The 72089-nt window shown below is 40.9% G+C and overlaps 2 protein-coding genes across 3 annotated transcripts in view; one reads left to right on the plus strand and one right to left on the minus strand.

Moving 5' to 3' along the window:
* The window catches only part of CNN3 (calponin 3), a 24772-nt gene extending 23156 nt beyond the window's left edge, over positions 1-1616 (plus strand). The window contains exon 7 of the mRNA XM_082483262.1: positions 504-1616. Coding sequence (XP_082339388.1) covers positions 504-851 — 348 coding nt within the window. The 3' untranslated portion in view covers positions 852-1616. The remainder of the gene's footprint in view (positions 1-503) is intronic.
* A 3704-nt stretch (positions 1617-5320) lies between these two features.
* SLC44A3 (solute carrier family 44 member 3) lies at positions 5321-45512 on the minus strand. 2 transcript variants are annotated; one of them, XM_082483260.1, is made up of 15 exons: positions 45307-45511; positions 42671-42813; positions 41945-42081; positions 40453-40546; positions 38741-38910; positions 38087-38176; positions 37293-37417; positions 35512-35698; positions 27477-27642; positions 22173-22329; positions 19132-19215; positions 9392-9529; positions 8670-8906; positions 6726-6824; positions 5321-5574 (listed from the first exon to the last, which is right to left on the minus strand). In XM_082483260.1, the coding sequence occupies exons 2-15, from the start codon at positions 42811-42813 to the stop codon at positions 5569-5571; spliced, it is 1833 nt and encodes a 610-aa protein (XP_082339386.1). In that variant the 5' UTR covers positions 45307-45511; the 3' UTR covers positions 5321-5568. The 2 variants fall into 2 exon arrangements, with proteins under 2 accessions (XP_082339386.1, XP_082339387.1); XM_082483261.1 differs by lacking the exon at positions 19132-19215 and having other exon boundaries at positions 45307-45512.
* Positions 45513-72089: the final 26577 nt, after the last annotated feature.

Genomic DNA, 72089 nt, shown 5'->3' on the forward strand with positions numbered 1-72089 from the left:
GCTGGTGGGACGGGGGTCTGTCGGTAGCAGAGTCTTAACTGGCAGCAGCAGTGAGAGGGCACACTTCAGCTGTGCTTTTATGCAGTGACTGAAGAACTTGGATTTCTTATCACTATCCAGTGTGTTCTGTGCTGAGTATCTTAAGGCACAAAAATGACCTGGTGCTTCTAGAATTTCCGACGGGCTGTGTTATACCAGAAGAAAACAGTAACTTCATTTCAAGTACTAACTAGGCAGAGGCAAAAAAGACATTGCTTCCTGGGCACTATCTCAGTCCAAACACTTCATATGTTCCCTCCAAAGAGGGAAATAAACTGGACCTTTCTGCAAGGACTTTCTTCTGTGACTTACCTACTAGTGAACACATGCTGCTGTTCCATGTTTTGTTATACTTTGATTCCTACTTTCTAGCACTTCCAGTAAGGCGTACTAATTGGGATCATAAATCTAGTAATTGCAGCTCTTGACCTTCCTACTGAACCTCTACAATCCTGTTTTATTAGGCTGGTATGCTGGCACCAGGTACCAGGAGAGACATCTACGATCAGAAGCACATATTACAACCTGTGGATAACTCAACTATTTCATTACAAATGGGTACCAACAAAGTAGCTTCGCAGAAGGGAATGAGCGTGTATGGGCTTGGACGACAAGTGTATGACCCCAAGTACTGTGCTGCACCGACAGAACCTGTCATTCATAATGGCAGCCAAGGAACAGGAACTAACGGGTCAGAAATCAGCGATAGCGATTATCAGGCAGAATACCCAGATGACTATCACGGAGAGTACCAAGATGACTATCAAAGAGATTACCATGGTCAGTACAGTGACCAGGGCATTGATTATTAGCTTTGCATCAGAAGTTCAGTATTAGTCCATTATTTTATTCAGTAAGAACGAAACTAGCCTTGTGGAATTGTTACCTGTCTTTCCTACACACTATGCTTAACGTACCTAAAGAAATATTGCCTTACATACATTCCTTTTTCCTTTATCTGCCCTTTCCCTGTCTAGTTGCCTTTAGTGCTGTAACAGTTGTAGTCTACAGCATAAACAATAACTGCATATGAAGTAAAAGGAATACTGTGAAAGGGGGAGTGCTCTTGTACAGCCAGGTCGTCTAATAAGGAGCTATGCATTTTCACAATCTCTACTTAAGTAGGTATTTACATACCACATCAAGCCTTCATTTTACATATTTACAGCTTTTCTGTTTTCCAGATGAGATAAGAGAATTTCATACTTAAAGTTAAATGTGGTATTTGCCAATTAAATCTAAGACATCGCATTAGTGATTTAAATATCATTACTATGTTTCTAAGGTATTGTTTGCTAATGGTAAGTCCTACATTAGACATAAGTGTGCATTTGTGATTGTGTATTCATTCCATTATCAACACTGACCAAACTTAGAAATAGTTGTCTTACTAAAAAGGGAGCTTGTACAAAGTCTTGAGCCAACAGAAGTCCCATGATTGATGGTGCATTTACCTTTTATTGTGCCATAATATATCCATGTAGAAATGCTTTTTCTTCCTTGAACTGTATTTATTGCCACACTTCTCAAACTGATCCCAGTGTATTTTTATAAATAAATATTTTTTCTTAAAGGTATGTAGAAGATCCTGTGTCATTTGTTACACTACCATTCTTAAGATTAGATGCCACTGAAATTATTCCCAAATCAGCATCACCTTTGCCTGTGTGAAGGGTAACATAGAACTGCTGTCTGTTGCAGCTCGGGTACTTTCTTTTCTGTGGGATTTGATCTAACAACCTTGTAAAAATCTCCTGGGAGCAAGTGACAGTGACTTAACAGGAAAGGAATGTAGCTCCTTTACAGCAGAGTTCACTTCCCCTCTGCATGACTGTGAGGGTAGGACCAGAGATCCTTAGCTCTTCACTAAATTCTTGCCCTTTTCTCAAGGCAAATGAGGAACTGCACATATTTAATGCCGCCTGTGCTTCAGCCTGTAGCTTCGTTCCATCACTCAGAGAGCTCAAAACACCCTTGCTTTAGAGTATGTAAAGAGATATCCCAGTCTTTGTGCCTGCTGGTCTGCAACACGAGTTCTTTAGTTACCGATAGCAGAGCTTTATTCCTAAATGGAAAAAGCTTTCTTCCTCACCACAGAGTGCAGACAGGCTGTACTAATTTACCCAGGCTATTCTTAACAGGAGAAAAAAGCATGCTATCGATGGGGGCCCACTGTTGCTGATCCTAACTTTTGTAAAAAAAAAAAAAAAAAAAAAAGGTATTTTAAAAGTATTTACTGCAGATTAAACTTATTCACGTTAACATATAAAGTGTTTCATACTTGCAAGTTCTGGACTTGTAAAGGATTCTTCCCTCAAGACTAGGAATTGTTTGTGCTTTGCTCCATTAGTTTCCATTGTCTTTGGGTGTGATGTGATCTGACTTTCAACTGACCTATTTGTTGAATAGGTCTTAAGCTTATTTATTTCACAGAATTTAGATTTGAAAGGACCTCTGGAGGTCCCTGGTCCAAGCCCTGCATCTGAGGCAAGAGAATTACTACCACGATGCCTGTTAAGACCTACTCTTCCTGAACTATACTATTTCCCCCATCAAAATAATAGTATTTAACAATTTAAAACTATTGTATTGAATGCTGGAAAGCAGTGCTACAATCAATAACAAAAGCATTATTGCTTTCATAGTTTGGGTGAAAGCAGGGTCTCATCTTGATCCAAACCTCTTTCTGGATCCAAACCTTATGCCTTAAACTGCTTACAGACATTAAACGGAGGAAACAAAACAACACACAAATTGTTCTCAGTACGCCTGTTTTCTTTCATCCGCAGAGGTGGAATCATAACTGAATTAAGTAAGAGTTTGAAGTAGACACCAAACAAGACCAAATGCAAACTGCCTTGCTTAAAAACAATAAGCTGTAATATTAGCCATTTCCTGGTGCGCCAGTAGTCCCCATCTCCTATTTTTAAGGAATATAGTTATAAAAGTACCTTTCATTCTTCTGAATCCAGTTTTCCATAGGTGCAGGAAAGAAGAGTCCACAGAGTATTGGGCTGTTTTGCAGGGAAGACATTGAAATACCAGAAGTGGCTCGGACAAGCGTCAGTACCTGAACTGGCACTAACTATGTATTCACACGAGCTGTGTCTACATCCAACCCCATCACCTACTCCCAGCCTGCTTTATAGTTGTCTGACTACCATATCCTGCAGGGGAAGAGAGCAACAAGAAACGAGCGCTAAATAGCATCAGCTTCTGTAGGGGTGCTTTATCCCTCTAACTCAGGTGAGGACTCCTGCTCACGCAGGAGTGGTTGATGACACAATTGCAGGTGGAATATATATAAGATTGGGAGGTCCTGTGTTGCACCTGAAAGCTATAAAGCTATGCTTTGTGTACAAAGTTTTAATTAAAAGGCATACATTCAGAACTCTTCTGTGAAAATATACGTGACTCAAACCACATTGTCACAGTTATAATTTCTGGGCTACGTGCAGGACAGCATTGCTTAAATGAAACACACTCAAATACAGCTTAACGGGGATTTTTCAGTGAATTCTTTAAAAAATTTTTAAATTTAATTTTTTTTAAACTTTAAATCTTTAAATTTTTCAGGAATTCTTTAAAATGCAAAGTAAACTTTGTAGTAAGTGTCTAAAAGTCCTTTCTCCACCCAGGAACTGCAGTGAAGGCAATGCCACTGCATCATCTTTGCAATGGACAGAATCATGGAATCGCTGGGATTGGAAGGGACCTCTGGAGGTCACCTAGGGATTGTCTGAAAACAAGGACATACATATATAAAAATTTCCCTCCCTTTCTTCCACCAGGGACTTCCTGAGTCAAGGGCCAAAAACATGCAGTGTGAGTATCAAATACAAACAGGAAAAAAACCCCGATGTGTAATAAGAACTGATTTTTTTTTTTAACTTCCAAGCGGTTAGGGAGCTATTGGTTATTCAACGTGATTTTCAGTTCCTACAGCATCCACAAGCCAAGCACCAGAAGTACCCAAGTGAAGAGTTTTAAGTAATGAGAGGCAGTGAGTCACAGCCAGTAGGTGCCTACCTTCACCTGCCAAGAAGAAAGTAATCAATCTATTTCTTTCCCCTTTTCATCATCTATCCCATATTCTTCAACTTGTTGAAGAGGTTCATATTAAAGTAGACAAAAGTTAATTAAATGGAAGAACATTCCCTAGCAGAAAACTAGTCTCCTTTCAACTGCAGGAGATCAGATACAGCATTTAGCTGAAACAGATTTGTCATTCAGGCTATCAATGAGCTTTTTTGTATGTCATTTCCAAGCTGTGACTAATCAAAGGTTTATCATTGCATTCATTGTAGCAGCTTGTGAGTCACTTACCTGCAGTAATGCCTCGCTTCCTATACTGACACGTACTTCACTGAAATCCCTGGCTGGAGTCATCTTCCCACCTCAAACCTCTCCTCAAACAAAAGGTTAAAGGAGCTTTTGAACAGAGAGAATAAAACCGTGTTCCACTGAGTAAAATCTAAAACTTCCCCATACTCCGAACAAGGTGGAGCCCACAGAAGTGTATTATAACCAGGGTCCAAGTACAAAGTTTAAACAAACCTCAGAGTTGCTCACAAAATGCTGGCAGACTGTTACCAAGTTATTTTTTTAACAAGTATCTATACTTGCCATGTTCCTCTTCTGACTAGAGCCCCAACAGTCTCTTCTCTACATTCCTCCATGATATTTTTTTATTTGACATCCATGTTACAGCTAACATTTCTATAAAGTATTATTTATAACATCCTTTTATCTCGTTTCTGTCCAGCCACTGCTCATCTGCTACTTGCTCAAGCTTTAAATCTAGATACAAACTTTTCTGCTTTGTCTTTTCAATTGCAAGGGGAAAGTAGTTGTTTATTGTTATTTAGAAAAAAGGTCTATTCCTCATCTGCCCTTTGGAGAGGAGCAAATGGATAGTTTATGATACTAACTTGTAAAAAACATTCCCAAGAGTATAATTAAAAACAGACACCTACCTCATAACCGTTAATTATCTTGCCTACAGAGAATTTCTATCAATGGTGATTTCCATCAATGAGCTCGGTACAGTTCCTTAATTGGTTGCACAGGCTGTTCAGATATACAGAATAAATCAGGAAAGAGCCATCTCCGAGTGCCTCCTCTACAAATATTTCTATGTTTACTGATCCAGAGATGACTGGCCCAGTGTTCCCAGAGAGGTATGAAAAAACCCCATGTTAGCTGACACACCAAAAAGCTAAAAAGGACAGCTTGATGACCTTGTCTACATAGTATTTTCAGTCCGACAACATAGAAAATTTACAAGGAGGGTGTTTATTAACAGCTTTCAGTCCATCATAACAAGTACATTAATAAAAATCAGATGTGCTGACACACAAAATACGTTATTCATACAAACAGATTGTGTGTCATTTTACCAGTGCAGAAGGTACAACAGAGATTTAGAGATTAATACTTTGTCCTGGGGTATTGGCAACCTTTACTTTTTTTCTGTGACTGGTTTTGCTATTGCTGGTCTGCCTTCATACTTCCTGGTGCGCTTCACATTCAAGTCTACAAAGAGAGGAAAAAAAGGAGTCAAATAGTGTGTACCACTAGTCCTGTTAACTGCATTTAAATGTCGTAAGAGTAAACTGGCAAAATAATTAAGGTTCCTTTGTGTCTCAAATCCACAATCCTCTTGCAGGGAATAAACCCCCCCATACACACAGTATCTGTGCTCAGCAAAAAATTACTGAAGAATTCAATAACAGATCCAAACGATGAAAAAATCAAGTACAACTATCTGTACTGTTTATTGCTGTAGCAATAAACTGAAGCCCAACTGGCTGTAGCAGAATGCCCACAAGATTGCCTGAGAGTTCACTAGAATCTGGTACATCTTGAAAGCAGATCAAGAAAAATCACCAACATCTGTCGCACTCCTGTGAGAAGCAGCCAGGAGGACACACGACACGAGCACTGGTGTCCAGCAGGAGTAGGTGCCAGAGTAGCTGTTGCTGCAGAATCTTGCTTCGGCAGCCCTGGCTTGGCTGCCCCTATGCTGGGGGAAAATCAGCCCAGACTCTGAACTTGCTGGGGCAGTTCTCAGGTTGGGCAATTTGCAGTATTTTTGCAGATGTCAGTTAGTGAGTGTTTACTCTCAGGACTTTCCCAAGCCTGGGTGTGGGGCAGCACTCCCTTTCTGGCACCTCAGCTTTTTTACCTCAGCATAAAACAGAGTAAATAAATACATACACTGATAGAAAAAAAAAAAAAAAAAGAAAAAAGAAAGAAAGGAAAAGGGTGGGGGTGGAGAGGGAAGGCCTCTAAGCTCTGATCTTACAGCTCTGGAACTTCAGTGGTTCCAGCATGAAATCAAGCAGCCTACCACTCTTCTGACTTTGCTACAGCAGACATGTGAGGGACTATCTGAACAGGACTCATCTCCCACCCCCTTGCCATTGTCCAGTCTTTCTCTTCCTCTGCTGGGCACACTGGGGAATGGGAAGAAGGATGAGAACAAATATTTGATCTGTCCATTTTACACCAGCAGAGGGTTTCCTGAGGAGGGAAGGCAATAGAAGGAAAACCAGGATAATGGGTACAACATGTTGGCTGCTGTGAGACATCAGGAGATATATGACAGCCTCCATCCATTCTTGGGACATAAAGACAAACACATTAGCCAGCAGATAAACACATATGCCACACTCCTGTCTCACCATAGGTTGGAGCTCTGTCCCATCTTCATTGTCCCGGAAAGGTCTCATGCTTCTGTGCTTTTGCCCTTCTGTTAACTTGTTACTCTGACTCACAAAGGTCTACAAGCGAAAACCATGGTGAGATCATTTGGGAATGCAAAACATTACGTAAATAAAAATACCTGGTAGAAGAATATAATTAGCCTGGGGCTAAGAAACTGTAGCTGGTTCCTAGCTGGATGACACTTGAGTGATACCGGGAGGGACGCGGCAGAGGCAGCAAGGGTGATGAATGCAACCGAGAAGGATGAATCAAGAATCTCTGTTACATCTCCTACTACAGGAATGAGGACTGGCTGTCTGAAATCCCTCACCCGGCTCTCCGCCCACTGCCACATACTGTCCTGAGGGCCACAGAGCCTCCCTTCCACCCCCAGATGTTTGTAACCTGACTGTAACACAGACATCCCAAGTCGAATGCCTTCATGTGTTGGGAAACTACATGTTCTTGGCTACATAAGTGAACTTACTCTTGATCATGCAACAAGGAGGAGTTTGGATGTGTTGCCCTCAGTTTTTCCATACATGGTTATAGAGCCTGCCCTGCTTGGAAGACTCTTGCCCCTGTGGGAAGTCCTCCCTTCAGCCAAGGCCCTAGGGCATGGCTAACTACAAGGAATTAAGTCCAGAGTTAAAGAGAAACTACCACAAAGTTTGGAAGCGGAGAAAGGAAAGCCTCTGTTTGTTTCATGATGGAGAATTGGCTTAAGTATTTTAGCATTTGGCAAAGCAGAGGGAGAAGAACAGAGGTCAAGGCTTCAGAGTTTTCCATTTAGTAACATATTCCTGTGTGAGACACGTGCTTAAGTACTGTTCTGAATCAAAGCCAAAGAATATCTATCTGCTTTCTTCTGTGCAAAGGGTTAAAGCCTATCCTTAGGCTGCCTTTTTGTTGTTTTTTTTTTGTTTGTTTTCAACAAAAGTATATAAACATTACAGGGAATCTGACAACAGCATTAATAAAAAAAACAACCAAAAGCAGTTCTTCTGACACTATCCTGAAGAAGCCCATCCAGAAGATTCATATCATATGAGCTATTCTGGCTGCTGAGTTTGTTTTTCCTGAATCACTAAGATTTTCTTTGTCGCATGGTTTATGAAGAAAAAGACAGAACTGGCCAAAATAGCATGAAAGGAAAAAAACATCTGCACCTTCAAATATTCTCTTAGTGTGAAAGGGATGTCATATATGCATTCAAATGCTTCAGATACAGCTATTAACTAAAGCTCTCCATCGCTATTAGCTACTTAATGATTCTCCAAGGAAATGCTTGTAATACAGTACCGTAACTATGAGGGTAAGGACACAGAACAATCAGTCCAAAGGCAGCGGAATTTAATCAAGAGACAGAAGAAAGTATTTTGGCAAAAGAATCCGTGTAGGTATGAAGCAGAGCAACTCGAATTTGCATGAAGTTTGTTCAAAACCACAGCAACCATAGGATGCGGATGGATACCTGACCCGCTGCTGGCAACAAGCAGCTCCTCGTTGTTTACTTTTGTTCATCACTGTACAGTAAGTCACAACAAATATAAACATCTATGGATGTTTAAACACCCCATGGATTGCTCTCGTCAGCTAGCTTATTTACTTATTTATATTTTTTAATTACCAATGATATATTGTATATCTATCTAATAAGGCCTAAAAAGTCAGCCATTACTTACAGGGTATGATCTAAAAGAAGGCAGAAGACCATAGTTAGCACACAGGAGCCAGAAGGAGCCGTTTACTTCAGTTTATAAATTCACATATGAGTTGTATCCCCAAGCCTATCCTGTTCTAAGGTGTTGGAAAGGAAATAGCATGGGTTGTGGGTTGAAATTACTAGGTCTTGGGGAAAGGAAAAGCCCCCCAGAATTTAGAACGGCTCAAATATCTTTGCTGTTATCACCGAGGTTTACCAGCAGTTCCTGATCCACAAAGTATGGCTTCTCTGCAGACCCATCATTTGTTTCCATATCAACAGCAAAGCAAAGGAACATGGCATCTGCTGTCACTTCAAACACAGACAGAAAGCTGTGGGACATCAGGTAGGCAAAAAATCCAACCAGCAACAAAGGAACGACCCAAGCCTGCAACTCCCGATGGTAGTTAAATGCCATCAATCCTCCAAAAACAGTAAAACATACAACAAACACCTGTAAAGGGCAGCGAGAGAGAAATACAGCTTCATTAATCATGTAGAAACGTTTCTTAAAAAAAAACCAACCCCCCCAAACCCTAAGGCAAGTACATTACAGCCAATATTTTAACAGCACTTCTCATCTGGGAGATAGATATGCAGTTTCTGGCATCACGTAGCTGTCACACTCTGTGTTCAATTTAGTGTGTAAATTCTGCAGGGCAGAGGCAACATTTTACTATATATTTACCAAAGATTCGTTGCAATGGGAAAACTGTAAGAGTGGCACCTGGACAGTACTGTACTACAACCAAATAACACTGTAAAGACTGTGAAAAGGGTTAAATTCTTCAAACATTATCTTCTCTCCCAAACTCACTTTACAGCATTAACAACACTGAGTTTACAAGACAAACCTTATTTACTTTAGGTATAAGAAAAGAGAATCAAACGCTGATTTTTCACTTCATTCTTGAAGAACAGTACTTCTCTTGCTCTTACCTTTCCTAGAAATAGGATAAAATCTCCAAAACAGCTAATAGATGCAAGTTTAGCAGAATTCTTCGCCAAAATAAAGACAGCATCCTTTGCTGATGTACAAAAATTTGTCCCATTTATGGCTGTAGTTGTGTATGCATGCTGAAATGAGAGAAGATAATAATGCAGTGAGAGAGGAAAGACTTATAATCTAGAGTTTACTTCAACAAAATGCAAAGCCTTTAACTCTATTTGGAAATACTGACTTCATGAATATAAGGAGCTATTTTGCATAATATGGCAATTTTACGTGACTATAATAACTATGCTTCTAACTTTAAATAGTTTTTCTACATAGTTTCCACCATTAAAAAATGATGGAATAGGGACTGAATAAATACCTGAACCCACCTTTATCCAATTTATTTTAAAACACCAAAGTTCTCTACCCTAATTTTTGTTTATGAATACAACACAATTACCACAAAACACACGCTTAACTGGAGTCACGCTGTCCAAACTTACTCACTTATTCTCTATGAATCTATCTCCAAGACTGCTGACAAACTATGCAAGTGGAACAATCAAGTTATGTAGTCATCAAGTCTTTTAAAAGTTGCCGATTTAGAAGTTTTTATACACGGCCCTTTCAAACTACTCATATACTACTGAAATTTACGTTTGTGACTATAGCCATAAAATATATCTTTCCATGAAAGATGAAGCCAATTGTGAAAATGACTGGAAAAGAACAGCTAAAGGATCCTGGACTAGATCAGCGTGTGTTATGTCACAAAAAAAAACCCCAGGATTTCAACAGACTGTAGGGGCACTCACAATTTTTTTGAGTTATTGAGAATTTCGCAAGATTTCTCTTTGTGGGAACTTCCCAAGACAGGTGGGCAGGACAGAATATTTACCTTCACGGCCTGGATTATTTTAGCAATTGTTTTGGATAACCTGACATATACATCCCATTTATGGGACTCCTCAACAAGGTTTTGAAACCGTGTCCAAAGTATCAGCTAAGAAAAGCAGCAGTCAATGTACCTGAAATGTATGCTGAACTCGACCAGCAAGTCTTATGAGTAGTAAGATTAAAGTATACTGTAATAATACATTTATACATATACTAATATATGATATAATATATAAAATATTATATTAAGATTATAAAATATTAGAAGGTGGATTATGCCATAAAACATTAGTTACATCTGGTACGGTCAGTAAGAACTGCAGTGTGCAAGGGATTACTGTTCTGAAGGAATTTATACACCACAACATGTAGTTGGTGCTTAGATTACTTTCTGCTTCACCTGGAAGCAAAAAAAGAAAGCCCAGTTTTACCCCGTAGCCATTTCAGTAACATACTGTAGGGCAGCAAAGCTATATTGACATTATCTTAAAATATTACAGAGAAAGAAAGAAATTAAATGCAGTCAAAGATCCTTTGTGTCTTTACTGTGGATATTATTGATTTTATCTATGACAAAGGAATTTTTTCCCTCTGATAGTAAGCAAAAAAAGAGTAGAAGTAAACAGTGACATCCTGTAAATATTGTACTTACATAGTAGCAAATGCATTCGCACACGGAAAAAGTAAAAAGACCGTGGATTTATTGCCTACTCTAAGAAAAATCAAAGGCTCCACTGAACTCTACAGAAACACGTAGAGTGTCTGCATACAAATATGTTTAAACAAGCAAGTTCGCTTCATTCCTAAATAGGAAAAAATGCTTTCTGTGCTACCTTTCATTTGTACTGCAGCTGTTCTTTTCCCCGGGGAGTGCTACAACAACAGGACGGGCAGCGAGGTGTACCCTTTGGCTTGGTCAGGCACCAACTATACCACCTTTGCCGGCCCAGTTGCCTACACCTCTGGAAGAGAAGCATCCTCGTCCCACCTGCCTCACTCAACGCGAGAGGTTTGCATGCAGCCTGATGCCAGCCCGCGCGAGGAAACCCGAGGGCCGGCAAGCTCGCCCACCGCGGAACCGGCCCAGGAGAGCCAGCAGTTCGGCAAGGCCAGCAGCAGCCTTGCCGGGCTACCATCTCTCCAGGAGAGGGCCACAGGGTCGATGGCTTCAAGTCGAGCTCTCTCTCTCTGTCTGCCGTCTGTAGCCGTCAATGCATTTTCCCCACACGGATAAGACCTATCTTTATAACGTGCTGTGAGTTAAGTCTGTTTCATCAATCCCATCAACGGACAGGAAATTGAGACACAAAGTGGAAAAGGGTTTTCTAAGTTTGTTTCTGTCCCTTAAGAACTAAATTCACAGAGCAGATCCTGATCTGGTGAGGTCAGTATAAATTTTGCCAATAAATTAAACAGAGATTCCGTATTCATTATAAATAGCAAAAAATGTCCTGTTTTAAAAATTAAAAACAATGTTGAAAGTGCATGTGGCACTTGTACAAACATTGTTTCCAAACTTAAAATAAATAACCATTTGTTTGCACTATTGAATTAGCCACTTTGGCATCCGAGGAATGTGCAACAAAAAGAATTTCTGATATTTATTAACTAGAGGAGTTATCTTGGAAGGACTGAAAATAACGCTGAAGCCTGAATACCACCTGGATAGGGATATGTCACGTTACAAAGCAGCTGATAAAAAATGGCATTTATAACAACTACAACTTCAACAAATCACGTAAGTATCAACTAGTCATAACATCCGAGCAAGAAAGGCAGCCAACCTTATAGAAGGAATAAGAGAGAGACAGAAATGAACGAACTGCTGAAGGCTACAAAAGTAATCGCTGACATAGGTGAAGGAAAAATGTTACTAGTACAAGCTGAAGACTTAGCCAAGTGATCTCTACCTTTTGGCAAAAAAAATAGATTTCTGAGGGGAAAAAAAAAAAAAGTATTTGGAGGGTTTCTTGTTCAGCCCAGACCGTGGCTCCATACACTTTCCTCACAATTCTGAAGTTTCCCATCCAGCCACATAGAAATCTACACGTTCTCACTAACCAAATACATGTTTAACATTTAAGCAAATGTATGTTTCCATGAAACTCAGAGTTGCACAGAAACGAGCTCAAATGATTTCTCATCCTTACCCACCAAAGAACACCTAACACACGCAAGCGGTTACCAATATTTGCAAATCATTTTGGACTTTGGACTAAGAAGCTTAGACGTCCGATTAATTTTCCAGTTGCAGGGTACGTGCAACAACCCGGTCCCTTTCAAAGAAAGGATAGTTGCGAAGGCTAAGATGGTAGACCGTGGTCAGTTAAGAACCTGCTATCATTTAGAAACAGGTTATTTAAACGTGTTTTTCTACAGAACGTATTCTCTTTTCCCCACGCGCAAAAGCATCAGTGGACTTGAAAACGTTTGAGAGAAGGGCGGCAGGAATGATCCAAAAGGTATGGAATGTCTTCTGCCTGGGGAACAATTCCAGGCTCTTCTGCCTGAAAGGAGGATGTGCTAAGAGGGCTACAAAACGATGAGAAATGCAGAGAGGGCAGCTGGGGTTAGATGCCTCACTGTTTCTTCCCGAAAAAAGACTAGGCAGGGGGAGCACCATACAAAGCAGTAGGAGCCAAATTTGAAAACAGATGGTATTTCTTCTCACTGTAAGTCTGTAAGCTGTGAACTGCTGGACAAAGGATGCTTTAGCTGCTAAAAGTTTGCACGAGCTCAAGGGAGACTGGGAAAGTTCAGGGAAAAGGAATCCACTGAGAGTTCCTAAACACACAGAAGACACACTCAGCCCAAGAAGTCCCTAGGCTGAAAACAGACTCAGAAACAGCACAGGAACAGGGAAACATACGCTCATTCTACCTTAGCATTCACTCACAGCCACCGGAGATGGGATACTGAGCTACACAGAGACTCAGTCTGGCCCAATGTAGCTATTACGTTTTTTTTTATCTTTGCTTAACGAATGGAGTCTCTGCTACGGTAACAAGCAAGTAATAATGCAATTGATAGCACACTGTTGATCAGAAAGCGTGGGAGATAGTGGGTCAAGAACAGCCTTCATCCTCGCACCAGCAAGTTGGTGCTGTATCACCACCTTTGTGAAGAACACAAGCTGCCTCTGGCTTGGAGTCTGGGAACGAGACACTAGTTTCTCAGTGTCAGGATGAATAAATAAGGAATGTGAATGTTTACATATTTCCAAATACCACGGTATGCAAAAAAAAAAGCTATTTAAAGAATACATCCTTCTGTGCTTCACAACACAGAATGTCAAGGGTCTTGGAAAAACTGACCCGCTAGTTTCATGAGAAAGGCCCTGTGGCTCAGATCCAGGCCATAAGTTCCCCAATTGTTGAGAATAATTGCTACTTTGTGTAACAGCTGAATTCAGTCTTGAATTCTAGGGCTTGCTTTAATAAAATGAGCTTGGGGAAGCGAGGATTGCCATAGCAACAGAACCTCCTTAAAACAGAAGCAGGAGACATGCTGGTCTCGCATCCCACTTCAGCTTTTTTCTGCTCTGCTGGTATTTTCAGCCCGATCTGATCCTGTTGCTGCCAACTCTCTTGGGGGCTGTCCCGCTCAGCTACACCCAGCGCAACGCTGTGAGCTCAGGCTGGACTTTTAAGTGCCTCAGCTCCCGAGTGTCACAGCTGCCAGTGGAATCCCCTCAGAAAACAAAATCCAGTGGCAGCAAGAGGCAATGACATTTCCGTGGCTGCCATACAGCAGTTAGTGACCCGGTGAGAAAGCTGTATCATGTCTCTCAGATAGCGGTGGGAAATTGGAGCAACGTGGGCCTGTGAGGCCCCACCGAACAGATGAGGACATGTAAGACTGGAAGGGACTTTCAGCCACTCCAGTCTCTGGCTATTTCAGATTAGCACATTATACGATTTCTTCTCTTAAGTGGAAAGCTCCCTCTTTAAACTACTTAGGGCTTTTCTCTCTCCCACCCCTTACACTTGGAGCTGCTCCAGACAGTTGTCCCTCTGGTCCTCGGGAACCTTCTTCCAACTTCCAGACACCATTTACTCATGAACAGTTTACATCTACTCATTCTGCTGTTGATCTTGCCTTGGCTCTTATCCCTCCCCGCCGTTTCTCTTCTCAATATACTCACAGACGGCTAATGGGCTTGCTCTTCCCCTTCATTTCTCAAAGTAGACACCAGGATATTCCCATCCCTGCAAGATAAGCCTGATCACCTAACCAGCAATTTGTCCGGTGGCATTTATCCCCCCTCTTTTTGGTGCAAGCATTTAATCTCATGCCTTCCAGGACTGAATCTGCCCTTCCTGCAGCCTTGTTAACTATTGTCCTCTGGTTGACAAACACATGGAGAACATTCTCCTCCCCCACTTCCAACCAATAAGCAAACAGCTAATACAGAAATGGTTATTTTTGATTCTTAGGCTAATTACCACCTGTAAGAAACCCTTCAATAGCCTCCCAAATTTTCCCAAGCAGTCCAAGAAGCACAACTTTCCTTTATTTCCATTCCACCTTATATCTGCAGTCTGGACTTAGTGGAGAAAATCTTGTCCTTCAACTGTCCTTGCTCCCTTTCTACTCTGTGTGACATCTGCTCTCTCCGTGGCTGTCATCCAGTGGGTAGGACCAACACAAATTTCTCCTTGGAGAGTGGTTGGATGTCCTTTCCTGCAGCATCGCACTGCTACGCTTGGGCTCCACTTCAACCACAGGAGCTGGACCACAAAGATTCTGCTTTAAGTGCCCACTGCATCGCAATTACATCATTACTGGAACTGCTTACAGTGGCTTCTGCAGTTAGTGTGACAATGTTCTCATTTGGGATTTCTGAAATAAAACCAAACTGAACATTTCCAGAGAGTTGTTCATAAATTGTTGTGCTTAAAAGCACTGAATTCTTGGTCACTTGCTTCGCTGCCTTTTATTTCTTTCTCTTGGTTTTTTTTTCTGTTTTGTTTGTGGTTTTTTGTTTTGTTTTTTTTTTTTTTTAATGGGATAGGGGAGAGAAGAAAGGTATCAAAGCAAGAATTAGCCACACTTGTTTCATCTCTATCCCCTACATGGTTCACCCTACAGAGCAAGTAAAGACCTCGGAAATTTTATTTCCTGTTATCCCATACATAAAGCCTCTAGAGGGAAAACAAACATATTTAAAATACAATTTCCCTGAAGATTAACATTTTAGCCTACTGTTTTTTCAAATGATTGAAAATTTAGCTTAACATCCAGAAGCAATTTTGCCAGTAACATTAAAACGCAGTATTGTTTTTGGGAGGAAAAAGAAGTACTTGGGGTGAGGCACAATGTGTTTGGCAGCACAGAGGAGAACTGCACTTACACTAGCACGCCTGAATTTTTGTTTCATCTAGGTCACTTCTCCACAAGGCATTTAACCACAACCTCCTGATAGGCTTCCATCCAACGTTTAAGAGACAACCAACCGCCATGGATACATGACCACTAGGCAGACTCGCTTCTGCTTTTTTATGCTAGATGGTTGCTGGCTTTCAGTACGAGTGAAGGGTCTCAGTACCAGCAAATGTGGGCTAACACACTGCCGGCTTCAGTCATGGCTACCACAGGGCCCGGAAGGCTACGCTGCAAGTAGCGGTGCTGATGAAAATAGAGGAACCACATACTGCTCAGCAGCTCCTTCAAAATTCCATGTGCTGCCCTTTGGAGTGGTTGCTTGCCAACTGGCTGCAGATGAACCCAAAGCAGACATGGAACAGCAAAACTATCCTGAAATAGATATATTGGTTAAAAAAAAAAAAGTTACTGCAACACAGCTGTAAAGGAAAAAAAAAAGTGAGAAAGTGACCGCTTTCATGTATCAAAAGTTAAGACTGCCATTACAATTCAAGAAAGCAGGAGACAGACAGACCTTGTAGCTCCCAAACCACATTAAAAAAACAGTATATTCTTTTTACGGAAGAGAAATTTCAGTCTCCCAGATTTTACTTGAGATGATTGGATATGTTTATCTGGAACATACTGAAACCATCAGAGCCAGAAGATGAAAAATCTGTGGTAATTCTGACAAGTGTTGGCAAACAGAACTGTCAAGTAAGGATAATGACTTTATAGTCACAAAGCACTTTTCATCCAGATAGAACCCAGAGTGCTTTACAATTGTTACTAATGGATTATACACACACATGAATCACTTTGCCCATGACTGAAATGGAACAGCTTAAGGAGTGAACTGTTTAACAGCACATAGCAACACTACACCACAGTTTAGCACAGGATCCAGTTGCAAATCCAAGAGAAATTTAGGAAAGCACAATGTAATTATCCACACTGCAATCCGCACAGGATGCCGGGTTTACATTCCCCCTCCTCCAACCACCGCCACTGGAAACATGGCAACTGTCAGCATCTAGCGCAGCGCTCCGTCACGACAGGAAGGTGACGGGGTACCTTTCTCGTCCCGTTTCAGCTAAGTTCCAGGAGAGCTGAACACAACTTTGCTGAGCCTGCAGAGCACGCGGCACTTCAGGAACGTATGCGACTACCAAAACCAGCGTTAAATCCCACCTGAAAGGCGGCACCTCGGCCCGAAAAGTACTCTTTGACATCATAACAGAGCACTCGGTGGATACTGCATGGGAAGAAAGAAGCTCACACTCTGTCACCAGTGTTACTTCCTCCGGCACCTGTTTCTCATCTACACATGCCCCAGAGGGAAAACAAGGGGCTCTGTTTAATCCCGATTAAACTTGTGAATGAAGGAGCAGAAAGAATTTAAATCATCTAAGCCATGTAACAACAGGTTGAAGAAAATAGTGCAGAAGTGATGGGAAGGCTTTTTTTGTTTTGTTTATTTTTAGAGTTTCAGGTAATTATGTACTTATTACCATAGTGAAAGTAATACTGGAATAAAAGGCAAAAATATATTAAGGAAATGAGCTGTGGACCCACTTTTATAACAGCTGTTCCACATTTCAGTAATTTCAACTCATGCAAAAATCAAAATCTGAACCAAAAAAAATACTTTCAAAATCTCAGAAACATAGGTACAAACAATTTTTTAACCCCTCCCAAGTCCTGCTCTCAAGTCCATGTTCAACACCTATGTGAAATTTCAAGGCTGTACCCAGCAGCTTTCACTGATCTCAGAAAGAGCTCTTAAGAGCTCTGTACTTCTGGTAATCAAGCCGTATGTTAAGCTGCTTAAAAATGCAGATTTTTCTCCCCCTTTCCCCCCCCCTTTTTTTTTTCTTTTTTTTTATGTTTGGCTGCAGATTTTGCAAATCTGAAGTAATAGGCTTGAATATGTTCTTTATAGGGAAAAAAAAGAAAAAAGTAATTAGATACATTAATTACTCTACAAAATGCAATAATTTGAGACCAACGTTACCCCTTCATACAGATAAAATTTCTATTAAAATCTTACAGCATGTTCTTGCTTTTCTTCTCCTCTAACCCTCGCCCAAACTGCCCTGGGTTTGGAGCTTGTGGAACGCCATCAGCTTTGCCAAAAAGATGGTACAAACACAGCAAATACAGTATTATGATCATTAGGTCAAACCCCACAAGTCATATCAAACCAGAAATTTGCCTACAATAGATCAGGAAACAGGAAATCTTTTAAGGGAACACGAGCTACAATACAGCCTTCTGAAACAAAAGGAAGAACATTACAGGAATTAATTCTTCTTTTAACAATTGCATGGCATACAACAGCTGGAGAAAGTAAACACTAGGATGCTGGATATCTCTTTGAAAGGCAGGAAGCCAAGGGGAAAGGGTGACTACCGATGGAAAGCCTGGAGTCAAACCCAACTCCGAGATCCCTCACCAAGTCCGTGATCATAAGATCTGCCTAAAAAATGTAGGTCTGGAAAATTCATCATCTAGAACCAGATTTCACTGCACACGTATTTAATCTAGGCTGAACTAAGTGAAAAACTTTCTCTTCTTAGTTGTCCAAGACTGAGCTTAATTTACGCACCTACTTTAGAGGAGAAGTCAGAGCCTTTGTCAGAATTCTCTTGTTTACTTCACTGCTGCCCTCAGCAATGAGAAAAAGAAAGCAACGCTCAGAGAGTTAGGAATCAGCATGAACATCTGATTCCTTTTCACATTAAGAATACCACATCCACCAGAGGTAACAAAAGGGGACTGACAAAGAGAAAAATTTACTGTTTACAATGACGTATATAGAGCTGGAAAACATTTGGAGAAAAGGATCAGGACAGAAAAAGCAGGAGTCAAGTGTCTGAAAAACTGCTGTATGTCAGAAATCATCCATTTCCAATAAAACCACTATTGAAACAAAACTGCTAACAAAACAAAGATGTCTTTCAAAGAAAGAGAATATTATATCATCTGGCTTTTTCATCACGGATCATATTCCCAGATATACTGATAATGGAAATCAGCCAGGAGTTCGAGTTTCTTTATTCAGGACTTTCAGGTGGAAAATACTGCATCTATCTCCAGGTGGGTTTCTTACTTCTTCATTGCTTCCTTCCACCTGGACCTTCTGTATTTCAGCTGTCTGTCTGACACAACTCAACAAAACGTTAAGTCTTCTTACCTTCAGCAATAGCAAGTGGCCCTCTGAAAGGGCCATCTCATGCTGTATTAACAAGTTTTCCAAAATCTTGCACCTTGCACGTTTGCCAATTCCCTGTTTCTTTGCAACGAGTTCCACCTACGCTTGAAGACTTTTTTGTGTGTTTGGTTTAGGTAGCCAGCTGGAAATTTGGGCTTGCATGCACTGGATGCTGCTTTAGTCGTGCCGAATTGAGCGAGCAATACACGCACGGCTTCCAGCCTAGGTACGCAGGCGGCTGAGTGACAGAGAGGTGACAGAGTGTACCTGGTTAAAGTATCTCAAGCAACTTTCCTGGCACCAAACCCAGCAGAAACAGCACTTGAACAGGCACTTTGCGCATGCATTCTCCTGCAATAAAACAAAATGTTTGGTTACCGGACACAGAATTAGACTCAAACAAAACTGCCATTTGAGAAAAACTTGCTCTACAGGTGACCAACACTTCCAATAAAGCGTTCAGTTAGGCAGCAGATATTCCCTTTTGGATTATAGGAATTGTTTTTAATTCATACCCTTCGGTGTTAATGACTGATGAGCTGAGCATATTTTTTTCTTCCTGTGGATGGAAGATTCTTCTCTGGGAAAAGAAAATAAGTTCTGCAAGCAGCTTTGTGAGCTAACAGCTGCTTGGAGAACAAACAGGCAGGCAAGTCAGTAACCCTTACAATACTTTGCAGGGATCAGGGAGTACACTGACAGATTTTCAACTTTTTTGTTTATCAAATGACTGAAAGTTCTGAAATGACTGGTACCCCAATGAACAAAAATAAAAGAATGAGCAGGAGGACTTATATGCACATGGGCGTGTACTGACTCGGAGCATACATTCATTTTTCAGGACAGGAGGAAAAACCGTATGTTAGAACAGACCATTGATATATATATTATTTTCAAACTAAAAACAGAGCAGAAAAGCTCAGTGTTTGTTTCCCCCTGCCTCCACCCCCATCACATCATGACCTCACAACCATTCATCGTATACAGATTTTACCAAGGAAGACAAGCAAAAGACATCTTGATAGCCACAGCAGCCTCCCAAATTTAACCAGCTGGTTTTGTCAGCAAAAGGAAATGCAGTTCAGTGATACTTGGGTCTCTTTAACCTTCTTTTGCCAGAGGTCAGAATGTTTTTGTTTTGTTTTGGAAAGCAGAAATCTTCCAGTCACTACATGAATAACTCAGGTCTCCAGAACTACCACTGTTTGTGCAGAAAGCACGAACCTCCCAACTCTTTTCCAAAGAAGTTCTGGGAAATATTCTAGAAATGATTCCTTTAAAATGTAAATACACGAAGAAAATGCAAAATCCTCTCAGCAGACAAATACTTTAATCTTGCTGTGTATTGCTGGAGAGATGATTTTACTAAAACTGTATCAATCTCAGTAAGTACTCTTTATTAAAAACCTAGAGCAAGGGACTTCAGCTGCAGTCTCCTCTCTGATTCTGCTTGAAGACTGCTGTGTAGCAAACATCTGTGAACCTACCTGCAAGCTTGCAGACCCCCGACTTTTCCTCCTGTTCACAGAAAACAGCAGCATTTTTGGCAAGGGCGGCAAAGTCCGGGTGAGCTCTACTTCTACACAGCATCACTTCTCCATCGTTTAGTACCACTACTCTGGACCTCTGTGGAAAAAGCCCTCAATGGAAAAGGGCCAGAGCCTGTCCTGTCTCCCATGGGAAGGAGAAAGGTTACTTTGTGGGGGTATCCTTCTGTGGACTAGGGACACGAGCTGGCCTGAGCACTTTATAGCCTCTGTAGGAGCAGTTACCACCATGGGTCATGTCACATCCTCAGCTGAATGCTTGGCAACTGGACCAAAGGGAGCTTGTAGCACACTGCTATATACACAAATAATCTTTCTGTGCTAGTTAAATCTTCTACAGTTATTCAGATTACAAAACTGTGTACCCAACAAGTCCACTTACTCCGCTTCCTCTAGAGGTTGAAAATCCTCCATCTTCTTTCTAGCACAACTCATTCCACCTATCATCTTTAAACAAAGGCTTTCTTTAGTTGACCCAACTCACCAAGTTTTATAACCAAGGCTTTCATACGAGAGCACCATAAACCCAGACACTTACACATCTTTCAAGTATCTTATTACAAGGGCCATTTATTTAAGCATTCACAAACCCTACCCTACACACTTGCCTCAGGTACCAGGGATGGTCAATGTAAATACCCTGTCATAACTATACATAACACACTTCAAGACCAAAGTAAATGCTGAGGAAAAGACCTACATTTAAAAACTTTGCCTAAATTGTCCTCTAAAATCAAAGCTGTACAGTTATGACAACCCTCTCTCCTTGCCACAGCACCAGAACCAACTGCAGTGGTATGTTTCCAGCAGAAGATAAGAAATCATAGAATCATAGAATGGTTTCGGTTGGAAAGGACCTTGAAGATCATCGAGTTCCAACCCCCCTGCCATAGGCAGGGACACCTCCCACTAGACCAGGTTGCCCAAGGCCACGTCCAGCCTGGCCTTGAACCCCTCCAGCAATGGGGCCTCAACAACCTCTCTGGGCAACCTGTTCCAGTGCCTTACCACCCTCAAAGTGAAAAACTTCTTCCTAATGTTTAATCTGAACCTGCCCTCTTCCAGTTTAAAGCCATTCCCTCTTGTCCTGTCGCTACATGCCCTAGTAAAAAGTCCTTCCCCAGCTCTCCTGTAGGCCCCCTTTAGGTACTGGAAGGCCGCAATAAGATCTCCCCAGAGCCTTCTCTTCTCCAGGCTGAACAGCCCCAACTCTTTCAGCCTCTCCTCATAGGAGATGCATGAAAGATAGAAAGAAGGCAAGCAACGATCAAAACAGCCCAGCCATATTTTTTTATATATCCTAAAAGATGTGGTTTGGATTCGCCACAAATCTCTGGAATAGTTCTTATTTCATACTTTCTTTCTATAAACTCATATTACATTAGATGAAATCTTTTCTAGAAGATATTTTATATGCAGCAAAAATGTTCTTACTTTTGAGTTTTTAAAATTTGCCATTGAAAAATTTTAAATAGAGCATTCTGCCAATTTTTTCTTTTATCCTTCATAAAAGCCTTTACATATAAACACTAAATAAAGGTGAGTTTTAATAGTGGTGTTTTCTGCTTTTAAATATATCTGAGTTGAGAGAAAAAAAGGAAGCACATGGAAAAAGCTTTCTTAATGAAAAAAATGGGATAAAATATAAAATCCACATCATATCATCCATTTTTAAGCAAGAAGCATATTCTTCACATTTTTTCCCCATAAATTTCACCTTTTAACTACTATTTTTATACTGTTACAGAAGTATATACCTACCTTTTGTTTTAGGATATGGTAAAGGTACAAGAGAACAATCCTTGGTATTCTCAGTATTGTGATTAGAAAAGAGCCTTTTACAGCAGTTCCTAGATGATAGCAAAAAAGAACTGATATGGAAGACAGGATTGGGTGAGGTGGCGGGCTATTTTTATTTCTAAAAAGAAAAACAAACAATTTTAGAATGTTTTAGAAACTTTTTAAGAAGATATACACTGTATCTTTTCCGTATTTGGAAATATAAAGACTTAAACTTGGTATCTCCTTTCCCACTTGAACAACTCCAGTTTTCCTACTGAATTCATCTGAATGTTCACCTTAGTCCAAAGGAAAGCATAGGCGATTCCTTCAAAACCTCAGTTATCTTGAAAAATTAATAGTTTGCACAAGAAATTAAAAAATAGAAAGGCAGTTATTAGAGAGTGACTGGTTGGGGCTAAAAAGCTCTACAATATTTTTATTAAATCCTTACTTCAGCAAGGATTTAAATCACACACACTGTATCAAGATAGGTATCACAGTATGCAGGAACCCTGAAGGTATCACTGCAGTCCATTCAAAACACTAAATACTTTGCAGCCGAGAAGTTGTATTTAAATATGTGAATATACCACATTATTTTAAATAGGAAATTCCAGCAAAGCAGTTGCTGCATTTATTATTTTTGGTCTTACAACGAGGGGAACAGCTTGGGGGATAGTGGAATTTTATACTGAATGAGGGAGGTTTGGGTTTTGGTTTTTTTAAGTCATCAGGTTTCTGTGTTAGAAACACAGACGTTGCAATATAGATGAGTTACTCTATCCATATAGTACCATTGTTGCCTTTTCCCTCGTACACTACCTTACATGTAACAGTCTCAGTCAGATCTCAGAATACGAAAGATTAAGTTTCTGCAAGTTAAATGTTAACCAAAGGTGAGAAATACAGAAAGGACAAAGTTTACCCTTGTGTTAACAATTTACTTGCTACTGAAGAGAAAAATGAAGAAGGGTTTTGATATTTTTAACAGGACTGATTAATGAGTGGGAGTATCAAAATTTGAAGTTTAGACAAATTTCTACACATTTGGATGCTTTTCCACACCTCCTTTTCCAAGTAAATGAATTCTCATAAGAACTGGGTCTGACAAGGTTTCTCGCTTTGCTTCCAAAGAGATTAGAAAAACAACAAAGATTTCTCCTGCTAATTCCAGCTTGGGGTAGGAAACATAGGAAAACGGGCAGCAAAACACAACGACAGGTGATGCTTGTGACTGTAAACAAGCTCAAAATTGGCTCAATCATCCACCTACACCCAATTACCCTTAAGGCTGAAGTTTCACTCAGCTTTGTACCTGAACAGACTGTCGCACAGGCATAGTCCGCCATATGCGTGAGGTTGTGTAGGCAGTTCATACTGTGCGTTGAATTCTGTGCACATCGACTCCACTGTGTACACACAAGGGATCAGGGAAAAGCAGGAATCTGCCCAACAGAACTGGTTACAAGACTGAGTAGGGCCACAGCTTGCTTTTCCTCTTTGGTATTCCTATTTTATATCACCATGGCATTGTTTGATTTATATAGAACGCTCCTATTCCAAAAGCCTGGGAACCTGCACTCAATACCACATCATCTTCTAATAATTTTCTTTCTTTAGTGCTGCCAATTGTCTTTATTTTCTTGTGAGCTCTGTGACAGTTGATTTCTTTCTTAACACTGAGCTCCTTGAATCAAATGATCACACGTGCACCTCAGCTTTCATTTAAAAACCATTGTTTGTGTGAAGAAAAAAAGTGTAATCTTGACACACCCAAAAGATGTAGACATTTGAAAGGGGGGGGGGGGGAGGGGGGAAGCATTTCTTTAAAAGTCTGTCCTTTTCAGAGCTGTGTTTATAGTTTTCTTCAGTCCTGCCTTATCTGTTTCAAAGGCTGCCTAAAAAGAGATTTAATCTACAATACTTTAGAAGTATTAAGGAACTAATCATATATTCCTCAAGTAAATATGTATCTCGGTTTCTAAACAAACACAATAAGTTACAAGATTTGTAATAAAAGAGACATTATCAGACTAACAGAGAATGCACAGACTGTACTTCCAACTGCCCTTTTACCTGCTCTCAAATCCACAAGGGACAGGTCCGACTACACGCATGCCGATGGCTCTTTTCCATGGGTTAAGCCACATACGTACATAGGGCAAAGGATGCTCATAAATATTGCAGATGTGTTTGAAAAGGAAAGGGGAATCCTTTAAAAATTTGGTCCTAGTTCATCTCTCAGTGACTTTGGTGCAAATCCATAAACCTGGATTTTTGACTTATTGGGAGACGTATATATTTCATCTCTCACTGAATCTATCCAAAGTTGTGGTGCCGAACACCTTAGAGTCAGGTGGAAAAGCCCAATCCTTCAAATGCTTACATACTTCCTTAATTTCAACCTTTTGCAGTGACGTATATGCATTGGAGTTACTGAATAAGCTTAAACACGGACAGGACAGCGCTGCCTGTGCCATGGGTCAAGTGACCATACCACTTTCCTTTAATCCCAGAGAGGGGAAAAGCCTCATCTCACTGAAAAGGTAAATACACACCTAAGCACACCGACATGAAAATAAACCCTCACGTAAAAGAGCAACAGTAACAAAGAAGTATTTTTAAAAGACTGAGCCCCTTTCACAAGTCATAAAAAGTAATCATTAAGCAAAAAAAGTTCTATTTATTTTATTAAATCAATAAAACCTTTCACGTATTCACGTTTCATCTGAAATAAAAGAAGGCAAAATCCATTTGCAGTGGTGGTACCGCGGGGTCAAACGTATGTCACCTACAAAGCGAATCCAGCTAAAAAGACTCCCTGCCCTCCCCGTTTGGGACTCCACGGCGGCTGCTGGCCAGGCAGCACGCCGCTGCCTGTGCTGGGGAAGGAGATTTCCGCAGGGAAAGGCCGTGCCATTTCCTCGGAGAACTTACAAGCCAAGAAGAAAGCCTCTCTGTGAGGTATCATAAACAAACTCTTGTGACATGCCTTTATGATGCTGCCCCAGGGAATACATTAAAAACACACAGCAGACAAGCTCCGAGTTGCTGGAACAGCTTGAGATAACCCTTGCCCTTGATGGTGCGACTGTTCTTGCAGCTCACCATCCTCTCCCCGTTCCCGCACTGCTCTGCCTCTCTGCGGATCTGCGCCGGCAGCCTGACGGCCAGGAAAAGGGATCATCGCCGCAGAAAAACTGCATTTCCCCTTCCAAGCACAACTCCCTCGACACAGTAGGTGTCACCTGGCAAGCAAGAGGAGGGCTCGACAGTAGATGTACAAAATGATTTCAATACAATCGGGTGCAGGAACCTTCTGTACTCTGTGGCCAGTTCCTGCAGCAGTAAAAAATAGCTGGAAAGCGGAAGACCCTAACAGAGCAGTAAATGTCATCACAGGGGTTTCTACAGGTGCTTCCCTGCTCTGTGTGAAGAAGATACGGACAGTGTCTTTGCCTTGGGGATTTAGATGGCGTACGGTACCAAAACGCACTGCAGCACACCACCCAGAAAGTCAGCGAAACTGCTTTTCTCTCCTGTGCTTTCTCAAGCAAGCCAATTTAAATGAGCCCTTAGCGCCTCAGCGTTCAGCTGCTAAAGCTGAATCAATTGCTAAAGCTCGAGGAACGTAAATTTGCTGAGAAGAAAAGAGCAGCCCCATTACCCACCGAACTGCAGCCATGCTAGTTACTCGTGTTTAGAGCTTCAATAGGAAAAAGGAGATGACATAAGAAATGAGAATTCCTCCCTTTTCAAGCCCTATCACGGCATGTAAAATAGTAGCGTGAGGCTGTCCATAGATCCCAAACTTTGAAAACGCATCATTTTAGCTTTTGTCTGCTCTTCTACTCGCACCATTTCAGTGGCACGGCTGTTGGCTGCGTAGAGAATCCCAGCAGAGACAGGCTCCTGGCACACGTGTTAAACACTACCCCGCCTTGGCTTTTTGGATGGGAAGACAAAACATCACTGAAAACAACGGTGAGCACGGGCTGTTTAGCAGGTCTTCCAGCTTTTCTGCTTTGGCTGGAGCAGAGCCGCCATCGGCTGCGGCGGGAAAGCCTCACGGAGTTGCTCCTGCAAGCGGGGCCCGTGCCACCATCTCTGTGGGGCGGAGGGGGACAGACCGTTTAGAAACCTTTCAGCAGGAGGCCTTTCTATCAGCAGCCGAAACATCCAGGGATAACATTCTAGAGACCATGGACAGAAACCTGCCACCTAGGTTTTGGAGGAGCCCAAAGCCTCCCTTCTCAGCCGCTCGAGCCCAACTTCCCAGGTGGTTGCAAGCCAGTGCTGTAGGGTCCCCGGTCCCTCTCCCGCCAGGCTCCCCGACTCACTCTCAGATCACCTTCCTCAAGGGCTAATTTTCCAACAACTTGAGATTATCGCTGTATTCCTCTAACACAAAATGAAGAAATACCTTAAAATGCCAGAGTTTTTGGCAGATCGGAAAATCTCATCACTGGGAGCAGAAGAACAGATCAATGAGGGTGAGAAAGCTCATAAAATACTTGGGAGGAAATACGTTTTCAGGTTACTACTCTCTTCATTGTCAAAAAGCCCAACAATATATTCTGAGATTTAAATCTTCCCCCATAATGACAGGATGGCACTGCTCCAGTGCATGAAACCAATATAATTTCATTTTACAATACTGCAAGTCCAAAAAACAGTATAAAATCATTAAAGGTAGATATTTTTCCTCATTTCCTCCCCATTTACATTTCAAGGCAATATACAATTCAAGAAAGTTTGTTTACACCTCTTAACAGTGGTGTTAAAGCATTTACAGTTAACTGAAAATATTTGCACGGAATGAAAAAAAAGAGTAGCGGAGTAGGCATTTATGCAGCCAGAATAAATGGAAACCCAGAGCGAGGATGAACACTTACGAAGAGGTCGAACTGCCTATAAATACATGGAATTACCGAGGAGCTATATACTGCACCTCCGTTTGGAGCTCATGCAGTCTCCTGGAAAAGGGTCAGGCGCAGCCTGTGCCTTATGAATGGCATTTTCACCAGTCTCAACTGAGCTCTATTGGCTTGTATCAAGGCTCAATTTGGTCCGGCAACTCCGGCGGTAGGGACGAGTCACATTAATGTCACACACATTGTAAAATCTTACTCAAGATCTTGCAACACGCAACATTATTTTACATTAAATCGGATTCCGATATATTGACATAAATTGCAGTCTGAGACTATTTTGCCTAGAAAAAAGATTGAAAGCAAATGCTGAAAAATCCCCTGAACTACACAGGGGCAATGATGCACTCACCTGTTGAAGTAACAAGCAACCACTGCCCCTGCAATCGTCATTTGCTGACAGGCAAGAATGAATTCACTAGTCCAGATAAGGCCAACAAAATGATACCATGCCATGTAGGAAATTCCAGACAGAGCTCTGTATTCTACCTGTCCTCCCGAAGTAGTCTGTGCAGTACCTGGAGTTGGGATTACACCGCTGTATTATTATAACACACCAGACAAGGGGGGGGGAAGGGGAGGAAGGGACATGTAAATGCTTCTGTACCCTTTTTCTTAAATTTCCTTCAATAAAATTATAAAAAAATAAATTCAGGTGCTATTTAATTCTATCCATTCTAACCAAGTCAGAGAGCCAAAATTTTGTAATACAAATAGAATTCTGAAAAATAATATCTTACAAAAAGCAAAAGCTTGGGTTTAAATTAGGATTGAGACACAGCTGCCAATAAAGTCAATAGGACAGCGACAAACTAGTAAAGATTTACAAGAAAACATTACTCAAGGTTTGAGTAATCAAATGCTTCAGAAGTAAATGAAATCTTAATTTTCTTCATTCAAATTTGAGTTTGCTTTAAATTTTTTATAAGAAGCAAAAGAGAAAGACTGCAGAAAAATATTAAGGATGCATAATATACCATCACAACAAAACAAAATTATTATTTTAATTACTATTACTAATTAGAACCATGGCAAATAGTTTTCTGTTCCTTATACTTTGCAACCTTTGTGCAAAATACAGGAACATAAAGCTGACATCTATATGGCTGCATATGCTCCAATGTTACTACTGTATTCAGGAACATTGACAAATTCACTTATTCAAGTTAAAAAAAAAAAAAAAGCCTCCACTTCTGTTAATAACAAAGAATTTATTCCATATTCAGTCGATGGCTTTTCATAAAAGGAGGGGGTAACTCAGATAACTTGGCAATCAGATCTTTCTCTATGCAATTCTCTATGCCACCTGACTCTGAATCTAGTCAGGGGATAATGGCATCAGGACATTTATTCCTAGTGGAAAGTCTCTAGATCCATAACCTGCAATTTTTTTAGTTTACCAAGCCTTAAATCTATTAACCTTAAAGATAAACACGTTCACAGAATAAAACAATCTCTGGAGGTGAGCAGTTTCTTATTCTAACTCCGTGAAAGAAATAACAAAGTGAGACATAGCATTGTCTATTACTGCGAGAACAGCATCATAACTTAAGTATTAATACTTCATGTTCTCCCACAGGACAGCGCATCACTTTCAAGTTCAAAACTACCACAGATACGAAGCTATCTATGAAAAGATTCACTTATTTCTGTCCTATTTTCCTATAGCCACAGAGTTCATACTCAAGAATAGCTAAAAGCAGAAACAAAAAAAATATGCTTTCAGCAATACCATCAGCTTTAGACAAGCTTTGTAAGTCTTCAGAATCAAGGTCCATTTATCTGTAAATTATGAACAATATTCATTCAGCCCATAGTAGCACTGAAAAATTATTTTAAAGTGCTTTAAAAGGAACAAAAAATGCTACATGGGTGCATAATTATTATATGGTAAGCTTAAATATGTATGTGCATAAAATAAATGCAATTATTTTATTCCTATAAGATTAGCACAACAAGAAACATTCCTCTTAGACGCTCAGAGAAGAGCTATTCGCTATTCAGGGGCGAAAAGAATAGAGTTAAGTCTATGAATACATTTATAGCATGCAAACTAAGCATTCTTCCCTGAGCTGAGTCAATCTTATTCTCAGCACGCTTGTAAATGAGAGTGGCATCCATCAACACAGTACAGCGGCCTCAAGGAGGAGTTTGTAGGTACTATATCACACTTGTTCTCAGAGCAGCCTTTGCCGAAGCGCAAACACAGATATATGTTCCAGCTACTTTATTTTCTGAAAGGAAGTTTTAGCTGAACAGGCAAGCTCTTTGCGGGGCTGTACGGTTGGTCACTCACAGAAATCTTGTTGCTTCCATTATATTGAAATGTATTTTAAGCCGGTGAAATGCATGATACTTGATGGCGTAAAGAAGCTACTACTCGTATCTCAGATCTCTTCTTCCCTGGTTTTAAGTTTGGATGCAACTTGCAAGTTTGGAGGCTCTAGATTGCCGTTTTCCTGCAGCACACCCAGCTAGCCAAATATGATCATTAGCCACAGCCTACAGCCCTCGCTGAGGGCCCTTGTGCATGTGATAGGTCAATGAGATACAAGAAGGTCTCCTACCTCCCCATTTTCAGGCAGAGACATTACGCCATTTGGTAGCAGAATTAAGCACGTTTTCCACCATACAATTCACCTGAACATTTCCCAAAGAAGGCACATTTCAGGCTTTGCTTCTGTAGTTTTGTCATGAAGACTGACAAACTCATGTACGGTAAACCAATTCTCTCAGCCCACTGAAACAACCACCTGCAGTAGTAACAGCAGTGGCTCAATGGCCAACCTTACGCATGTGGAAGTGCACAGCGCCGCGCTCTGCTGCACCGAAATCAGACACATCCACCTGTGAGTTCACCACCGATCACTTCACTGTCTCGGTATGGTAAACTGGTTTTGTTACTTCACAGAAACGTTTACTAATGTAAACACCTGTGTCTGACTGATTCCCCGTCTCCTGGGCCTACCGTGCATGCATGATTTTGTCAACAGAATTACACACAATGCTATTTTTCGTATGTCAGTCTTAGTAGCCCAGATAAACTTTAAAGCTATCCTAGATACCCTGCTGAGAAAAGTGCATGCTGTTTTCCTCATCACTCCACCATGACCTCTCTGTTCACACGAGCTAAACTTTCTCAATAAAGCCTTGAAATATGGCTTAATTTGTTAACAGAATATTTTTCTCCAACCACATAATCACGAACCTTTCTGGTTTACCATACGCTCTTAGTGATAACATTAAGAAGTCAGTAAAGAACTGAAGTCCCTACAGCTGAATCACCAAATCTGAAAACCTCTGCTCGGGACAAACGCCGGTCTGCTGCAAATACTTCAAAGAAGTGCTGTTAACAATGCAAACAGGCACAAGTGCTCCCAGCAGAATTCAGAAGAGTCTCTCCACCTGTCTCCGCAGCCCAGCGCCGGGCCACGCTGCCAGTCAGCGCAGCAAAGCGAGGAGGCAGAAGTCAGCGCGCACATGCACTACCGTTAGCCGCATTTTGGCACTTTCAGACTGACATCAGATGCTCTTACCCGGCAACTGCTGTTGCAAGGTTTTGCCGCTGCCTGGAGCAGTAGGCTGCTGCAAGGGATGGAAATTCCTGGGAAGCCTAGTTCAGCAATTTCCTTATCAGAAACAAAGAACCACTGACGAGAAAATACTGAGAGCCTGTTTATCAGTTCCCGTTAACCCGAAAATACGATGTGCCCTTCCCACTGCTAAGTGAGGAAAGGTTCTGGCATCATACACCAAATCTTCGTGCTTCCTGCAACATAATTTATTGTGTTATTTTATTTAGCTTTTTTCCATGTAGTGGTATTTACAGCTAAGCTAGCTGACTGTAATTGGAATGTCGAGGACCCTGCAGGAAATACATTTTTATTGTGGGTTTTGCTACTGCACAGCCGTACGTGGCAGTTTTATTGCTCACTTGCCTGTAGGATGTACCTTCATAACATGAAAATCTCACACCGCCTTCTCATCCTACGTTACAGGACTTGTGCCGTGTGGACTTCCCAGCTCCTGCATGCTGGAAAGCTGAAAGACATGCTTTGCTGTGCCACGTGCCCACTTCAGCTCTGCGGTGAAATGCCCCACAAATTAGCAAACAATACAACTCAATAACCCTAAGACATATCAGCTTTTCCAAAGCACAGCTGAATTCCATTCCTAGCCAGCTAACGGTTCTAACTGGTGCCACTGTTTGTGCTGTCTCAAGTCTCGTGGAGTCTGGCACTTCTCCTAGTTTCCTAGGTCTGGAATTCGCTCCACCTCTGCTTATCTTATAGATTCTGAATTATCAAGGTACTTAAGCAGGTGCCTACCTTACAATGCATAAGCAGTCCCACTGATTTTAATAGGATTATCCATGTGTTTCAAGTTAGTCATGTGCATAAGTACCTTTTCCAAGTGTGGGCTATAGTTTTCTATAGCTCCCAAGAAGTTAATCTTTTCTCAGAGTAACACTAACTTTTGGAGGCAACGTAAATAAGGTGTCTTTGTGGTCGCATAATGATCAGGTGCACTACAGCTGAAGTGAGGACCAAATGCTCCAGAGCCAGAAGATGCGGAGATGGCGTAAATATTACATATAACTAGTGAAGATTCAAGGAAAATGTTAAGAACAGGTGCAGCACAGCAGCAAGCCAATTTCACTTGCTATCTCTCTGTATTAGACAAAGAGACTAGTGTCTTTGTAAACATTTCATTTTTCCAGCTTTCTTGGTATATTTGCATTTAAAATATAGTCTGCATTGCCCCAGAAAATACATTTGTAAGAATAAAAAGCCCAAGTGCCAATACCAAGAAAACCACCATGTGTATTTTACAAACCGAATCCTGGATAGGCAACTAACTATTTGTCATCGGAGAAAACAAATTGCTCAGAGAGAGCATAACTTGGGAGATCTTCAGAGAAGTACTTGCAGCTGTTGCAAAAAGCCCCCAAAACTCAAAATCAAGACAAATGTCTTCCATTTACAGGGCGATTGTAGAAAACTAGTAGAAAATACAACGCTGTTCTGCCAATGCATTATTAACCACATAGTACTATATTTATTTATTTTTACAGGATGCATAAGTACTCGTCATCCTGGAACAGCAAAACAACCCCCAATGAGCTGCTTTAACAGGCAGCGTTTCAGAGGACTCATATTTGGGTTGAAAATATGAAATAAAATCTAAAGGAATATCCTCAATACCCCATCTAGTCTACTGTTCATTTGTCCAAGTTTTGAACTACAAAACAAATCTGGGACAGAGTATGGGACTGGAAATCCAAACAATTATCCTACTTCTTCCTGACCCCAACCTCCTGCGTCACCCTGACAAATCTCCTCAGCCTGAGAGCTGGATAAAACAATCCTTCACTACCTCCCCAGATCATTAAAAGGCTAAAATTGCCTTTGTTGTCTTCGAACTCCTCTCGGGAGGAGTTACTCTGTAATGGGAGCAGCTGTAAACAACTGAGCAGATTCAGAAGAAACTTTCTTGCACTACTTTATCGGCACCTAGCGGGCACTGATGCTGCTGCAGGTCCCTTACCTGTTATTTACATAAAACATAAGTAAAAAAAAAAAATTCTTAGCAAATGCACATTCTCTTCTACATATTAACACGCTAAGTGTTAACAGAAAAATCTTACAAGGATTGACACCTACACTAAAAATATCCCGGCAGAAAATCTCAATCAAAACATATGTTTTAATAGATTCCTCACAGGAGCAATATATTGACAGTTAAGTGCCTGGAAATAACCTTCCTTAAGCTAAATCTGCAAAAGGTCAATTCTTCCAAAACTGAGAGCACCCTAGAAACTTTAACATCACTCTACCATGCAGCAAGGTTATGCTGCCTTCTGTACTGTACTGTCTGTATCCCTCGCTGGGAACATCAGCATTCCTATTACGCTAGGGAGAAGACAAAAAATAAAATACCTTTGAGCCAGGAGACGTGTGCTGCACTATGAATGTAACAGCAGGTCATAAACTGAATGCTACTCTCCAAGCAGGCGGGGGTGGGGGGGTGGGGAAAGGTTGAATGGAAATGTCTAGCAGGAAACAGAGAATATAACCAATGAAAGAAAATGGTACAACATGGAAAAAGCACGAAGAGCCTCTCAAAGGCAGTTTTCATTGGGTTTTATTTCCCTGTGAATACACATGGAATTTGCTTTCAGATATAATGCACAAGTCACTACTTCCCTGCAAAGTCTGTAAAAGCATCCAGGAAATACCTGACTGGTTCCCCATCCTGCACTTCTCATCAAGCTGTTTCTGTCATATGAGCTAAAATATTTCTACTCTTAGAATGATTGCTGCATTTCCAAAAGCTTTTGAATACAACAGACTCAGCTGGCATATTCTAAATTTAGATTTAACAAGGGCAGGCTTCACATCCTTACATGTGCATATTAAGAGCACCAGTGACTATTCCTGTGGGTAACGGGCCAGCTCAGCTCAACATCAAGGATGTAATATTTCCTTTATTAGTTCTTCTTAATTATATATTTAGCAAATCTGTGTGTCATAATTAATTTTATTCAACTGCTACTCAATTTACTACAGTTAATGTTTATCTTAAATTGCCTGTGATCCAAGCAGGTGTATGAAACGAGCAGGTGGCTGATGGCTCAGGCGATGCTCCTTTCTAGAAAGGGCTGGTCCAAACCAGTGATAAGGTACCCCCAACAAGGCCAGTTTCAAAAGTACTGCTGCCAGGCTGATAGGTGCATAAACGGGATGAAGATTTTGCAGAAAAACTAACAACCACACAAAGCTGCGTCTAGCACGTAATGCTGCCTCCATAAAGGGAAAATCCAGCTTGGAGGAGTGTGGAGAAGGAATATCCATGACGCTTAAAGCAGAGTGAATCTGCTTGACTACCTGGTCAGCCAGGAACAACTCACAAAGAGACTGCAGGTTGGCCATTTGGCCTTGCTAGGTCTGACCATTTTGCAGGAGAAGCAGGTTATCTGCCAGACAAGCACTTTAAACCGCCATTTCTGACAGACGTGAGCTACTGGGGGAAAGGCAGCAGAAACAGAGAGACCCTTGCAAACCTGCACGGCTCTCCAAGGAAAGCTGGGAGGTAAACAAATCCTAGTCTAGCCTAAGCAACAGGCGAGTGATTTGCAGTGCCAGTATGGGCTCAGGCAGATGGACTCTCGTGTTACAAGTGACGTGGGTCTTGTACAGAGCCGGAATGATCAGGGTGAGACTGAGATGGACACAGTTGTGATGGAAGAGGAGTGAGGTACCTGACCCATGGAAGTGGGGAATACTGCCAGTTTTGCCAAATGGGCTCAGCTACAGAAAGGCTGGAGGCTTCCCTGGCCTAGCAGGGATCTGTAAGCCTGAAGAGAGTTACTGGAGCCACCTTCCCAAGGGGTGGTGGAAATGCAGGACAAAATGGTAGCATAAGCATTTGAAGAGCTAGGCTGCGATCGGTTTTCCACACAGAAACCACTGCCAAGATTCAGAAAACAGAAAACCCATGAATCAATGTGGGAATGACAAACAACTGTCTCTCTCCACATCAATCCCACATCAGCGCTGACAAAAAGACAACAACTGACTCCTAGCAGTGGCCCCAGAAATTTAAAATTAAAAAACCCCAACCTCCAAATCATAATGCTTCCTGTGCACAAAGGCTGATGTCTGCGTGAGGAGTTATCCCCAGAGCTACACAGTTTAGCTTCTCTTCTTTGGGTGATGTCACACAGAAGAACAACCTCCCAAGGGCCAGCATCCAAATTACCCTGGTTCAATCAGTGACAGACCGTATAGTGGTACGTCCCTCAGTAATACCACTTCTATACTCAAAATCTGTTCTTGCAGATCCTTCATAGTGATTGACTATTTCTACATAGCACATTCCCTACAACTGCAAGAACATCTGGATTATCCAAATACTGTTGTACCAGTCTAAATAATGATAGAAGTTGTGACTAAACTACTGCTCAAAAGCAACGTTCTGCCTCCACGACAATTGGATGTTGTTTATATTCAGAGGAGATGAACATTCTCATTTCATAACTGCACTAAAAGCTGTTTCCTTCCTCCTGTTACTTTCTTTATTTAAATACATCAAACATATACTGTATCTACCACAATCTAATCATAAATTAAGTAACTGAGAAAGAACTGACGTCCACATATAAAAGCAAAAATCTCTCTTCTGTAGTGCCATGACTCACAGAACTATGGTGATATCGAAGACTCCAACAAGAGGGGAAAAAATAAACAAAAAAAGGAAAGAGTAACACAGCTCTGTAACAATGCTCGCCCACATTTTGTACGTTAACACCAGGAGGTCCCGTATTTAAGAAGTGAATTTAGGAAACAGATAGCATTAATCCAAAAGCATGGAAAGCATATACTTACCCGCAGTTCCTAAGCTAAGTAGTACAGCAACCCAAAATACCCAGAACACAATGAGAATCAGAAAAGTCCAGAGTGGCTGGAACAGGAGGAAAGGAATTCTGCCAATGATTTTACCAACAATCCGAAAGAGCTGCACAGCAAACGGAAGCCTCTTTCTTAGTACAAGTATAAGGGAAAGAAGAACAACCTGTTACAGGAAATAAAAAGACAAGTTGTTGGGGTTTTTTTCTTAAGAAAAGGATCAAGAGTTGTCAAATATGGGGACAGGGAGTACAGATTTCACAAAGGCATGACAGCAAGGCATTTTACACAGCCTTACTGCACACTGGAAAAGCTTTCTGAGATACAGCATGTATTCTCAAAGAGCCTGTGGATTAAAATCCGATTTTCTGAAATCACGACTACTATTTCTTTAAAACAAAAAAGGATTCATAAAACTGCAATTCACCCAATGGAAACAGCCTGTTTTGCTTTGCAGCAAACACAAATGTATGTTTTATGTTACACATTGCTTTCATGTACCGTGTATGTAATAAAGAGTTAAACTTTCTTCCTACTCAGGTCAGCTTGCCACTGTTCACAATGGTAGGAGGATCACTCCTTCTCTGCAGAAAAGACAGCAGCACAACCAAACTAATTTGAGAGTTGTGTATGTATGGAGGTGAAGCAGACATAAAATGAAAACTCATTTAAATAAATCTGCTGTTCCCAAAATAATAAAAAAAAAAAAAACGGCAATAAGACCCCGAATGTCCCCAATTCTTTGTATATGTCAAGGAACTATGAACAGCAATTAAATGAGGTTGGAATCTACAAAGTAGACAATAAATGCAACCAGTGGCAGCTGCTTCACTAGATTTCTTGCCTGCTCTAGAAAGAAGCCACCAGCTCTGAAGAGAAATGTAACCTGCAGTAGTGGATGTTACCACACTTCTGCAAACGACAGTCAGTTGTACTGGAACACACAGGGATACAAAGGAACCTTTTCTTACCCCTTTAGTATCAATAGAAGTAAAAAGGTCATAACTTACAGAAGATATATATAAAAAAAAAAAATCGGATCTGTGACACATTGATATTTGTCACTGTAAACTGTCAGACTGTTCATATCTGGTGAATTCCAGTCTATGGATCTTACTCTGCTTTAAGAAAACAGAAGAACAATCACTTTGACAAACATCTCATGAAGTACAAATTGTCTGTACAGTCATATTGAGCAATGACTCCTTTAACATTGCAATATCAGGGTGAAAAAATCACTTTAAAGGTCGTAAGCCACACTCAGATTTTCTGTTGGAAAACAAGGTCCGTGAGAGAAAAGCAGAATTTAACCCCTAACTTGAGGCCTAGACACTGCTGCCTGTGCTTCACCACCCTTCTCGTTGTCTAAAAGAGCTGCCACCCCTTTCTCCTACTGACAGAGTAGGCTGAATCCACAGATCTCACATTCGTATGGAGCCAGTGCCCCTCTGTTCACTCAAGCTGATTCTTCTGTTAGGTGATGCAGAGAAGAACGGGGGTGGAACACAATTCTTGCATTTCTACACCACCAATGCTAACGCTGTTAGTACAGGGTTGAAGTGTGACAGATCCCTGTGCTGACAAACAAATTTCGCAATGAAGATATAAAACTATTTAAATGAGTGTAAGCAGATCTTGTAATTGATTCTCATTTGCAAATTTGAATGGAACAAGGAATTATTTTTCCTGTTGCAGAGCCACTGCAGTTCGAGTTTTCAAGTTACAGCCTCTGCCATTGCTTAGGGTGAAACGCTACTTACAGTAACTATTGTGGAGAAGATGGCATATCCAAGCAGAAATTTTACGTTTTCCTTTTCTGTCTCCAATTCAGTGCTGGGGTCGTTCCTGTAGTCATAATAGAGCCACCAGAGAACACCTGAGACAACTGAGCAAACAAGAGCGGCGTGAAGGCGGGCGGCGCTGCCTGGGCTGCAGCCCATGGCTGCTGCTGGCCGCCTGGCATCTGCCCGGCATCTCCCTCCCCGGCCGCTCGCCCTCCGCCGAGCCCAGCCTCCGCTCCTCAGGAATACTGTCGTGCAGCAGAGAGGCACAGCATCAACGGTCACACGGAAAATTCACATCGTGGTCTGTCAGCCTGAGGTAAAACCGCAGCAGAACGTTTGGTTTTCTTGCAGTCACGCTAAAACTCAGGCACGTAACTTCATCGAGGAGATACAAAGCTAACTTTTAGGGAATTACAAGCTTCAGCTGAACACGTTCCTATAGTTCTCCCTTTCTGAAGTAGGCAGTGTAAAACTTCAATAAGCTTTCTTTCGTAACTGCATTCACCTGCCAAAAGAACTCTCGTTTCCAGACATCTATGAAAAAAATAAAAATCATCATCATCCCAACACTCAGCAGTTGGAACAGCACAGCCAGACCTTGGCACCCAAAGGCAAGCAGGGCTCGGCTTGGAAATGGCTGTGGTAAGCTGAAGGTTACTGAGGATGGCCACGGAGAAAAAGGATAGCTGTTTGTTCAGCTGCCTCTCCTCCTTCAGCTCGGTGCGAGGATCTATTTCACTAAGCGTATGCTAAAAGGTAAATATACTTACATAACAACCCGAAGACAACCAGGGCAATCAAAGTATGGACCAGAAGGGTCCGAACGAATCTGAAGGCTAAAACCAACATAAACGAGAAGGCTGAAAAATATACAAAGTAAGTTTATTATGAGTGTTACAACCCATTTAACTTAACTTGTATTTATTTTAAAGATAAATTTAAAGTTCTTGCAGAATTTGGGCCTTTCTTTTTAAACAGTGGTCTCAAAAGCAACAGCAGTTAGTAAATCTGGCAACCTTTTTAACATTTAAAACATAGTTACCTATAGCTTAGTAATAATGAGCTTGTAACTGAAATATTATTGAAAAGCTAATGATTCCCAAGGTGAAATATGTTGTATAAGATTTAAGTTAAAATGTTCATGCTGATGCTGTATTTTTTTTTCATCAACAATTTCTTACAGTCCCTTAAAATAAGGTATATGATCATACTAAGGAACACAGAATCTGGTATTTCACATGGCTGTATTTCATCAGTCTATTAAATGCCTCCTGATAAAACACAATCACTCTTCCTGAAAAACAACTCTGCCCAGGATATATGACAAAGATCACTTTTAAATTAAAAATATAAAGTTAATAGAAACGTTTGAAACCTCACATTTTGACTGAGTATTATTATTCACTTTTCATTTATAGCCTTACCTAGTGCAAGGAAACACAGTCCTACCACAGTATCTCTTCCTGCCAATATTCCACTCAGAATTCGGTGAAAAACATCCATTTCATTAACCATGCTTATTAAGACAGATGCATACTTGGAATAGCACTCGGGATTTTGTGGAACACATCGATTAAACAATGGAAACGATTTACTGGAAGGTTAAAAACAAAGATGGTAAAAAATATTAATTACTGGACAAACAGTTTCAAATCCACAGAGACCCATTCCACCGTTCTCTTTCAAGCCCTCCGCAGTTCCCTACCCGCATCCTCAAGACAGTGTTGCAGCCACAGCCGGCCAGTCTGATCTGTAACCCGGCAGGCGTCCTCCCCACCCAGGAGGAGACCTTCCACATGTGGTCTGACACCAGAGGGTACTGGGCATGGGAGTGGTCCGCTACAAACGGTCGTTATATGTTTCATGTGCAAAATAAACGCCTAAGCATCGTGGCTGCATCGCTTGTACCAGAACATCCAGTCAAGATCAACCTGGGAGAAAAAAAATGAACTACTATCTCAGTCCCCATCAGCATGTAGCTCCTATTCCTGTCCTCGTCTGGCTTCACCTGCTTTGATCCCATGTGTTTATGTAAAACCTAAACTCACGCTAACATAGCTGTAGGCTACGTTGTTGTAGATAATTCCAGACCGCAAACACTTTGCATTGTGTTTATGCTATTTAAGCATTCTAAAAGCCACATCAAAACAATGTTTGTAAGGTACAATTAACACCACCAAATATTTACGTATGAAACTATTTGCCACTCCCAGGCAAACATCTTGAACATATTTATTGTCCCACTTTGGCAACGCTGCACTACAGCAGTCAAAGATGTAGTCATACCTAAAAAGGAGAGGTTTGTTCATCAATAGTTAAAAACTCCTCTGACTAGCTTTGCTTCTACTATGAAATATTACTGTGCAAGATTAATAACCTTGCAGAGTTCCTTGCCAAACAGAAAAAAGCCTAAAAAGTCCAAGAAATAAGTAAAACATGCAGTATTTTTTCATCAGTTTACATGCTCTCCTTTGATCCGCTGTATGTAATGTTTTTATTTTATTGTAATGTTATTATTTTATCCTGCTCTCTCCGGTTTGCTTTTTTTCCTCTTTTTCTCTTGTTCAGAGCAGCGGACTTAGCTCTGCAAACACGGAGGGAGATTCCAGTTCTTTGCTGTATTTTCATGACACGGTGGAATTTAAAATCATGGGTTTAAGGATTTTGACTCACGATGCCAAACGTTAAAGACAGTGCTATCCACAGACCCGTGCTCCAAGCCAGCTGGCTATCGAATGACGCTGATGGAAATTTCTGGGTAATTTCAGGATAATAAGCAAGGCCCGAGACCACAGCTCCTCTTACCCTGGCATGGGAGGAGAGCGCAAAAGTCTGTGCGGGAGATAAGTTGTTCCTCATACGGAGTGCTTTTCCCCTGGGAGACTCGGAGAGGAAAAATCTCTTAAGGGGAGAGGAATGGAGGGAATGCAGCCCTTGCTCGTTCCGCGGGACAGGACACTGGCCTGTTCGCAGGCGGCCATGAGAACTCATCAGGGTACCGCGTACAAAAATAAACAAACAGAGCAAAACCATTCTGACTGTAAAGCACCGAGTCAAATACAAAGCGTGAGGCAGTAACAACCCTTAAGAAGCTGTTTGGACTCAAGAGTGGTGTAAAGTACCCAGTAATTCTTACCTTGGTGGAACTGGCAGTGCCGGACACAGCTCAGCTGCCTTTGGGCTTAGTGTGTAACTGGAAACGTTCAGGTTGTAAACGCAAAGACAAGAACCTAAGAAGGGCAAAAGTAAAAAAAAAAAAAAAAGAGAGAAAGGTAACTTAATATTAGTTAAAGTTTTAGAGAAAAACACATTATCAATTAAGTTTTGTTTACACTTCTGCTTTGATCCCTTAGCAGGCCATATTCATCCCAGATATTCCAGTGGGACTCTAAATAACAAATGAGTTAATTGGGTAAATCTAAAGCAACCTCTGTGGAATCTTTTGCTTTCCAGACTTAACTATAATTACCACTTACTGATCTTCCCGGAGGGCAGGCACGCTATTTGTTCCACAGAACGGTACCTCAGCTCTAAACTAAGATAACAGAAAACCCTAAAACGACAGAAGCCACCACAGAACTAGGCCCCTCACGATTTCGATCAGACTGTGTATGTATCCAGAAATTTCACATTTTCTGGGCTCTAGGCTAAATATTACCAGGTACTCCCCTAATAATACTCTGCTCCATTATATAATGCTTCTGGGAAGGAAAGGCTGGATACATTCAAGCCATTCAAAACGCAACACTGCCCTCTCCCTCGAGATAAACGTGGAAGCAGTTGTAGCGTAGAGATGGAATTTCACGCAATTATATTGTTACACAGAAAATACTCATATAGTATCACAGGTGTTTACAGCTTTCTGTACATACCAAATGATGGCAAAATACCCCAAAATGAAATTAAAACAAACGTTGTCAATTTTAATAGCAATCCTTGCCAAACAAAACAACAGAACAAAAAAGAATGGAATTCTGACCTCCAATAAAATTAGCCACTAATATTCCTATGGTCTGCAGTTTAGGCATACCCTACGGAATAAGGGTTAGGCTACAGGTCATTTTATTTACGTGTTGGACACGAATGAACTGGAGCTGCCTCTTTTGCACAACAGCTACTTCTGACATCATATTCATCTTGAACACAGGAATAAAATAAAATAAAAAAAAAGATATGTTGAATAGCAAACTTTGGGATCTGATGTCTAAAGGGATAAAAAACACTTGTGTGTCTCTGGAATTAATAATTCCACCACAGTTTTAATTAAATTTAAGAGAACCAGCTGGACAAGTTTCTCAAATAGCATATGAGCTCTGTTCACCTACTGGCACCCCCACCAAACTACACTGGTTCCTTCTTGGCAGCAAGTTTTCCGCTGGATAATCTCAGCTTTGTGCAGGAATTAATCAAACACTTTTGAATTTGCATAAGAGAGCTCTAACATTTCTAGAAACTATGGCTTTGAACTAAAGCAGAAACAAGACATTTTATTTTCTGTTGCCATGGACTGCTCAGGAAATTAATGGTAAGAAATGACTCCCTAGCGTAGCAAACATGAGAATAACAAAGTGAAAGTTGCTCAGCTGCTCTACAGATACACTAACATATTCGTATTCCCTGTTGCACACCATTATTCCTTGCAAAACTCTGGAGGTCTTCCAAAGAGTTGAGTTGCTCTTGTGGACAACTAGACACGCACAAGGAAACTGCACTGAGTTTGAGGCTCTGCATTTCCAGGCTGCATGAATTCAGAAAGAACACATACCTAGAAAGAAAAAAAGATCCTCTTTTCAAAAAACAAGATTTCTGGGATTTATAGGTTTAAATTCTGAGCCTTCTTTCCATTTTGTAAAGGGCTACAAAGTGAATGAAATTCTTTTTCCACATATAATGGAAAAACAATGGAGTTTGAAGTCAGAAGTTAAGAAGCAATTTGAGACTATGCTACATTTTTATACTTCATTTTATGTTCTTAAATGGGATCACAAACTGCCAAGGTGGTGCCATTCTACAAGGACTAGTTCATGGGAGTCGATGGAATGACTGGGAACTTCAACACGCAACTTCCTTAAGTACAAAGGTTTGCCGTACGGAATGACTGCTGCTTTGGCCAAAGTCCTATTTAAGATCTTTTAGAAGAAGCCAGCATAAAGCATAACGATGTAGCACATTTTCAAACTCTGTCTTAACTTTTTAGGTTCAGTCATCGTTTTGCACCATTCTCACACCTCTTTGTTGCCTTTCGATATAAGCATGTATGTATACACATATGTATATGATTGACAACTAGAAGATGTAGATCTTATTAAGCTCTCAAACATTTGATTTATTTAGACATCATCTGATGTACTTACTTTTTATTAGTCATGTCCTGTCCAGAAAGAGGTGCCCCTTCTACAGGAGTGTTCTTCCTACCACATATGTTGCCGAAGCTGTCATATCCAAGCACAAGTCTTTCTGCTGCACCAGCCATCACGGCATAGCCAGTTATAAACATCTGTTAAAATATTTTTTAATGTGAAATCATGCTACAACAGCTTTTTCTTCCCACTCAATAAATACTCCTTTAAATCCAAGCATTTTTGTCTTGTGGATGCAAACAGTTAAATCTAAAATTTACCCCTCCGCACAACACCGGAGCAAGTCATACAGACAAGTTTAGCCCTATTGCCTCCTTAGCGATTTCCCTTATCTGTTGCTGAAAGTATATAAATTAAGGAGAGTATCACAGGAGAAGAAAGATGAGGGTGCTGATTAAAATAACAGGAAAGCAGTAGTAAGGTACTAAACACCGCCTCTACCAAAGTTTGTGTGTGTCACAAGGCAAGGTCACTCAAATGGTAATTTTTCACGTGCCTACTGCTTCTCATTTTTCAGGGTGCCCTTCAAGACACACCTGAGCAATATATTGGCTGAAACGCTGAGCCCTTGCAGCTGCTAGTGATTTTAATCAGAGGTACATTTTAAACACATGAGGTACAATTAAAATGCAGATTACTTGAAATTTCAGGAAGACGCATCCTTTAACACGTGAAAAACCTGTAGAGAGCCACGCTGTGGACCTGGTGACATTGCACTGATCTTTTAGATGCTCTGCTGCTGGAACAAAGCTCCAGCAGATCAGCTCCCTGTAAACCCCAGGGGCAGCTACGCATCTCTGTTGGCCAAGCAGCAGCAACCCTTAGTCAATATAGGACACTGTGCCTCGGAATACAGCTTAAACCCTGCTCATGGACCACATGAGGGCCAAAAAGCCCCTCTAAAAGAAACTTTCCATGTGCCAAGAAGCAGTAATTCTTCTTCTGGGAAGCTGGTGAAGTCCTGGGCATGACTTTATCCCAGGGCTTATTTACAGCACTCCAGCTATTGAAGAATTCAGTGATTCAGTCGTCTCCTCTGTCCCACGGGGTGTAAACCACATTATACACGCACCAAGGACAATCCACTAAGCTCTGTGGCTACATGCCAACTGCTGGCAGCAGCAAGCCTTCTCAGTCCCACATTAACCACCACCACCTTGCTGAATATCAGCTGTGCTGGAGACAGACTGCACACAGCACATCCAGCACAACTGCTTTCTTAAAGGGTTCAGAGCCGTTATTTGTTATTCTACATTTAACACTTGTGACTAAAGATGGGATCTGGGCAAAAGCTGAGTCTAATAAACAACATCTAAGTATGTGCTTCCTTAGTCCCCAGTGTAGTCTTATTTTCGCCTATATGTTTGCAGTGTAACTAGTTAAATAGTATTTTTTTTTAAATTATGACTGCATGTTAATACCGTCTCAATATGCAGATCTTTGCAGATGCTCCACAATTAAAGTTGACATACTACTTGTGTGACATTTGTTACAATAACAAAATATTTTGAGATCCAGTTTATTTACATAGCAAATATTTGTTAATAATTAAATTGTTCTCAGAAGAAAAAGGACAAATGAGCTGGCATTGTAACCCAACCTGAAATACACTTTCAGAAAAATTCTGGCATTCCTTCTAAAGGTGGATATTACAGGTGCATTGCCATGAGTACAGCAAATACTGTGTACATCTGATTGATTTAAGTGCAGAACACTGGATACAAGCCATAAATATTGTTAAGTAATAGATGTGTATGACTGCTGGAGGGGTGTGTCTATAAATGCCAGTGATATGCACTTCCACAGAGCTGCTAACATGGTTTCAATCTTTTTCATGACATGAACAGTGTCACCAAAAACTTTTTAATCTTCTACAAATAAGATCAAAGAAAAGAAAACAAATACATATATGCAATAAGCTATTTAACAGAAACTGAACAATAAAACTAGTGAGAGAAAACAAGCAAAAATCCTAAATCCTCACCGGCTGACAGGTCTAATTTTTCATATTCCCTCCACTGATCAAAGCACTAAGCATAAGACAGCATGTAAAAACCCCTATCTTGTTCACAAAGTTCAGCTTCAGTTCAAAATGTGTATGTATACTTCTGCATTAGCTTCCATTAAAAGAGTTATGAGGAATTGAATTGAAAACAGATTAATAGTGTATTCACGAGAATCCTGAGCAACCTCAGACATATCATGAAAAAGACATTCATACTAAGGAATGACAAAGCCTGTTGCCAAAAGCCTGCATGCTGTTCTAAGCATGGGACAGATAGTGACTTGATATAACTGCAGACAAACGTGTTGCAAGACAACAAGGCTACAATGAATAAGTAGAAATAAGAGCTCAGTCAGAGCCTGGCCTAATTTACAAAAACAAGCAAATTCTAAAAAGCCCAGCCCTGTGTATACATGGCCTCGAAAGCATATGGTCACAATTTAAAAGTCTGGATAACAGACATGTCAATAAAGCACTGCTCCGCCACCAAGGTCAGTTCTGTCCCATGGCAGACCCGTGCCCATGATCATTTTGGTTTAGATTCAGTGTACCTCTGTGCAGAACCCCACTAACATTAGATGGGATTTTTCTTTCAGGAAAAAAAAAAAAAAAAAATCACGCTTACCAAGCCAGCCCAGAAAAGAAAGAAGAGCAGCAACCAGAGAGTGTCTGTGCACTTTCGGTAAACGACCGGTCTCCATTCCCTCCGTCCAGAAACACTATCTCCACAATCCTAAATTGGAAGAAAGACACAAAACAAAACAAAACAAAACAAAACAAAACAAACAAACAAAAAAACCCCAAAACAACAAACCACAAACCAAAACACCCCCCCCCCCCCCCAAAAAAAAAAACCCACCAAACAAACTCCCTGTGAAACTAAAATCAACTTCGGGACGTCTGAGATTTTGGAAAGAGCGCAGCCTTGCGCTTTGAACGCCGAACACCGGGACGCTCCCTCTGCCCGCGACAGCTGCGCAGCCCCCGCATCGCCCCGCACCGCCCCGGCCCCGCCGCCACCGCGGGCACCGCTCCGGCCCGGCGCTCACCTGCTGCCGACCCCCGCGCCGCTCCATGCTCCCGCCGGGCCGGGCCGGGCTGGGCCTGGGGCGCAGCCGGCGGGACGGCGGCGGCGGCGGGGCGAGTCTCGCTGAAGGACGGGCCCGGGAGGAGCGGCCCGACGGGGCGGTGGCAGCTCCTCCTGCCGTTGCGACCGGGCACTGCCAGCCCCGGCCCCACCGCAGGGCGGACGGCGAGTCGCCGGGTCTTGACGGGAGGAGAGGGCATTTCTGTGCCCGTTGGGGCAGTGAAGCCCCCCCCCCCCGGCCCGGGCGGGCGGATGGGTGGCTTCGGGCGGGGCGAGCAGCCGTCCGGGGCTGCAGTGCCGCCGCCGGGCTGTGGCGGAGCCCGGTCAGCTCTCACGGGTGACCCGGTGGGTGTCGTGTGCATCGCAATAACCGCACGGAACTGGATCAGGGATTGTCACCCCAACGACCAATGAATGCAGAAATCATCAGCCACTTTTAAATAACCTGTTTTCTCAGGGCCCTGTTACCTTTTTATTTGTATGTTCCCTAAATTCAGCTCAATATTCTCGAGGAAATTAATATCACAAATTGCAAGGATAATCACGGAATCACGGAGTTTTCAGAGTTGGAAGGGACCTCTAGAGATCACCTAGTCCAACTCCCCTGCTAAAGCAGGATTGCCCAGAGCACATTACTCAGGACTGCATCCAGGCGGGTCTTGAAAATCTCCAGGGAAGGGGACTCCACAACCTCCCTGGGCAGCCTGTGCCAGTGCTCTGTCACCCTCACCGTAAAGAAGTGTTTCCATGTATTTGAACGGAACTTCCTGTGTTCTAACTTGTGCCCATTGCCCCTCGTCCTGTCACTGGGAACCATTGAAAAGAGCCTGGCTCCATCCTCCTTCAACCCACCCTTTAGATACTTGTACGCCATAATAAGGTCTCCCCTCAGCCTTCTCTTCTCCAGGCTAAAGAGTCCCAGCTCTCTCAGCCTTTCCTCATAAGGCAGATGCTCCAAGCCCTTAATTATCTTAGTTGCTCTTCGCTGGACTCGCTCCAGCAGATCCCTGTTCCTCTTGAACTGGGGAGCCCAAAACTGGACACAGTATTCCAGTTGTGGCCTCACCAGTGCAGAGTAGAGGGGGAGAATGACCTCCTTCGACCTACTGGCCACACTCTTCCCTATGCAGCCCAGGATTCCATTGGCCTTTTTGGCAACAAGGGCACATTGCTGGGTCATGGATAATTTACTGTCTACCACAACCCCCAGATCCTTCTCCTCAGAGCTACTTCCCAGCAGGTCCGCCCCTAACCTATACTGGTGCTTTACATTCTTCCTCCCCAGGTACAGGACCTTGCACTTGCAAGTTGTATTAAAAGTGCGTTTTTGTTCCCTTCCTGACAGTCAATAGGAAAAATGTCCTCTTTAAGAAGTAACACAACATCTTCAACTACCATAAAATGGAATTAAATTGAAGCTATTTTGGAAAGGTGTTGAAGAATCGAACCATCTTCTGCAGGAGACAGAGCATTAGGCTGGATTTGCTTGGAAAAAAAAGAACTTATTCCAGTTCTCAAGTGAAAATGCAGGATGAAACTTTGGTGTCAAACTAGCATAGATGGAAGGAAATTGGTAATATCAGAAACTGGGATTAAAAAAAAAAAAGAGAGAGAGGATTAATGTCTGCCTCAGAGCACTTCAGAGTTCTTCTAAGCTAACTGGAAATACGTTTTTCAAAAAAGTTAACTTCTGCTATGTTTCTGAAATGGAGTTTTTAACTCATTTAACAGAGCTTGGTACAATTCTGATTCAAATTTACCTCCCCCTGCCCCAAGAAGTGGTTCTGGGAAAACACGACAGGAAAGATTCCTAAAAACTCTGTGTCTTACAAAGGATTTATTAAACTATTTTGTTTCCAGCCAACTCACAGTTCTTGCTTTTATCAGCATGGTACCTTGTAATGCCCATTATTCATCAATTTATTGAGAGTTTTCATAATTTGTGTGAAATTTTGAGTAAAATTAACTTTGTGCTATTGCATTTTAAAAAATATGTGAAAAAAGTAATTTTCCCTTGAAATACAAATGTGAAATTTCATGTGAAACTTAACTTTTTTCCATAAGAGAAGTTTAGTATGTTGATTATATCAAGAAATATAACCAAAAATTATTAATAACTTTTAACCTAGACAGAAAGAGTAACCTCATTCTCTGATGAAGAAAAATCATTCTAAAAGAACAATGCCAATGATGAAGGCTGGTACCAGAATTTGCTGGCTTGCTGTCATCACACACTAATATTAGCTTTCAGTGTTAAGCTGGCCCTTTTTGCATGATTCTCCTTAAGCTTCATATTACGTTCTTATTGTGAATAAAGGAAAACAGCAAGTGGAACGAATATTTTTAATAAAATCCCGATTTCAAGCAACAGAAATTTATAGAAAAACACTGGAATCAGGAGTAAGGCCTGCTTTTACCAAGCAATATCAATCATATTTCTTGTATTCCTTCTATCAGCCTAGGAAGAATCATCTTACACTCGATAGAAAATAACTCAGTATTAGAATAGGATATTTTTTAAACATTTTAAATTAAATATTCTAATTGTGGTATTTTTTTTCCCGAATTTCAGACACAACCAAATAAAACATTTAGTGCCAGATGGGTAATTTTATTGTAAGTCACTAGGTGGTGCTCTGCCCCTTGTTTTGAGTTGGAACCCGGCATTTTTGGTTGGCGAGAAGAGGCTGACTCCTTGATTAGCCCGTATTCACAAACGAGCTTTTGCATCTCACAGTTGAAGAGAACACCAGGGAACAAGGCTCAGAAAGGGTAAGGGATTTAAACAGCCACATCAAAATGTAATACCGAAATCTCGCGCTTGTTATATGTCTGATCCTGCAAGTGCCCAAATTGCCAAGATCGATTTTAAACTTTCCGTCTTACCCCTTTCGCGGGAAGGAGCCTGGTTCTGCAGCTGAGTAGTTGGAGCACTCAATGGGGAGGAGGGAGTTTTAGAATTCACATTGTGTAGGGTTGATGCAGTTTAACCTAAAAAAGAAATGAGATTTAAAAGAATTCTGGAAAAAGGAATATTGGATTACGGAACTGATGCTTTTACAAGAGCACTAGTGACTCGACCGGAGAGGTGTACGCTGGCTTGTGCTCGCTCACTCTGGTGAGAAGCGCAGGTTGGAGCCTTTGGTCTCAATCCCCTGGTCTCTATGCATAAGATGCTGACTTTATAATATGCTTCATCTGTCTTTTATCCAACTACAGCCACTTCCCTGTGAGATTAGTATGATGAGGGTCTACATTCACATGTGAATCTTCACTGCTCTCTCAAGTACGTGGTGTTTCTTGTAAAGGCAAAAAATATTTAAAATCCTGGAGTACCCAGGAGCTCACAGTGATTTAGTTGTGAATTAAGACAGTAACCACTCAACCCGCTTGGTGTGCTGTGGTGGGGAAACCATGGGAAGGGAGATAAAACATTTATGTTTTCAAGACCTGTAGTTTTTAAGAGCTTTGTTTTACATGTTACCCACCTTCAGACATGTCTATCTGCAGAAATACCGCAGCAGTGAAAATTCATGGGCATTTTTCTCTGGTTTCGATTCTTTCTTTTTCACAAAGTCACCCAGAATATATAGAAGAAAACCAGACATAAACTCAAGTTTCCCAACTCCAAGCCTCTGTATTAATCACAAGGTTCTTATTGTTTCTTACGAGTGTGTTGTTTATTCATGGAGAATGAATCCTGGTGCTGCCTGCACTTAAGGCTCGACTTTCGTATCAAGAAACTTACCTGGTTAAAACTGGGGCAGGAATTTGGGTTGGGAGAGTTAGGTCTTAAATGAAAGCATGACAGTTCCTTGCTGGACTGGTTAAGCGAGATGACTGCCCCTATCTGTATCCCCCTCTGGGTCAGACAAGGCACAGAGACCAATTACTTTATTAGCAGGACACAGTAATTGAGAAAGCCAACCTAAAAGCAAATGTTTTCCGCCTAATTAGAGAAGGTGCAGCTGAGCATAATTTCCATTACTCTCAAACGATCTTGCTTACGTACAGTAGCTGAGCAAGTAGGCACTGTTCTCCATACGGAGCTATGTTACTTGGATTATCCTGCATTGAAACACCCAGAGACTGAATATAATGCCACCTATTATGTTCAAGCTGCTAGTCCGGTTTTCTGACAATTTCCACTCTAAGAGCTGGTGTTTATGACCTTGCCTCACTTGAACCCTTCAGTTTGAAATTTCCCATGGCAGGTGCTGAAGATTTTTGGACAGCTTCAGCACAAATTATTCAGTCATTTCTAAGAATGAAATTAAAGAAGCAGACATTGTGGTATCCCCTTTTTGTGTAGTAGTAAAGAAATTCTTATACATGGTTTGGATCAGAGATTTTTAATGGACAAGGAGAAAGAAGTGCTTTCTGCTTTCTGTCATGTCTGAGAAAATTCATCCATGTTTGCCCAAATCACTTTAATAAATCACAGCGTATGCTCAGTCAAATTGCCGAGCTTTGAAGCTAAGGAACCTGAAGACGGTGTCTGCGTGGTGTCCTCACTCCTGAGCCTGCCTGGGACAGCTCAGACCACCCTGAAATGTGCTTCTGACCTGCCACATACTGTCAACTGTTTTGCCTGTGCCTCAGTGATTGCACTGGTGGTGGCCAGGCACAATGGACAAAGAAGGGTCCTGAGATTAATGTAATGAAAAACAAAAGGAGAAATGGCAATTGCTGTCAAACAGCTTCTTGGAGTTGATAAGGAGTACCTCAGTTAACAAGGAAGGGCCTGGGAGCTCTCTGGGAAAGATTCGGGGATTCAGAAAGGTCAGTATCAGGAAGGATCACTAAAGCCTTTAACTTAATGCTGTACACAGTGGGCCATTATGCCTCTGTTGAGCCCCAGTAACCAGGACCGGCTCAGCAGACACTGGAAACAGAAGTCTTAAAGGAAAATGGAAGATAATGACAGTAGGGGACAGGCAGGGAGAGGAGGTGGACAGAGGACTGGCTGGTGAGGGACAGCATGCAGGATTGGAGGCAAAGGTATGTGGGGATTAAACAAGCAATAGCACAAGTCCTGAAGGTACATAAAAGATTAAGACTGTGGGGAATGAGCAAAGGAATACGGATCTGCTACCACTCCCTTTCCAAGCCAGAGTATCACTTTTCCTCTGCTGCCAGCAAAGATCCACAATGCTGACTTGAAAGCGCCCTGTCACACGCTGGCCTGACTAACAACTCGAATCACCCCGCCAGGTTTCTGATCAACCTGCTACTACTGTCAGCCACTCCGCTGGAGCAGCGGGCAGAGGTCTGTCCTATGTATCCAGGGGGTCCAGTCCTTTGGATGACTTGAGTTAGTGTCTTTAAGATGTTCCATGTTAGCCTTTCTGTTTGCTCACCTAAAAAAGCCCACCTGCTAACATGTTTCAGCTGGAAAGTTAGCTACACTGTTACACATATAATCATGAAAATGCACAAAAGATAAAATAAACAATTTTTTTCCCTAGTAATTTGATGATTTTTGAGATGCTCAGCTTCTCAGCCTTAAAAGTCACTTGAATTTAAGAAGTTAATAACCAGTCAATAAGCCACTTATTTCCAGCTTCCAATAAACGTTAATCCCACCATCTTCTGGGTATCCAATGCATTGAGGAGCTCTGTTTTTAATTCAGAATATTGATTATTGCGTGGATTATCCAGGGATCTAGAAGAATAGAGTGTGCACATCTGATAGCCCAGCTATATAGCTTTAGCTTACTGCTGCTAACAACCACCCCTCCTGTGATTTACCAACCATATGAATCATTCAAGGAAGGAGTATAATGCCACAAAGTTAATTTGTTCCACTCTCCACACTAGCAAGCAGAGGTCTGCACAAAGAGCCCTTTCATCCCTGTCAATGCGCAAGCTAGAGTACAGTCTGACCCTAGGAAAGCGTTTTGAGTGTATTTGCTGAGCTGAATCTGATAATAAACTTCAGAGCTGACTCATTTCAAGGTTTTAGAACAGAGCAAGAAGACCAGTGTTTCAGTATTACATGGTACTTTATATACCAACCCGGACAAGAAACAGTACTAGAGCTGTAGCTTTGTGTGGTGGCAGAATTACAATGTTCTCACCCAGCATTCAGACTGGTAAATGGCATGGGCAGCACAAGATGAAAGAGCTTGAACTAGAACTACTTCTATTGTTCAGGACTGTTAATGTCCCCTTCCAGTCCAAAGAGTAGACATGCCAGTACACCTGAGTGCATCAATACAGAGAACAGTGAAGTGATTGCATTGCTCTTCACAATACCTACCCACCCCCACCCCCCCCAAAAAAAAAAGCAAGGGAAGGAGTTGCTTGAGTTTCAGAGAAATTGAAAAGTGAAAGATGTGGATTTGTAAGGCTGGAGAAGGCTGGCTTGTTCTGCAGATTATGTAGATGGAAGGAAGGATGGAGGGCCTTCTCGAGAGTGGCAAAATAAACAGAATAACCTAGAATAAACCCAAATCAAACAGGCATCAAGCAGAACCACATGGAGTCTAGAAATACCTGTGACCTACTCAGTCAGGTCTAGTTCTGAATGAAAAGGATGAGAGGTTTTATTAACTGGGTGGAGAGCACGCAAGTGTGGTTTTTATCAACTCTGAGATAAGCAACAGGTTCATTACAAGGACTAGACAGAAGTCTTTTGTGCCGGCACAAGATCTTTCATTGATAGTTTAGTTCTTTTAAGGACAATTTACATTAATGGGTCCAGCTACTGAATGTTTTCTAACGAAAAATAATCCTGTCGAACCCAGAGGGACAACTTGGACTGTAGGCCTGACGTTCGGCCCTTCCGGACATGCGACACCTGCACAGGGACCCGCCGCCGCCGCCGCAAATTTCCCCACATGATGTCACTCTCGGGCAGTTTTGTCAGGCCTGAGCCTTGCCTTCAGCACAAGGGTTATGGACTCCAGACGATAAGCCCATATATAGAGCATGACTTTGTTTACGCTACCTTCTAAACGGCTTACGTGCAATTTTGTTGTCGCTTTTAGTTTTGGACTTTCTGGGCACTGCTTCTCACTCACTGGTTCCTCCGGTGACTACTTAAGACTAATTCCAGGGATTTATTGTGTCTTGAAGTTTATTGTATGGAGGTTTAAAAGCATGTACAATTCTGTCTGTATCTTATAGTCATCTGCTTAAAAGAAAACCTATTACTGTATAGGGAGGCTTGGAGAGCAGCATATATTTTCTGCTTTTTCTCCTTACAAATAACAGTTTTTATATAGACTCATTAGACCATCTAATCTATTCCAACCTAACGCTCCCAGCCATACCACAGGCAGCCAGCAGAGCGTCTGCATAGGTTATTAGACTATTTGTGGACTTCATTGTGTTCACTGCACAGTGTGGCCTATTATTGCAATCGCTATACATAAGAATAATCACTACTTTAGTCAGGAGTTCCAGGATAAGGCTCTTCATGTGTAATAACGTATTTCTGCATAATTTTATAAAACTGGATAAGCTTCAAAGTTCCACTGCAGTGCATGTTAAAGAGACTCAAAGACGTGGCACCTTCTTTGCTTGAAAAGAGAATGCAGAACCACCTGCTTTGGTCAGCCCGTTAATAGCCGGAGGAAAGGTGCCTATCCATTTTCTCCCCTGCCAAAGAATCGACAATCTGCTCCATAAAGACCGATGTTTGAACAGCAAGTTTAAAATAATCTGTATGTGGCTAGTCATGTTGAGTCAGATAATGGCCCACAAGATGTCTACTATTTATCTGACCTATTCTTTATACTAACGTTGGTTTACCTTAATGTTTTTACAGACACTTCTCATAAATTACCTGCTCAATTAAAGCTTCATCTTTATTACTCATGAGAAGAAAATCAACAGTGAGTGGAATGCAGCCATGGAACCAGCAGCCAGTGTTACAGAATACATGATGGCATGATTTACGTAAACAATTTATTCATCTTCATTAAAGTTACACTGAATCAGCACCAAGGCCACATATGAGAAACTCTCTCAGATGAGTAGCTCTAACTCATAGGACTTTTGTCATCATCCTTATGGGCACAACTATTTACAGGATAAGAGCCCAATAGCTGAAATATTTGCTAAGAACAGCGGTCCAGTTCTGCAAACCCTAATTAAACGTTGAATAGCTACAGAAATGGTTTCAGCTCTATTAAGAATTCCCGGGTTCCAACATTATATGCTACTGTTTCAAAGAGAGGAACCCTGAAATCTAAAGTCTTTTCCATGACATTTTAATTTTCCCCATTATCCGAAAAGATATCAAATATTGTTCTATGTTATATATCAGCTATGACCAGCCCTACTCTGTTTCAGGGCTCTATCCGTTTGCCTCTTGGCACTTCAGGTATCAATATATAGTTTCATACAATTTTTAAGCACTTTTTGTCAATGTTTCCATTGATCATATAAAGTGAAAGAAGAAACAGTTTTCCTATAATAGCAGTATGGTCAATATTCACTAGTTTTGTAGTATTGTCACTGAAGTTAATTTTGTTCAGTTTCTAAGATTAGATTTCAGAATTGCATCCAAGACCTCTTTTCAAGTAATAACACTGCTTCTGTAATAACAATTCATCAATCTGGTCATAATGCTTATTACAGAATCCTGATACAGCTTACAAGCAATATTATTTTGTAAAATGTCTTTGTGGTGTTAGGTAAAATGAGATACAGTATTACTTTTGTAGTCGACATTAAGACCTATATAAAGAAAAATGTACATAAATGTCTAGATATTGTTGCAGTATTGATTTATTTTAATCTTTGCACATAAACCAAGGAGTGTTACTCATCTGTTGTGATTAAACAACAGAACAACAGCATTCCTAGTCCATCACATTATGGGTAAATTTATGGGATAGCTACGGTACTTTGATAATATTCATGCAATAAAAAAGAGTTATTCTATTGGCTGTTCCTACAAGAGATACATTTTTCTGAGTTACTGTGTATCATTGCAGTCGCGTAAACTGTTAGGTAACGTATGACACAAAAACACTTGATGGAAGGTAAAAATATCTTATTTGAGCAGCTATTTGAGGAAACAACATTTTGCAGCAATCACTGCATGTTTAATAATGGAAAGATATTTTGAAAAGAGGATGTTGACCCTCTTTCTAGTGACTAAAATTTGAAGTAGTCTGAGCAATGGCAGTATAATAATTTCCTGTTCACGTAACATGTTTGCACAACATAATGCTGCTGATAAGTCTAGCTAGTAAAGAGTATAACACCCAAAGGATGTGCATGTGTCTGGGAATTCCCATGGTCCTTCCTGTCTACCAGTAAAGGGTATTTGTAGGAATACGACAAAACCAACATCTATGGGCTAATCATGCAAACTCTTATTCATACAGTTCACCACTCTTCACCCTGTTGACCTGTGAACTTTACGCTTCAAATTTCCATATTTAAATAGCCAATTATGTAGCTAGTAGTAATCCAGCTTTGTGGCAACACTTGGCTCAGAAAATAAATAGCATGCCATAACAGAAGTGATTGTAAATTTGATTCCGTTTTGTGTACGTAACTGTTCTAGGAGAGTTAGAGGCAAAAGGTGATTCTGCTCTGTTTCTGGCTTTTCTTTGAACCCATAGAAGCCCGTCGGCCAGGTAGAGGTCTAGCTGCTCCTGCTGAAAGCAGAGTATTTTGAAGCACACCAGGCCATTCCAGCAACTTGCACTCACAGTGTGCCCTCTACGATTATTTGTTTGTAGCAATCCGTTGCTCATTCTTGCAGGAAAAGTTTGCTTGTGATTGGGGTTACAGGTACGGACCTGGACTTCAGATAGTTTCTCCTTTCTTCTGTGCATCACTTATTGCTGTCAAGGGAGTATCTTCACCTCTCCACGCCTCAGTGCTGCCTCTTGCTCGGTAAACTGGGAGAAGCTGTGTTCATCTACTCTCATAAAGCACTCTCAGATCTATATATAAAAAGCAAGCTATCTTTGCCACAAACAGCTTCGTTCATTATATTAATCTGATTATGGTCTGCTATGGACCATCCTCAGTGTAAGGAGAAAATTATGTATATTGCATATAACTTTGATAGCGCTTATGTAACAGGACTGTTGAAGTTCTAAAAATAGTGGCCAGTGTACATCAGTTTTCCTATTTCCAGCTGATTTATTAAAAAAAAATTTCAAATATTTAATTTTGTACTTCAAAAATAGGCATCAAAACCAGATATATTTCTTTTAGATAATGTAATCTGAATAAAAACATTCAACTATGATAAGTTTCCCCCAGGAATCAGCTATCTGCAAAGAAGCTTCAACAGTCACATCACTGGGAGTCACAGCTGAAGCCAAATTTCCTTGATTTTTTTTAAAAAAATCATTAATAAAACCGATAGTTTTGTGTGCCATCTCCCCACAGAACAATGCAGTTTCTATCCTCACTAAGACACAGTACAGAGAAGTATATATTGTTTGCGTATCTGATGCTTTGAAAAGGACAATAGCTATAACCCAAAGAATTTTAGCATGTGTGGTCTGCATTACTTATCACTCTTCTTCTAGGAGGGTTATGAAACAGAAGCTGGGATCCAAAGTAAATAGTGTTTCAGCCATTGTTTAGCAATGGATGTCATGGATGTAGCCTGTTAAATGGCATCTGATCAGATCTGCGGGGAGTAGCTTCAAACTTCTTTATGTATATTAACAAGCTGTACTCCGTTTTTTGGTTCTTGCTACTGTGGAGAGCCCTAAAGCCTTTGTTTAAAATCAAAAGCACAAAGTTACTTATTTTCCAAACATGGTAAACGGCCAGTGTGGACACAGCAGTGTGTTTCTCTGTACCTTATTTTTAAAGCTCTTCTGTTAATATGTTTGTAAATGAAGTCACTTGTCGTGTCTTTCGTGTTGCAGCTTGCTTTTCAGGCATTTCCGTGAGAACACAAGGCAGGTACTTTAGTATTTTATAACACTTCAGATTTCTGGAAGTATCCGTAAATTTTGATAACCGGAAGGAAGTTCCTTATTGCTTATTCTCATATTTGTTGCAAGTTTTTGTAATTTAGAAACCCTCATGTGCAAACCTCACTTCCTTCCCTCTAGTGATCACTGAAGTAGCTTTTTAATACTGGCTGAAGAGTTTTGTTTTTCATGCAGTTGTCCGTTCTTCTTTAGATTCAGTTAATGTGTATCATGCAAACAGTGCTAGGTGCAATACAGAAAATTTGGCGGGATATAGAAAACAAAAAAACCTGATGTCTCAAAAGCTCTAAGATCAGAAGCAAAAGCTTCTGCAACAGAAAAGTTAAGGAGAGGGAGAGATGTACCACAGGACAATGCTCTTAAGCACTTGGGTCCTCAGAGAGGAAACGGGCATTCTCAGTGTAGACAGCAAACTTTCTCAGGCAATCTCTTGCTATTTTTTCTCTGTTCTTACTTATAATAGAGACAGAATGAATTCAGAAATCTCATGAGTCTCACTTCTAGTCATTAATTCAATGGCGAAATACAGAAACAGACCAAATCCTATCTGTCTATTCAGAAACGTTCAGAAAGACTGTAAAATATTAAACAAAAGAACAGCAAAGCTTGGGGACAAAACCAAAAGCAGGCACTCAATATGATTCTCATCTGGCATTGCTCATTGTAGTAAAGGGGAACGTAAGGCGTGGAAGAAGATACACTGGTTGCTAGTGTTTGCTGTCCTCCTTGATGTCTCAACAAATTAATCGTGTAGTTGTCACATCTCATGCCTGAACCTTTCAAGGATGGTGATAACTTTGTCAGATTGTCACAGTTTTCTGGGGTTTGTACATACTGATTCAGGGTCTTTGAGTTAGGGATACTGTTACTTACCAATGCCATTCAGCTTTTGATGGTCTCAGGGTACAGACCATATAATTATGGCTTCTGAGATACTCACCACCTGTTACAGTGGTTACTGTGTACAAATGTTCCTAAAATTAAGACGATGATTGAATAATGATTTCTTTGATGGATTCAGCCTTCTATTCTGTTTATGAAATGCCAGTGACAATCTTTTTTCTAAATGTTGACTTATTCAACACATACTTTTTTTTTTTTTTTGCCTTTTTTACTTTGTTGATGACCAGTTCTAAACGCATGCTGTCTGTTCAACTGTGACTGGCTGAACAGAAGTATGTGTTACTGTCCATTTCTGATGACAAGAGTCTGAAAACTTTTATGGAACAAATACCGAACAGACAGTTTCATGATACTCATTCTGTGCTGGTAGACTGAAATGCTCAAGTGGACTTGCATGGAAAATGGATGCAAATATGAACGAGGTAAATTGACATATACTCACCTTGCCAAAAATAAAAAGCATATGCATTATTTTCCCTGTGCTTTTTAAAATCTGATTAGTATATGGGGTAACAGCACAGATTAGTAGGTAATTGTCAATATACTGCATATAGTTAGTAACGCTGAGGAGATAATTGCCTGAACTGTCTGTGTTTAAACAGTGATGACAAAATAAAATCACAGCCTGTTAAATAAGACTATATTAAGAGTTAAAAACTATAGTTAAATAACTAATAGTTAAAACTACATTAAAACAGATCATTGATGCCTAACCTATTTTGACTCAGGCCTACACACTCTCCAGCATCTTTTCCAGGGATATATACGCCTGTTTACAAGTATGTCGTACCATACATTTAACCTGACAGTAATGGTACTGTGAGGATACAGGCAGCCAGATACTTATAGTTTCAGGGCATTACTGAAACCCAATGTAGCAAACCAGTTGGTAACCACAGGTACACACTACCTGGCCACGTTCACCTTGCATTGTTCTCTAACCTGAAAAGTAAATCGTTAGGTCACAGTACTTTGAACCTTCAGTATGAATATGAACAGCTGAAACAGCAGTGACTAAGGGTGGATACAGGAGCAGACACTGAACAGATGAGCAGACAGCGCAAAACTATCCACCTATGCTTTGATTCACAGAAATGAGTGGGGCAGGCACAAGGGGAGATGGGCAGATTCATTGCTTTGTTTCATTCTTCTGAAAGGAAGCAATATAAGGAGGGCAGAAAATAGAATATACAACCTTTTTTTTTTTTTCTTCCAATAGACTCCTTTTGTGTTTTACTTCACTGTTTACACCAAATTTGGGAAAGAGAAAACAAATGAAAAGTGGATAAAGGAAAAATGTGGGATAGAGACTGACTCACCCCTCTTCACAGCCCCGTCAGATGGGGCTTGCATAATTCAGGTGGTCTAAATTGGGGTAGCCCTGTTGTTACAGCCTTTTGGACAGACAGCAAATGTCTCTGGAACTGCCAGGCTGGAATTTTTACAGGAGTTGCAATTGGCTGAAACCAGCTGTAATAAGAGATGAAGTGGACCAATATAGTCAGTAAAGTCTAATAAAAATAAACCTTGCATGTATGCCTGTACTTGAAGGTGAACTCTAGGCTGGCAGTAATCAGCCTGTTACTGAGGGACACTGCAGGTCAGCAAGACTTCCGAAGGTAATATGCAAAATGACTGCAAACAGATTGTTCCTCTGTCCTCCTCACATATGCACAGTGGTGCACGCAGTTGGCAGAGTTGGGCCAACACTTCCTGGCAAACATAGACTGTCCACAGCTCCCACAGGCCCCAAAGTCACATTACGTCCATATCCTCTGTATTTTTCACTAATATGTGTAGAAGAGCTAAGCTGTAATACTGTAAAGCAATAACACTGTGCTTACCCAAACAATAAGCACTGATTTATCTGCCCTGGAAATACCGAGTAATAGTGGGTTAGGTAATGGTTTTTCCTCAACACAGTCAAGCAGCCGCCTTACCAGAAAAGGCTGCAGACACCAATCTAGACTAAATTCTGTGCTCATCCACGCAATGATGGGGCCCAGTACAAAGACAAGTGTTTTGCCTGCTGCAAGAGTCCTTCTGAGACAGAGAAGGGACACCAGAATATATTCCAGGGCTTGATTTTACCTCTCTGGAAGAGAGCAGATAACCATTCCTCATGCTCCATCTCCCCAATGCTATAGTGCTTTGAAAACATCGGCTCTGGTCCAAAGTCTGGTAACCTTGGATACTCTAACTGAACATATATTTAATCAACAGTATAAAGTGGATTTGCCACACTACTTGTTCTGCTCTAAGGCTTTAAGAGGATGCCAAAATGAAAAGGCAGGAGCAAACCCTGTATCTTGAAGACAGACATATAAAATATGTGATTCTGTGATTATTCCTGGTCCCTAGTTACCCTAGTAATCTTTTTCTTTCCCATTTTACTATTTACTGTTAAGATGCTATTCCATTACCAGAGTTGTCAGTAATCATCAAACTCCCTCTATCAGTTAGTTGTTGACTGATTTAGGAAACCGTCAAAATGTCTAAAGTGAACTGGGCTGAAAGACTATAAATAATGCTGTAAGGAGCGATGCTTTTAAACACAACAAAAATATTTACTTAACAATAATCTCTAAAGTATATTCTTTAGGAAACAGCTGCTCCAAACAGTCTTCCCTGTTTGTGGCTTAAAATTTAAACAAAACAAAGTAAAACCCTAAAACTGAAACAAGAGATGTCATTAACTCTCCTTCATTTATACTATGCAGAATCCAGCCTTGTTCAATTTAATGCAAGTGTTTATTTCTCTGGAAAAATCATGGCTGCCAAAAATAACAACTCGATGAATGATGATTAACAGTAAATCAAAATGTTTATATTATGTTATGTATGTAGCCCTTAAAAAGTCATAACAAAATTGAGTCATTGCCTTGACAAAGTTTATCAGACACAGAAGATGTCTCAGATGGAGGAGGTGGTGCAGTGGGGAAGATGGAATAACATATGTAAGATGCAGCCACTTTTCAGGCATACGCTAAGGATGATCACAATCATTACGTGCTTTGCCATTAGCGGGACATTGTTAGCTGCACACGCTATGAGAAGTGAGGCTAGAAGAACCACATATAAGTAATGCTGGCTTCTGAAAAGTTGTATTTCTCCAGCAAGGACAAAAATGTCTTTCCAAACTAACGCAACATTTTTGTAAGTCAGTCCTTATGGTACTTGCTTCACTGCAGAAGACGCAATGCCAAATTCATCCCTGGCATCTGAGCCAGTGCTATCATCTGCAGGATGCAACTGATGAAACTTGCAAAGGATGATCCTCTTTGACATACTTGTGTAATGCGTATTAAGAAATACAATTTTACTAGATAACACAGAGAATGGGGACACGAAACTCCTTGAACTCCATCTCCGTGAAGACACCAAAAGGAATACTGTTTCATTCTGAATCAACTTGAAATGTAAGCAAATGGATATTAAAAGTTTTAATTCACGAATATTTCAGTGTGCTTTATTCTGACTGAAGATGACAAAATATGGTATTTTGTCATTCTGGCACTTATATTTTTCCAAACTCTATGAAAATGTCAGTATTTCACTTGTGATGTAAATATAAGTTTCAATGAGGGCATTCCCCATTCTGATTTTTGTGTTATGGGGTGAGTTGACATGGATCTACTTTGTTTTAATCAGACTGCAGCCAACGTATTTTAAGAGTTAAACATTCATTAAATACTTCTGTTAATACAAAAATGTTCTCAATGCACTAATGAAATAGTATAAGTAAAATTGAAATTTTCACTCCAGACACATTTATGTAAAATAAAAAAATATTATTTACTCTCTCTCAAAGTCTGCGTAGTCTGAAACTTAACTGCAACTCCTCTCTGCCAAATGAGTCTCAGAGTCCGAAGGATCTGTGGATTTGCATTTGAGATTTGAGACTCTAACTGTAGTTATTCATTAGGAAGGATCCAGACACCACTGGAACTGCATTTCAGACCCTAATAATTGATTGGACAATCCTCAATAGTGATTTAAAGTAACATAGGGACATGTCACAAGAAGATGAGAAGACAGAGTAATTTTTTTTTCTGCTATATGTCAAGGTCAGGGACTCTATTGCCAGAAATAAGGATGTTTTTGTTTTCTTCTGATGATCCAAAATGTAAGTGCTTAGAGAGCATTTGAGAACTCTGTTGGTTAAGATGTCAAATCTGAAACTGGAAAGGACTTCACACTTTCATTTACTTAAGCAGACAGAAAAAAAGAAAATAAGGTAGAAATATGTAAAATTTACTTAACGCCATAATGACAGGAAGAAATTCAGAGAGACAAATCTCTTGTAGTTGAAAAATTGTTGTAGTTTAGGAATAACGATAACCACAGTTATAAATGGACTCAGTCTAGGGCTGAGAAGGTTTAAAAAAAGTATGATATAGAAAATACTTAATCACGTGCTTTCATAATAATCACTTGGTATTAGCTGTTAGTGGCGTGTCAGAAAAGCAAAACCCCTTCTTCATACCCTCAGCTCTGTTTTCCACTGCTCTTTTTCTCCATTAGTTTTTGCAGTCCTCTGACTAGTTTAACAGCTGTGTCAGCTCACGGCCTTGCTCTTCTTTCTCAACCCTGTTGGAAGAAATTTATCTTGACAAGAATGTATTTAAATCAAGGGAACTCCCATCTGTGCCGATTGTACCAAACGGGGGTACAAGGAAGTCATGGTGGTAGAGAGAGAAGGACAACAGGTCCAACTAGACCTGGTTCAACTAGAACCTTACTGAAGCTCACGTAGTGCTTCCTGCAGCTGCCTCTGCCTTGGCCTGTTCTGTGGTGGCAGGGCACAGGCTGACCATTTTGGTGGGAACACGCTGAACGCTTCCTGAAGGAGTTGGCTGTGCGTAGTTTGGGATTCCAGGTACTGTGGTGCAGCGAAAGGGATGAGTAACCATGCATTTATGACAATCTATCCATAAGATACTTCACTCCTGCACATCTTTCTCAATGTTCCTGTTGTCCTTTTCCCACTCCCACACTTTTGCCACTGTCAGCTACCTTTCTTTTTGGCTGTGGGAATGTAACTGCAACCCTGGCAGTATAACCCTGTGCCAGATTTGGCCTACGCCAAAGGCGCCAACACACCTTAAGCTGGAAAGTGAAGGTATTCGTAGTTCCTGCCCATCTGAACACACTGAAACCCTTTCTTAAGGCTGTATAGGGCTTATTCACCAGGTTCTCAGCCCTGTGGCAGCATGCCCTACCACTGCTGTAGCACACGGTGTTCCAGAACTCAGTTACAGATGCTAAAGAGTGAGCCACAACAGGTCAGTGCAGAGACCTGCCATGCTGGAAACCATCCGAGAGTCGTGATACTTGGTACCTTGTCCTGTAGTTCATTTCATGCCTATCTGACAGACCAACATTCAGATTACTTCACCTAGCAAAGCATCAACCCAGTGTTCATCTGAAGAGAATAAACCACAAATTAGCGAGATGTGGGCAGCGTCTGTGTGCAATTTTATATGTACCACCAAGAAGTCATGACATAGGACAGTGGGACTGAGGCTCAAAGGTCGTGGAGAGGGAGAAGACAGGAGGCATGGAATCTGGAGTACTGGGATGAGGTGTGGTGTCAGTGGGGGTGCAGCACACAGCTTCAGGGCCCTGGGCTGAGAGAGGTGGTAGGACAGGCAGGGCAGCACTGAGGAGCTGTGGTCCCAGTGCTGTTTTGGAGGCAGAGCAGACATGATGGAGTAAAGCTTAGGGGCTGGGAGGATGATGGGAACCAGGTGTGGTGAGAAGGCAGATAGCAGGGCAGGGTTCCAGGGGCAAGGCAGGCATGGAGTGAGACCTGAGGCAAGGGAGGACCATGAGAATGAACCTTGAGCATAATAAGGAGGTACAGCTCATGGCACCACTTCAGATGTGGGGCAGGCACAGAGGTGTGGGGCTTGGGGCTGAGGAGGGCCACCAGGATGGGCCAGAAATATAGCGAGTCCCTGGCACAGCTACAGAGAAGATAGTCCCCGGCAGCGCTTCTGAAGCATGGGGACATGCTGAGGCTCCGGGTCTCGGGGGAGATCTGCCAGCCCAGCAGATGCTGAGGAACTGGGCCAGGACAGGCACAGGTGTGGGGACCAGGGTGCGGTGAGAATAAGGAGCAGCACAGCTGAGAGGGCTATGAAATGTCGAAATGGCCAGGCCCTGGCTCTGAGCCCGGACAATGACAAAGAGGAAGGAGGAAAAAAAGAAGTCACACAGAGCAAGTGGCAACATGCTCTGTCCCACGATCCTCCCTGGAAACAGTCGGCAAAAAATGGGTCGCTGTCTTAAGTGATTTGTGTGAAATGGCAACAACATTTCTGAGGGGCCAAACACTGTCTCGAGAACACCATTGTACAAGGCAGGAGACTGCTGCCTGGTGCTGTATTTTAATTTCTGGCAAAGTGGATTGAACAGTTTGCCATTCTCTCCTTTTCCCCTTCTTCAGTTAATTAGCAGAAAGATTACCTTTAATATCTGCTCTGCCATGGGTCAAATGACATTTCTAAATTATCTTAAACCTCAGAAGTGAAATAGTTCACGGTATCATTATTGTTGCTGTTATTATGTTGCTTTTTTTCTCTCCAACACGTGTCCATTCCCCACTTTAAAAGAGAAACTTGAACAATATAATCCCCGTAGCCAGCTAAAACCGAACATCTAAAATCCCCAAAGAAATGAGTTGACTCCTATGTATGAAACTTGCTGAGTAATGCTACCCCTTAAAAAAAAAAAAATTCTACTCGAACTCTTGTAAACTGTTTGCTATTCTTTCAGACCACATCCTCTAGAAACAGAAGATCCTACTACTTCATGTTGCATAATGTCTGTGGCGGTCATGCTTTTTATCAGCTTTATTGGCACTTAATAAGTACGCAACTATTTTCCAGTTCTTTTGCTTGTCATGTCTCTGTATGGTTATACTAAATGCTGTGTCAGAAATTTCCAAGAATAAGACATTTACATTCCTTAGCACTGAGCAGTACTCTTTCTTTAGAAGGAAGAGGTATAATTGGAAATTGAGCTTTTTTCCTGCGTGGTGCTAACTATGCATGTACATATATATTTCCATGTACATATATGTATATGACACGCATATGTATGCATATGTATATAGCAATACATATATATACTACTATATACGTGACACAAAATACTGTCTTTCTGAATGTTCCTGTTCATGTCCTATAATCTAAATATTATCTCTTAAACATAAGAGATTGTACAACCAACCTACACTACAGACACATTTTAGAGTTTAATGCCTACTGGTAACAAGACAGAAATAAATAGCAAAATATTTAATTTTGTGTCACAGAAAAAAAAAAAAGACCACCCGACCACCCCAATACAGAAAAATAACAGTGAAATCAAAAGGAAGGAGCTGGTTTTTTTATCTACCTGACTAAAAGCTTACCATGTCTTAATTCTGCATTCCTTGTGAACCCTAAATTCCTAAGTTGATAAAGCACAGTAAAGTGAAAGGTAGGGGTTTAAAAAAATCTGTTCACACGCTTGTGAAAGGATATTGACATGACTACAACAGTTATCTTTAGGACACTAGAATGGAGAGATGAAAGTTTACCTCAGAAATGAATCTTAGTGTAACAACAAGAATCTGTACACTCAGGTGATCTTCCAGGTTTTATTTCTTTTGCTGTTTAAACATTTCCATGATTAAAGGTATCAAGAAACACACAGTGAGATGTGGACGCAATAATAGTATGCTATTAACTACATAACCTCTAATCACCCCGGAGGTGAGTATATAGAAATATGAAATTAATTCTCTGACATTTATCAGAAACTGCAGTGAAATCTGCATTGCTAGAATATTAAAGAGCAGCTAAAGCTGGGATATGTTCAGCTGCAACAATAAGAGAATACACTTTTCTATTTTAATAGAGTACCTTTTGAAGTTATACAACCTTTAGCCACTGCTTCTTAAACAGATGGAATATATTTGAGAGAAACTTTGTCTAATCTCTGCATCAACCTATATTTGTTGATTTCAATCCCTTTGCCAAAGGCTTTTCTCCACTGACCCAGAAGTTTTGCTTATTATGCACATTACTTTACGCCACTTTGATGTGATGCTAAAGTCAGTCAAGTACTATTATTAATACACGGAACACTCATTTTACAAAACTGTGAGAAAAGATTGTGGCTCTCACAACTACATTTGAGCAGAGGAAATATGCAAGAGATACACCCTCTCCTTCTAGCAACTATAAAGACATATATGCTTATAAATATAAATAAACAGCAGTCAGCAGAACTGACAGAGAGATTTTGCAGGTGGCTTCACCCAAGGCACTTAACTCTCTGCGACCCAGTTTCCTAATCTGAGAATGAAAGACAATATCACCTAGACCTCCACCTTCCTTTTACAGTATTTCTCAGAAGAAAAGAAGATATTGTTGTTACAATAATTACTTTGGTTTGCTTTCTCCAAAATGCCTTGAAATATAAACCCAAATGTAAACACGTTTTCCTTGTTAGTGAGTCTGGTAGTAGGGAAAGAATAATAAATACCCTGAAGTCTTGTAGTTTCCTACTATACGCTATCACAATGAAGAAATACTTTATGGAATATGGTCAGTAATCATTACAGTGCTGAACGACTTGAAGATAATTATTTTGAGCTCAGAGGCAGGGAAAGATGGAAAAGTTGAAATCTGGGGACGGTTTTAAACGCACAATAGGTATTTATCTGTACCTTTGAACTCTTTGAACCTACTAAGATTTCAACATTGTGATGGTGACTTCATGAAAAGTGATTGTCCTCCCCCCAGAGCATTTCTGATTTCCTATTTGCTTATACTTATGGAAATAGTGTAAGCACAGTATTTCTTAAGGAACTTCAATGCTTTTGGTTTTGATGCTGGTCAGAAGTCATAAGTCTCTGGTTTAGGAGGCTGTTTAATCCCTTTTTGCAGCATATGCAAATTTGGTATGAGATGGTAGAACTTAAACTCTGTTGTGATGAAAAAGCTTTTCGTCTTTAGGAACTTGATTAAAATCCAGCTTGAATCACATACACAAGCAGTTTTAAGTTTAACATGGGAAGAATATTTATGATTAGCAAATAATACAATGCATAACTATTCCGTGCCCAGAATATACAAAGAATAAGATACAGAATACTAAATGGGACCAACTACCACACATTCATTTTGGCCAAAACCACTACAAATACAGAGAGACATTTTGCACAGTCACGGCCTCTTAATATTAGAGATTGTAATTTTTCACGTACTCTTCTTCTAAACTACTAAATATTTTTTTAAGATATGTGGTTTAGTAATGATAGCGTAAGATGTGGGCCTGTTTCCCTGATGATGCAAACCATAAAGAATGTCTGGCATTTATTCTTTTTGTTCATTTCTAAGCATTATTTCAGGTAGCGTTTGAGGTTATCTACACGTTAGACGTACTGGAGCCTGACTGCTTATAGAATATCTGTCTTTATGCAGTATTGTGACATTTGGAATCATCCAGCACATTTTTGCTAACAGAAATGTTATGTATTCAGAGAACTCTCAACTTGGAGATTTGTTCCGAGAAAACTTCATCTTGTTGACTTTGAAGGCATAAATCTGTTTTCATGGGCTTTTTGCATAGGGTTTGTTGGTGGGAATTATATTGACTTCAGAAGAAGTGGCATCTATTAGGTATAAACATTTATCCATGTGTTTAGCCTATGCTTTGATAGCTCTGCTTATATACGGTTTTAAACATAAGCGTGTGTTTATAACTAAACTGTGTAGCCAGACTCTCCAAACACAAGTCTGTGCTCACACGTGAGCTCTGGGTCAATTTGCTAGCACTGGGAAGAGACCACTTATGTGCCTTCCAGTCTGTCACACAGGCCTGTTAGTAGCATGGGTCAGCTAAACATGGACATAGCTATGCCTGCTCAGCCCAAGTCTGCCATTGTACATCCCATAATACCTCACAGCAATATCAGATGATAGCCATGTTGCTATATTGTTCCATGACTTAATGTTTCCCATAGAAGTGCCTTATCAGAAATGCAGGTTACCAAGCCTATCTTGAGCAATGCAGATATCTAGAACATGTCAGGGTCTTATCTTACTTCATCTTGGGACTCATATTTCATTTAGCAGTGTAAAATTAGACCTCATATGAAGAGCATTAGTGGGTTGCTGCATATACATTTCCAAATAAATAAATAGAAAGAAGAGATCTTTCTGTATAAAAACTTTGCAATATTTTCAATAGATTTTGTTTCCAAATTTATTGTTTCCAAATACTCCAGAAGAACCAGAAATTCAGTATTTAACATCTTCCTTTAGGGTCTTGGAACAGACCGCTGGAGTGGGAGGCCTTTGGCAGAGTTCTGGGTACACAGGAATCAGACATTAAGAGCAAAGTTCCTTTGAGTTTGGAAAGATTTCAACCATACATTTGACTTTAAAAAAACCCATCTGTCTTTGTTCATTTCCAGCGTATTTATTTATTTTGAGACAGATGACTGTCATTAGCCTGTTGGCGGGGCCTGGCTAGCTATTGCTTTTTCAGTTTCTGAATGAAAAGCTTTAGGAGTTCCTCCACCACCATACAAACGCTATTTCTCACTCTACTTCTGCCCATGATCAGACAACCCCACTGCTCTGCAGCCATGAAATTGCAGTCTACTAATTAATCGATTTTCATTCATTTAATATACATGAGTAAATTCTTTGATATTTTTCAGAATGTGGGGAAAATAATTTCAAAAAAGTAACAAATCAAGTAACAAAAATCAAGCAATAGCAAGACTCAGTAGCTTATAAAAGCAGCAGAAGCTGCGCAAACTTCTCCATGCAGTATAAAAGACTGCCTGTCTTCCTGTATTCTTATTATAGTGTGGTGTTTTTGACACACTCTGAGAAACCAATTTTTGGTTGTTTTTTTTCTCAGCAGTAACCAGTGTGGTAGGTCAGCAGTAGACAAGACAAGAGAAAGCAAAAGAAAGAAATTGTGCCGATTCAAAACTCAGATGCTAAGAAAAAACTTTTTCTAGACTACATTGATGGAAAAGTGTTGGTAAAAGTCCATGAAGGCTCATCAAAAGAGCCACAAGCATAACAGGTCAGAAGCCAGCCCATTTTTTACTGCAGTAGAGTTTAATCAGTCCACCTACCTATTTCCAAGTCTGTATTTGGATGGCATATTTTAAGAAGTTAAAAAAAAAAAATCACTAGATGCCAAAACCCTCATTTTTCAAAATAGTTTCTACTAGTGCGTTATCTCCTTGTTACTTGTCTGGTTTCTGTTTGCAATAAAGCTGCAATAAATCAGCACATTCCCAGTACTGAGTGGGTCTACCTACTCACAATTGTGGGTGAGCTACCAGCGGTTAAGAAAACTCAGTGAAGGTGGGTTTCTAAGAAACAAAAAGCTGAAATGTAGGCCCTATAGCTAGTAGAAGGAGGAATCAGATTGCTGTGTTCAGATTTCTTTTAACCAGACACTTACAGCACATATTAGTATAAACACATTCTAACATAATAATTTGCCTGTCATTAAGTTTTTCATTTTACCAGTGTGGGAAAAGAAACTTATATTCAGCTGGCTTCACTGCTGGTCCCTCAAGTCCATCTATTCATTGCAAGGGAGTCATTAGAGTTCCTTTTGAGTTTGTTTTTTTTTAGACTGGAATTTTGTGTGCTAGGGAATAGAAAAAAAATTAATTAAATGTCTCATCTGTGGCTTGAAATCTATGCCAGGAAGATGACTGGGCAGTTTCTTAAATTGAAAGTCATATTCTACAGAAAGAAAATGCCCTGGTATCAACAGATATCTCACGTTTGGGTTTTGGTAGTTGTACATTTTCAATTCAGAGATTAGCCAGTTCGTTTTCAGGGGTTAAAATATTATTAGTTTTTAAATTTAGTATTTTTCAGCACATTGCTCAGTTCTCAACTGCTTTATATTTCTCTGCTCCGTGAATCTGGAAAAGATTGATATCAAAGTGGGAGGCTGTGGAAAAGGAAGAACATCTGACTCATGCAATTAGAAATTTTAGCCAAACCACTCTGCAAGGAGGAGGTAGAATGTCCTGGGAAAACTGAAAACTAGCTGTCAGAAGCAAGAAATGCCAACTGTGTTCAATAGGCCTACGTGAATCTGTATTTGGTGTACCGCTCCAAACATGTACTCAGCTACACAGTTGTAAAACTAACATGACAGAAATTGACACAGGTAACAACTGAATTAATGAAACCAATTAAAATAACTGCAAACTTACTCGGGTGTCTCTGTGCTTGAAAGAATTGTTTGGATATTTCTATATTAAAATTATGTAGACATCTGTAAATATTAGTGAGACTGATCATTATGTAAATAAATCAGAAGTTTTATTTTGACTAAAAATCCATTTTTATGCTCAAAAGTGATGCAATCACGGTTGTTTAATTGAAAGTTTGTGCTCAAAACCAACTTTATTTTGGAAAAGAAGCCTCTTTTTGATTTTTGGAACTGTTATCCATGTGACTGTTGAGTCAGCTATCATTTTTTTCTTCTTACTAGATAGATGATTTTTATTGCTCGTCTGCCTTTATTGTATATATGGGAGCTCAGTTTTTAACAAGCAGAAGTTTATACAGTGATGTCCTCTGCTAAATATGTCAACAACCGGGATTTCAAAATATTTCCTTCGCACATGAAAAATTAAGTAACTGGGGCACTGTTACTGTGAGGATTGCAGCAGGGCATGTGGGACCTCTCCAAAGGCAGGAAAGTGGAGAGGCCTGAGGGGACAGGAGCAGCACACAGACACTGCCAAGCTCTGGCGAAGGTCCCAGCCCTTGGGGATGGCCATCTTTACCTGTAGTAGGAACAACACAACAGGAGGTGGATATAGGGGTAGGCACTGAAACTTGACCCCAGATTGGCTAAAGGGCATAGATGCCTGAAAAGATTTTCTTCCCCCACACACAGTGGGCTAAATCATTCCATTCTTTTTGATTTGGCTAGCAATAAAGACAGAAAGATTTTCTGTTGGAGCTGTGACAAACATCGCTTGGGCTGGGTTACCTGCATGTGATGGCAAACGTGAACAATAGAGCCATGGGAAAACATGGATCCAGAAGATGCAGTAAAGGGGAAGGAGCAGCAAAAACAATTCCAGCAGATTCCGGTGAAGCAACAACTGCAACCACTAATAACAAATCCTGTGAATAATTATTTAAACCCACTAATAACTAACAGCAAGTCCAACAGAAACTACAGGAAAACCAGTCCTGTTAGCAATTATAGCAACGCCTTGCTAAAACATTGCAGTTCCAGGGAGGGAACTGACAGGAATTTCTGCTCTGTCTGTGAACCCATGAGAGATGAAGTCCCTGCTGTGGCCCTGGGAGACGCTACAGGAAACATGAAAGTCCTCTTAAAAAAATCAAGTACAGTTAACTCAGAAGCTACTGCAAAACTTTCGAGATGGATAACTTACAAAGGGATGAAAGAGCCACACAAGCGGATCACTGTCTCGCTGGGAAGTGCCACACAGTGAGAGTGAGGTGCAGGGCAGTGAAGCACTGCAGATGCACTACCATGCAGCCAATCTAGACAAATTTGGCCCAAGTAAGTAAACTTAGTGGTGGAGAATTTGACAGAAGACACCCCAGAAATCCAGCCTTGAGTAGTAGCCCGATAGTCCAGAGATTTGTACGTGTATGTGGAGACTGCAAATTGAGGCATATTGCAAAGGTGATATGGAGCAAGGCAAACTAAAACAACTTTGCTATATCTTTGAAACAGACCTTGGTCCCACTAGCAGTTTGTATTTCAGCTACAAGAGGCAATATACTTGATGAAAAATTACTTGAAAATGGAACTGGGGTACCAGGTGAGAGTTGGGAGAGGGATGTATCTTGTAAGAAGCAAACCCAAATGTTGAGCCCCTTTTGGCACAGTTGGGCTTTGGTTAATCTATGTGTTGCCAAGCATCAGGAAGACTTAGCAGCTGCACAAAGCACATGGATGGAGAAAAAGAGGTCTTTTCTTGTTTTGACTTGTCATCAGGAGGTCACAAGAACAGAAGCTGCCCCTTTGTGTGGCATCTCATTCTGTACTTCAGATATTAGGGAATATCCACCAGATAGTGCTGTTTGTCATGTTCACGTACGTATGTGGGCTGTCTCTGTGACAGTGTACATTTGTAGTCGATGCACAGGAAGACAAGTAAGATGTCAATCATCACTAAGCAACCGTGGTACCTAGTAAGATAGGCCTAAGGCTGGGATGCATGGCCCTGGCTCCTGAAAACAGTCTTGGAACATTTAATGGAAAAACATTGCCCTTCTTCTGACCCTCACTTGTTGATCATTAGCCAGTATCCTGCTGAAAACAGTGCTGAGACAGCAGACAGATGTCTGTAGCCCAAAGGAACTTGAGAAAAAAGAAGAAAGCCTTGGAGTGCAGTGTAGTACAGAAGCTCTGAGGAAACATCTTGGGCAGTAGGCTGCTCCCACAAACCCTCTG

This window comes from Vanellus vanellus (assembly GCF_965231255.1).
Source record: "Vanellus vanellus genome assembly, chromosome: 5".
NCBI lineage: Eukaryota > Metazoa > Chordata > Aves > Charadriiformes > Charadriidae > Vanellus > Vanellus vanellus.

Bases quoted from the DNA above. Each gene is read 5' to 3' on its own strand.
- SLC44A3 (XM_082483260.1), bottom strand. From the start codon at position 42,813: ATGTTTATAACTGGCTATGCCGTGATGGCTGGTGCAGCAGAAAGACTT. The intron at 42,082-42,670 runs GTAAGTACATCA...TTTTCTTTCTAG, and splicing joins CAGGACATGACTAATAAAAA to GTATGTGTTCTTTCTGAATT. The intron at 27,643-35,511 runs GTAAGTATATGC...TCCCAACTCCAG, and splicing joins ACTTAGCTTAGGAACTGCGG to GTACTGCACAGACTACTTCG.